Source organism: Pan paniscus, chromosome 9 (genome assembly GCF_029289425.2).
Source record: "Pan paniscus chromosome 9, NHGRI_mPanPan1-v2.0_pri, whole genome shotgun sequence".
In the NCBI taxonomy this organism is placed as follows: domain Eukaryota; kingdom Metazoa; phylum Chordata; class Mammalia; order Primates; family Hominidae; genus Pan; species Pan paniscus.
The window spans coordinates 36,700,391-36,759,096 of record NC_073258.2 but is presented as its reverse complement, the minus strand read 5'-3'; the positions used below and the strand labels follow the sequence as shown (position 1 = coordinate 36,759,096).

Here is a 58,706-nt window from a genome sequence, read left to right as displayed (position 1 = left end):
GAAAAATACAATCTGTCCCAGTACTTTGGGAGACGGAGGTGGGCAGATCATGAGCTCAAGAGATGGAGACCATCCTGGCCAACATGGTGAAACCCCATCTCTACTAAAAATACAAAAATTAGCTGGCGTGGTGGTGTGTCTCTATAGTCCCAGCCACTCAGGAGGCTGAGGCAGGAGAATTGCTTGAACCCGGGAGGCAGAGGTTGCAGTAAGCCAAGATCACGCCACTGCACTCCAGCCTGGCGACAAGAGTGAGACTCCATCTCAAAAAAAAAAAAAAGAAAAAGAAAAGAAAGGAAAAACACAATCTGCCAGTGACTAGTGTGCACATTCCACTTTGTGAAGCCCTGCACTACAACAATGTTGGGCTCACTGTTTATTTGACACTCCGCTTTCCAAATTTTGTAATATGTACAACCAAAGAAACATAGTGAATGTTATTTATATTGTAAATTCTCCCTCTGTATACAATAGCAAGTAGGAAAACAGGATATTTTTTAAAGTAATCTCCATTTTTCACTTATCTGTTCACTCAGTAAATATTTGTAGAGTGTCACTGACATGGACAAGGCACAGTCCCAGGTGCTAGGATAGAGTGATAAACAGGATGACATGGTCCCTGGTCTTGTGAAGCTCCAGTCCAGCAGGAAAGACAGTTTTTGTAGGGTAATTGCAGCTATAATGATTGTAATGACAAAGGAAATAAATATGCCATGGAATCTAAAACAGGGAGCATTCACCTTGTCTTGGGGTTCAGGGAGGACCTGAAAGATGAGTGGGAGTTACTGGTCAGCTGTCACCTTCTTTTTTTTTTTGAGACAGAGTCTCGCTGTCTCCCAGGTTGGAGTGCAGTGGTGCGATCTTGGCTCACTGCAAGCTCCACCTCCCTAGTTCACGCCATTCTCCTGCCTCAGCCTCCTGAGTAGCTGGGACTACAGGCACCCACCACTATGCCCGGCTAATTTTTTTGTATTTTTAATAGAGACGGGGTTTCACCATGTTAGCCAGGTTAGTCTCGATCTCCTGACCTCGTGATCCGCCTGCCTCGGCCTCCCAAAGTGCTGGGATTACAGGCGTGAGCCACTGCGCCCAGCCAGCTGTCATCTTCTTATTAAAATTCCCACCACTGGCCCCCACCTACCCACACACCCCATCCCCCTTTCTGGCTTTAGCTTTCTCTATATCTCTTTCCTTCATCTAACATACATATAGTTCATGCATTTATTTTTCTTTATTGTCTTTCTACCCCTACCAGGATATAAGCTCCATGAGGGTGGAAATTTGTGTCTCTCACTGTGGTATCCCCAGTACCTATGCAAGTGCCTGGCACATAAAAAGCACTCAATTAATATTTTTTAAGTGGATGCAGAGGGTTCCTGGAAGGGGGACTGTCATGCACACAGGACTTGAGAGAAAGAGTGTGGAACTAAAAGGAGAAGTCCAGCAAATCCAGAATGTTGAAGGAGACAGAAAGTAGAGTCCACTACAAATAATCCAATCATGTATTCACCAACTACTTATTGGATGTCTACTATGTGGCGGGCACTGTTCTGGGCATACATTTTGAGTGTTCAATAAAAGGGCAGAATTCATCACTAGGCTTCAATCAATAACTAGGTTTTATATGAACGTGTAGTCAAAACCAGTTTGTAAAGGCACTGCCACAGTGAATTCTGTAAGCTTAATACATCCCTGCTATAGACTGAATTGTGTTCCCCAAAATTCATATATTGAAGCCCTGACTTCCAGCATGATGGTATTTGGACATGGGACTTGAGGTAACTAGATATAGATAAGGTCATGAGGGTGGGGCCCTCACGATGGGATTAGTGCCCTTATAAGTAGAGACCAGAAAACTATCTCTCTGTCTTTCTCTCTCTCTCTCTCTCAATCTCTGTCTCTCTCTCCATCCATCCATCTCCACATCTCCATCACTCTCCTTCTCTCAGATTTACTGCTCTTTGCACATTAGCCTCCTTCCCTCATCTGATGATGGCTTCCTCCAGGTAGTCAGGGAAAATGTCCCCGAGAATCACCAAGTTTATTGTCCTCACTATTTCTTCTCCCAGAGGAAGAGAAACCCTCCCTTTCTCAGGACCTCTATCTGTCCCTAGTGAGAACTCTGATTGACCCTTTTGGAGCATATGCTCCCTTCTAGGCCCATTATGAGACCCAGGAAATTGGAAAACTCTCATTGGCCATCCTGGAGAAGGGCCAAGAAGTGATTGGAGCAGGGAGAAGTGACTTTGATAAAGGGAAAATGAGTGTTGCCAGAAGAAGAGAAAAGGAATACTGGCCAGGTAACAATTACTGAGATCCCCTGCATCACCCAGTGGCTACTTGCCTCTGGGCCTGTGTCCTCTCTGGGACCAAAATGGCATTGCAAATGACAGTGTAATGAAGGCTTCCTCTGCATCTGCCCAATCCTGACACCCTACCCGCCTTCATGCCTCAATCCAAATGCTACCACCTCTGTGAGGCCTTCCCGATTCCCTAAGATCAAAAGTTGTCATCCTGCCCCCATTGTCAAGGATATACAGTGGCCAATGATGGTGCTAGGCTCTTACATCATCTCCCAGATCCTCACATCTCCGGGAAATAAGTACGGTTATTGCCCCCTGTATTTGATGGCTAAGGCTGCCGTAACAAAGACCCATAAAAACTAGGTAGCTTAAACAACAGTCATGAATTCTCTTGCTGTTCTAGAGGCAAGATGTCCAAAGTCAAGGTGTCAGTCTGGCTGGTTCCTCCTGAAGGCTGTGAGGGAAAGTCTGTTCCAGGCCACTCCCCAAGCCCTAGGCATTCCTTGGCTTGGAGCTGACCATCTTCTCCCTGTGTCTTCACTTCATCTTCTCTCTGTACATGTCTGTCTCTGTTTCCAAATTTCCCTTCTTATAAGGACAACTCAACTTAGATATTGGATAGATATTGGATTAGAACTCACCTTAAGAACTTCATCTTAACTTGATCATCTGCAAAGACCCTGTTTCACATTCACAGGTACTGATGGTTAGAACTTCAACATCTTTTGGGAGGCATGTGATTCCATCTATTAAGCCCCCCTTTTTTTCTCCACATGAGGAAACTGAGTCAGAGAATTTAGGTAATATTCCAGGGCCACAAAGCCAGTAGGCATCCTAGAGGTTAAGGCCTGGGCGTCTTAACAACTTCACTATGTCTCTATTCTCGTTTTTCTCCAGAAATTTCATCTCTCTTCAGAACACTCAACAGACTCAACAGGACACTATTTAAGGGATTCGTGTATAATTTTGTGTCACCCGTCTAGACTGTAAGCTCCTTTAAAACAGGAATTGAACCTATTGTTTATTTTATTTTATTTTATTTTATTTTTTTGAGACGGAGTCTCACTGACTCTGTCATCCAGGCTAGAGTGCAGTGGTGGGATCTCAACTCACTGCAATCTCCACCTCCCGGGTTCAAGCAATTCTCCTGCCTCTGCCACCCATGTAGCTGGGGTTACAGGCATGCACCACCATGCCTGGCTAATTTTATGTTTTTAGTAAGAGACAGGGTTTCACCATGTTGGCCAGGCTGGTCTCAAACTCCTGACCTCGAACGACCCACCTGCCTCAGCCTCCCAAAGTGCTGGGATTACAGGTGTGAGCCACTGCTCCTGGCCTGAACCTATTGTTTCTGTTTCCCCAGCCCACCCAGCAAGGGCCCAGTCAACAGCTCTCAGATGAATAGAGGTGAACACCGAAATCAAAGAAAAGGTGGCTGGTGTTCTTCCTGGAACATTTCATTTTTGAACCAGAGAAGGCTCATCTTGAAGCGTTAATAAAGAAGCTTTTATTTGTCCCTTTGGCTTATTCATTCTCTCAACAACTATTTAATGATCCCCTCCTATGAGTCGAGCATACTGCTAGGCACTGAGATAAATCAGGCAGAACCTACACCCTCTTAGAGCTTACAACCTGGTAAACAAGACAGATGAGTCAATAGATCCTTGTAATGCAATATCTCAGGGAGCACTTATTTCTCAAGTAAAGATTGTTTTGGAGTCAGGAGTCCTCAGAAAAACAATGAAGGCAGGACTTGCCTTCTAAGGCAAGGACTTGAACCACTTCTAAGAAGTTGGAGAAGAGGCCCTATAAGTCAGAGACCATCTTAAAACATCAAACTATAGGTCAGGCATGATGGTTCACAACTGTAATCTCAGCACTTTGGGTGTCCAAGTCGAGGACATCACTTGAGCCCAAGAGTTTGAGACCAGCCTGGACATCATGGCAAGACTCTGTCTCTACAAAAAATAAAACTAAATTAGCTAGTCATGGTGGTGCCTGCCTGTGGTCCCAGCTACTTGGGAGGCTGGGGTGGGAGGATTGCTTGAGATCTGGAGGTTGAGGCTGTAGTGAGCGGTAATCACGCAACTGCATTCCAGCCTGGGCAATAGAGTGAGACTCCACCTCCCAAAAAACCATTAAACTATAATACAAGAGAATTCCAGCAAATAATCTCCCTGCTCCTGGTATGGCAGAGAGCCAGACTGAAAAGAGTATGCTTGAGACACTACCTTGGAGCTTGGTCTAAGCCAGCAAACCATAGAAAAACCTCACATAGGTTTCAAATCCAGGCAAGCCTGGGTTCAGATGCAGACTCTACTACTCATTAGCTACATGCAGTTAGGGAAATCTCCTAATCTTTGTCTTAGTTTCTTCATCTATAAAATGGGATGATAATAACAAATTGACCCAGTTCTTATGTGGATTAGGTGAAACAAATACACAAAGCACATCCTGTAGTAGAAAAGGCTCTATAAATGTCATCAAAGCAGATTTTGGACACATCAGACCTGGGTTTGAATTCCAGCTCTGCTCAATGCCACCTTGGGAAGCTACTAGACCTCACTAAATCTCAGTTCCCCCCTTATAAAATAGGGAAAATAATGATCTGCCTCATGGAGTTGTTATGAGATTCATGGAGTAAATATATAAAACACTTAGCACATAAAGGTGAGTCATTGCTCTGTTTTTCCTGTCTATGTGGCCCTGTAGCTCTTGCTATTATCTCCTGCTTTTTTCCCATCTCTTGTCGGGGATTCCTAGATGAGCTCTTACCATTTCCTTTTCTTTCCTTTTTTAATCATGATAAAATATACATAACACACAATTTTCCATTTTAACCCTTCTTAGATATGCACTTCAGCAATGTGGCGTATATTCACAACTCTGTGCAACCATCATCCCCATCCCTCTCTAGAACATTTTAATCATCCCAAACTGAAACTCTGTACCTATTAAACAACACCAACATCCCCTGCCCCCGCATTCCTCCTCCACTGTCCCACACCAGCAACTACCATTCTATTCTCTATTTCAATGGATTGACTCTTCTCAGCATCTCATATAAGTGCAATCATACAGTATTTGTCTTTTTGTGGCTGCCTTTTTCACTTAGTGTAATGTCTTCAAGGTTCATCCATGTTGTGTCCAAATTTTATTCCCTGACCATTTCTTTTCAAGTTCAAGTCCATTTGTTTTTCCCTCCTCCAACTCAGGCCACCCCTCTCTCAATTGGAAATATGGAGGCATAATAACACACAAGACAGCATCTGTGTACAAACAAAACACAAACTGTCTTTTTCCTGACTACAAAAGTAATGTATATTCTTTCCTATGGAGCATTTGATGACAGTTCCAAATTCCTCTGAAGGCCACATCAATATCACCCATGCCCCTTGGATGAGGAATGTGTTTCTTGCAGGGAATGGCTTTGTTAGTTTTTCATCCTATAGGGTGGGGCAGGGCTGAAGCAACAGGCAGCTTCTAACCAATGTTTATTCCAAGCAACACCATCACATATCCACAAATCTACATTCACTGCGTCACCTATCTTTCTCTGGATCCAAAGCTGAAAACACCCTATTGCTCTTCTCCTTGGGGACATAAATATTTCCTTGATCCTATTAATTTTTTAAAATAGATATTGTTGTGGGGTTTGAAACCACTCTGTCATGCTAATGAGCTTGGCCTTGCCTGCCCACCACCTCTGTCCCAACCCCAGAGACTCATCCATCACTGGTTCACTGGCTGGGCTTTGGGAGGCTTACCCTGTACTCCTACCCCACCCTGCCCCCAGGAGCTATCATGGAAAAGATTGTGCAGTGTTGCCTGTAGCAGTGGAAAGTGGAAGCAACCTAAACATCTGACACTAAGAAATTAGTTAAATAAATGGAAGCACACTCATAAAACAGAATAGCATGGAAGCTGTTACAATTACGGTGAAGAGCAAAAAAGCATGGAAAGGTATTCAGAATAATCCCATTGTGTGTGTGTGAATGTGAGTGTGCGTGTGTGTGAACCTTCACTATGTGAAGCAGAATTACTGTGACTTTTCTTGTCTTCTTTGGCTTTGTCTCCATTTTTTGTGTTAGATTCCCAGGGCTGCCATAACAAATTATCACAAATTTAGTGGCTTACAAAAACAGAAATTTATTTTCTCACAGTTCTGGAGGCCAAAAGTCCCAAAACAAGGTATCAGCATGGCCATGATCCCTCCAAAGGCTCTAGGGGGGAGCCCCTTCCTTGCCTCTTCCGTTTCTGGTGGCTGCCAGCATTCCTTGGCTTGTGTCCACATACTCCTTTCTCTGCCTCCACATCACATGGCTTCTCCTCACCTTCTCTTCTTCCAAGTGTCTGTCTGTAAAATCCCTCTGCCTCACTCTTATAAGGATACATGTGACTGCATTTAGGACCCACCCAGATCATCCAGGATAAACTCTTTTTCTCAAGATCCTGAATTTAAACACATCTTACTTACTTCTGACCACATAATGTAATATTCACAGGTTCCAGGGGATTAGGACATGGACAGATATTTTGGGGATCCACCTTTCAGCCCATTTCACCTTATAATCAACAAAAAGAAACTTCATGTTTTCCTTTTAAGGACTCACTAGTTCGCACATGATTTTAGCTGGAATCCCCACTGCCTGGCTCATGAGGGACACAAAGTAAATATTTGTTGAAAGAATGAATAAACTGCCCAGAGTAGGCACTGTGTTCAGTGTGAGAAATTATAAGTGGCTTCTTTCCTCTTTAATTTTTCTTTGTTATTTTTTATTACTACTGTTTTCAGCTGCCAAAAAAGATATTTTCTTCTCCCTTTAAAGCTACGAAGCTAACACTTTCCTGGAGTCCAATATTATAGCACAGGAGGGGGTTTCAGTTTTCTTGGTCTGCCTCCATCCAAAGAGGGTAAATACGTGAAGAATTCTCACTCTCGGTGCACTCCCACCCGGTTTCATTTCTGCAGCCACTTCACGGCAACGTGAAGCCAGACACTGACGTTTTAAGACAGGATCTCTTGTCATTTTGCTCTTCTCCCTTCTGGCACTGGGAACATTGCTGAGCACCAGAGCCAGAGGCTGAGCATCTGAGTGAGATTTATTACCCAGTCTCCCACCTGAGAACCCCTTCCACACAACATACCCCTTAATCCCATTTAAGCAAATAGCACTGAATCTCTACAGGGTCTAGTTTAAGAATGATGGATTGATGAGACTATGCTCTGCCTGCCACACACACACGTGCACACATACACACGCACATTGCAAATTGATTGTGACAATCTTTACACAGAGCAGCAAGAGCCTTCTAAACACAGCTCCTTGGGCATCCATGGCCATTGGTCCAATTTGACATGTAAGAGAAAAGCCATTTGCCATTCCTCATCTAGCCTTGGTGAAGAATATCTCTTCATTATCAACAAACAGAAATAAATTGAGCTCCTAATGCATGTAGGGTTTTACAACCCAGATGTGGATCCAGGGAATGGGATTCAGGGAATGTACAAAAAAAGAGACACAAGGCAAGCCAGATGGCCTGAGCTAAGGGCCAAAAATGTGATGTACTCAATGTTTTGGAGTAATTGAGATGTCGGTGGAGGCCGTGAGGGCTCCAGGAAAGCTGCTGGGAAAGTTAGACTAAAGAAGACCATGAGGCTGTGTGGGAATAAGATTTAGGTGAGTGGAGGGGGGTGACAGGTTGACCAAAGTCTCAGAAATCACCACTAAAGTACTTATCCATGTAACCAAACACCACGTGTTCCCCAAAACCCTATTGAAATACAAAAACTAAAATAAAATAAAATGGGCTGGGCATTGTGGCTCACACCTGTAATCCCAGCACTTTGGGAAGCTGAGGCGGGTGGATCGCCTGAGGTCAGGAGTTCAAGACCAGCCTGGCCAACATAGTGAAACCCTATGTCTACTAAAAATACCAAAAATTTGCTGAGCGTGGTGGCAGGCACCTGCAATCCCAGCTACTCGGGAGGCTGAGGCAGGAGAATCGCTTGAACCCAGGAAGCAGAGGTTGCAGTGAGCCAAGATCGCACCATTGCACTCCAGCCTGGGCAACAAGAGTGAAACTCCACCTCAAAATAAATAAATAATAAAATGAAATAAGATGAGTGGAGGAAAATTGAGAGAAGAATTCAGACCTCAAGGAGAATGTGACCTAAAGCTCAGAGACAGACAGGAATGCATGGGGTGTCTTCCAGGAATAGACAGCAAATCAATTTAGCTGACACCAAGGTCATTCAGGCTCCTGCCCAAAAGTCACCTCTTCAGAGAGGCCTTCCCTGACCAGTCCAGCTAAAACAGAGACTTTGATTTTCTTCCTTATCATCTAGACTATGAGCTCCACCAAGACAGAGACCTTGTCTATTGCATTCCCCACAGTGCTCCCAGCACCTGGGACATCTTCTGCTCAGAAGATATTCATTGAATGAGTGAAGGGACCAAGGGCTCCTGCAGGGGCACTTGCAGGAGCTCAGTATGGAGAAATATGTGGGTTCAACTGCTATTGCCTTTGAATATCAAACTAAGGACTTTGGCCTACTGAAGAGTATTCCCATCCAACTCCATGGGATGTACTAGGTCAAAAACAGGAATGTCATGTTAAGGACACTTTTGGAATACTGGGCTAAACAAAGTTTAACTTTTTTTTCCTGTAGTTCTTTCATACACATTTACCATATCGCTGTGGATATCCAAGTGTGCCCAAGTATTAATACATAGCACCCTTTTTTTTTTTGGACACCAAGTCTCACTCTGTCATCCACTTTGAAGGGCAGTGGCATGATCTCAGCTCACTGCAACCTCTGCCTCCTGAGTTTTCAAAGGATCTTAGTGCCTCAACCTCCTAAGTAGCTGAGAATACAGGCACACACCACCACGCCAAGCTAATTTTTGTGTTTTAAGTAGAGACAGGGTTTCGTCACGTAGCCAAGGCTGGTCTCGAACTCCTGGGTTCAAGCAATCCAGTCCCCTCAACCTCCCAAAGTACTGGGATTATAGGCATGAACCACCACACCCAGCCCCTTTTCCCTTTTTTTTTTTTTAATACATCACTCTGATGACACTTTGGGAAATAGAGCTGCAGAAAATGGGAAGTTTTAAAAATGCTGGAGTGGGAAGTTTATGCATACACAATGATATGTTAGGATTAACCTGATAGTATAGATTGGCAAAGGGGAGGGACTTGAAACAGGGAGCCCAGTTTGGGGAATATAGCAGGAGTCATTCCCTCAATTAGTAAGCCACAGATATGATGTGCCAGGTACTGTTCTAGAAAATGAGGATAGTGTAAAAACCAAAACAAAGTCCACTCCACACGGACAGGGCAAAAACATGTTCTGGTTTGCCTAGGACAGTCCCAATTTCTGTTTGTTGGCCCTATATCACTATTAAATAGTGCCATATTTATTCTCAAAAGTGTTTTGGTAAAGTTAATAAACAGTCACCCAACTCATGGAGCTTACCTTCTATAGAAGAGATCATGAAGTTAGCCCACCTGGTGCCTCTGTGTAAATTAGACAGAGGGTCTTCCTCTGGGCAGACAGAGCTCACAGGTGTGCAGTTGGACAAGTAGATAATGCCCCTTGTGCAAAGTGAATAAAGACCTTTTTATGGAACGCTCGGCCTGGGAGGCAGAGCTCGGTGTGCATTTCTGCCTCTGTTCCCTTATCAGGTGCAGGGATTTGCCCTCCAGGTGTGGATTCAGGAATGAAACAAAAAGACACAAGGCAATGACTGACCTATCCCTATATGTAGTGAACAGCCTGCATAACAACTAGTTGATGTCCGGAAGATGATCAATAAGCAAATAAATATATAAGCAAATACAATGTCAAATAGTGGAATGCACCCTGAAGAAAACGAAAGTGAAATAGGGACACTGAGAATGATGAGGGCAGCCATCCAATGTGCACAATTCCAAAAAGCACCCATTGCATTGTGGTCTATGGAAATGGCACCCTTGGGGTTGAGCAACATGGCCACCCTGACAGGAGGTGCTATTTTAGAGAGGGTGGTGAGGAAAGGCCTCTCTGTGGAGGTGATAGATAATCTGACACTGACTGTAAGAAAAGAGGGATAAATATGAAAGAAACATCACAGTCAATGTGACATGGTGGCTGGTTTCATGCAAGGGCTTGGGGAATGAGTGTTCAAGAGGACCTCAAGCTTCATGCCTGAGAAACTAGGGAAATGAAGGCGCTGCTCAGATCTGCCCAACATACCGAGCCTGCCACAAGTGGGTGGTGCAGGGAACACACCGGCTAGTGAAACAGGCACAGTCCCTTCTCTTGGGGAGTGGACTATCTCAATGAGGATTTCCCAAGGTGCAGGGAACACACCGGCTAGTGAAACAGGCACAGTCCCTTCTCTTGGGGAGTGGACTATCTCAATGAGGATTTCCCAAGGTGCGTCTGGTGGAACACTAGCTGGGTGGTATGCTAATGGGTGTTACGAGAAAGAGTTGCCTAAATAAGTTTGGAAAATGCTGGGCTAAGCAAAATTAAACAGGTTTCTTTACTGAAAGGCTTCTTGGAGCTTTTAATAAGCTGATACGCTTTGTGAACCCCAAGCAGGGAATATGGAGGTCAGCCCCTCCTAATTTAGCTGCCCAAGGAAATTTTTCTTTGCAAGGTATTTCAGGAGGCTCATGTTCCCAGGGAGGGAAACTGGGCTCTAGACAAATGTCAGGTAGGCCAGAATAAAAAATAGAGTCAGGGGGCTGGGCACGGTGGCTCACGCCTATAATCCCAGCACTGTGGGAGGCTGAGGCAGGTGGATCACGAGGTCAGGAGATCGAGACCATCCTGGCTAACACGGTGAAACCCCATCTCTACTAAAAATACAAAAAATTAGCCGGGCGTGGTGGCAGGCACCTGCAGTCCCAGCTACTTGGGAGGCTGAGGCAGGAGAATGGTGTGAACCCGGGAGGCAGAGCTTGCAGTGAGCGGAGATCGTGCCACTGCATTCCAGCCTGGGTAACAGAGCGAGACTCCGTCTCAAAAAACAAAAATAAAAAAAAATAGGTCAGGGAAGGGATATGGGAGAGACACAGCCAGCAGAGATAAGGGAGCCACCTCGGTGCCTTCTGCACAGCCCCAAGGAGGGAAGGGGTTGGATCCCACAGCCTCATAGGGCAGAGGTGCCTGTGGCTGTCCCCGCAGGCATCGCTTTACCCAAGCTCCAGTGGTAACTTCTGAGTCAGCCCCACTCAGGACCAAGTTTAGCCTCTGACTGACTAGCTAAAGTGGTTGTCTGACCTCCCTAGGCCTCCACTTGCCCTTCTATAAAATGGGGATACAAATATTGCCCTCCCTCTCCTGAGTGGCACGAGGCTCTGATAATTACTATTTGGCAGGGTGCTGAGGTGCTGACAAGCCCTGTCTGACACATTTCTTTCTGGCTCCTCCAGACGCTGCACACCTCACCTCCACTGGAGACCACAGACCCATCAGCAGCACGCAGAGACTTCAGCCACTCACCACAGAGCAAAAGTCTCTCTCTGTCTGTCTCTCTCCGTGGTAGCTCATGTCAAAACGAAAGACTTGCCTAACCCTCTGCTGACCCCTGGGCATTGTGGAGGTGGAAGAGCCGTCTGTCAGCTGCCACTCCAGGACCCTGCTGCACCTGGGAGGCTGCTCGGGGCCGGGACACCCAGGGGTGGTGTCCCCTGCCTGGAGGCAGCCATGCAGTGTCCTTCTCACTGAGGAGGAGGGGTCGATCCAGCCGGGGCCCTCACAGGGCTGGGTGATGACAACATTGGAGGACCCGAGTCCAGCCCAGCCTGGTGGGACGAATGAGCTGAGGTGGGTGCTGCGCGGGTCTGAGTGTGCAGGGAGAGGAAAGGGCACCTGGGGGGAGAGGAAATGCTGGGGTCCAGCGGGCAAAGCTGCCCTTGCCTCAAGCCATCTGCCAGGGAGGAAGAAGAGATGGCTCTCCTAGCAAGTGGCAAGGAAACTAAGGCCCTTTTCCTTACACCTTAGCCTGCAAGCCAGCCCCCACTGCCCTCCTAAGGGGTGGGACAACCCTCTTTAGGAAGCAGGACCATCTTTCATAGCTACTTTTTCCTATTTAGTCTGCCTGCGTGATGCATTTTTACTTTTACCCAATTTCATCCAGATAGGGAATGCCGGGAGTCACAAAGCTATGCACAGCACACTGGAGCTTGGGCTGGAGTCTCTTGGAGACAGCTCTGCATGTGGCTAACGTATGGCCTGGCCCCAGGTAGAAGAATGGAAACAGATGTCGGGTCTCCTTGCATGATTTTGAGATGCCACTGTGCCCACCTGCAGAATGGGACCAGAATGTGAGCTCATTCAGTTGGCTGGAATCAGAACTCATTCCCGTGTCTTGGGCATTTTACTGTGATCCAGTCATTCATATTGATGCATACCTTGCTTGTTTGTACAGACGTGCCTTCTGCTCAGCCCAAAAACATCCGCTTAGATAGTGGACTTTTGTTTGCATCCTTGGCTAAATTCAGCGCTGTAAAAAGCATAAGATAGGGCTGAGACTCATGAGGATGCCGATCCAAATCTCCAGGCCCTTAGTATTGAACGCCAGTTTAAAATCAAGATTTCTTAATTCCCGAAAAATGGGAAGTGGGGTCGGGGCCGGGGGGATGGCGGACAGGAGAGGGGCTAGATTAGGGGCCTGTCTAGCTGTTTCCAGACCCATGCCTTCTTTAAAAGTAGTCGCTGTCTTTAGCCCTAGCATGTTACCAACTGACTTGTCAATGTCAGGGTAGCCACGCAAAGAATCTCCGGCATGTCATTAACCTCGTTCCAACATGTAATTAGCCTGAAAAGCCTCCTTGCTGCCTCCATTCAGCATTACATCATAAAGAATAAGATATTTTACTATTTGCAGCACACGGTGAAGACTTTAAAGAGTTAATTATGGCTCACTGGAGTCCGTCCCCAAGATCCCAAGACCCAGAAATTAAACTGATTATTTTCAAGTGTCAGTCTTCAAGAGAGCATTCCAGGCAACCTCCTCTGTGGAATCTGAGGTTGACGCTGGTTTGCAAGGTGACCCACCAGGATACGCAAGGGTGGGTTGGAGGAGGTTATTTGATTTCGGCCTTCCTCTTGTATTTGGCCATGTATTTTCAGAGATCGCATCATCTGTACAGGCTTGGAGAGAAAAGAAAAGCAAGGAGAGCTGGAATTCTACTTACCTTCTTGGTTCCGTGGGGTGAATCCACCTAAAGCCATCTGTAATCTCTGAGCTGGAGAGACCAGCAATGTGGCCAGGGTTCAAAGGGAGTTCAGCTGTAATCTGGATGTTACAATCTGAGCCAATCTAACCATGCAGGCTCTGAGGACATTATTATCAGTCAAGTGTAATTATAGATAAAATAGTTTTATTAATCGGCTTCCTAAGGGGACTGTGTTTATCTGATGGCTGTGTGTATAAGGTGTGCATGGGAGAAGAGGGAGGGGTCTGTGCTGTGTGTGGTTGGTCTGTACAGTGGGGAGGACAGGGGAGATGTCTGTGGGGAGAGTGTGGTGGATGTAGGGGGTGTGTCTAGGTGCTAGGTGAACTCTCTGCATGAGGGATGGAAGTGTATGTGGTAGCACCGACAGCATGCACACATGCATGTGTGTGTCTGCTTGCCCAGGTTTATTCAGCTGGACTTGAAATTGTGCCTGTTTTATCCACTATACCTTGGATTTGTCATCACCCTTTTCCCAAAAAAAGAGGCTTTTCTATATCTGTACAATAATTAGCTAGAGTCTATAGAGTTCCTAGTTGCAAACTCCACCTGCAGATGCCCTCCTTGGCTGCTAACTGTCAGCCAAATTTTCAAATCTTATCTCCAGACCTATCATGGTTTGTCTTAAATGTCCATCACCTTAAAAATGTTTGTCAGTTGCAAAGTATCTTGAATGGGTAGGGCTCCTCCTGAATATTGTTTGGTCTGGCCTAAAGTCAACTTCACTCAGCACTGGATAGGAAAAATGAACTTTCAGGGCCCAGAACTGCAGGTTTGATTTAAATTTGATCAGGCATCAGTGGGGAGGTGGGTATCCAGTAACACTCCGAGGCTAGGTTCCCCCATAGTGAAGCTGAAGGCCGAGAAACTGCCCAGAGACTGTGGAACAGGCACAGCCAGCCTGGTTGCCTCTGCCCTTCCTGGCAATCTACCTGAAGCATTAGTGCCTGGACCAGGCCTCTCCACACACAGCATTTTTCTGCTGGCTGACTGTGCAACTTGCTGCTCACCCTAGCTGGAACACTTGACCCAAATTATTCCCCACTTCAGAGGGCCTTGTGCAAAATCTGCCCTCTGCCTTTAACTTGGCCCAAAATGACAGCTGAAACCTGGGGTGGATACAGCCTGAAAGCCAGAAACACCAAGTGGCTGCTTCCTTCCTGTAGAGGTAAATAGCATCCGTTCTCCCATGGGCACCTCAAAAAGGCAAACTCACCAAAGCCCCACTATTAGGACTTCTGATGTCACACCTGTTGGCCACTCTGCAGAGTGATTTGCTGGGATTCCTGGAGTTTCTTTGCTCCCAGAAAGGCACATAAGGGCCCGGGGGAAAAAGAACAGTTTAGATAAGGAAATAAACATTTTATAAAACTACTGCTCCATTTAAGATGAAAGAGGACTGTTGGCCAAATAAAGTGGCCTTCTCCTAACTCCCAGGGTTTATAAACTTTTGATGGATTCCAAATAAACTAAAGATGAAAAAATGGATGAATGAATATCTACCATGTGCCAGACACATACACCTTTATTATTTCAATTGATCTAGTGAGTAGTTAATATTATTTTCATTTTGCTAATTTAGAAACAGAGACATCACAGTAATAATCATTTATTGAGTATTTAATATATGCCAGGCACTGGGCTAAGTGCTTCATATATTACATATATCATGTTATCTCATTTAATTGTCACCAAAACTGTATGAAGTGACAATTTATTTTCAGATGAAGAAACCAAGTCTCAAGGAGATAAGTAACTTGGCTACCAAGGGATAGAACTGAGATTTGAACCTACATCAATTAGACTCAAATCCCAGTGCTCTTTCTGTTACTGGTTTTTCTTTAACTGCCTTCTTATGTGGCTTATGTTCCTTGCAAAACCATGGATATCTTTTTAAATTATTGCATCACTCAAAAATATTCAGCCAAGTTCCACATCTCACTGGTTCTTTGGAACCAGAGAGATATCACTGTCCATACAACATGAAACAGAATCCTACCCATCTCCCTTCACACATTGAGAAAGAATTAAAACATAGTTTCATGAACAGGGGTGTGGGTAAGAGTGATGTCCAGGACATTGAAGACACCTGTCCAATTGCTTCACAATAATTTCCAAAAATTCCAATCCCAGACACTTACCTTAGGGGTGGACAAGTTCTAAGGGGAGCCCACTTAGGCCTACGGCTTGGGGTACAAGTGAGTCCATGTTGACATGAACCTGTGGGTGAGTCTTGGCAGCTTCTCAATTTTGAGGCCTCTCCCCTTGGATGTGTCAGTACCAGAATCATTGGATTTCTGTTGAGATACGATGTTAAACTCTGTAATAAAGTGACACATCAGAAAACTTCATAATAGTTTTGTAAAAGCATAATACCTAAATTCTTATACCATTCTGTGTTTGCAACAGAGACTTTCTCTAAACAAGTTCCCAAACAGAACCAAACTCAGGAAATTTCAGTGTATGATTTGGACACGTAAACTTTTTAATGGCCAATGAAACTGTGGAAGATGGTAAAAGATTGCAAAGACATGGATAAAAACAACAACAACAACAGTACGGGCCGGGTGTGGTGGCTCACACCTGTAATCCCAGCACTTTGGGAGGCTGAGAAGGGCAAATCACATGAGGCCAGGAATTAGACACCAGCCTGGGCAACATGGTGAAACCCTGTCTCTACTAAAAATACAAAAATTAGCTGGGTGTGGTGGTGTGAGCCTATAATCCCAGCTACACAGGAGGCTGAGGCATGAGAATTGCTTGAACCCAGGAGGCAGAGGCTGCGGTGAGCCGAAATCACAACATTGCACCCCAGGCTGGGTGACTGAGTGAGATTCTGTCAAAAGGAAAGGAAAGGAGAGGAGAGGAGAGGAGAGGAAGAAGAAATGAAAAGAAAGAAAGAAAGAAAGAAAGAAAGAAAGAAAGAAAGAAAGAAAGAAAGAAAGAAAGAAAGAAAGACAACAGTGTGACTCCCAGAAAAATGTAGGAGTCATATTTTATTTTTTGGGGGCAAGAGTAAGAGCAGAATCAAAGCTGGTGACAAAGTCTCGTTTTGCTGCCCCACACAAGTTTGCTCCTAAATAGCAGACAAAATCAGAGGCCTTTTCAATATTGAGGTCCCCATTAACAGTCAGAGGTCCCCTTGTTCATAGGTGCTGATATTCCAGACACATGATTCACAACTTACCCAGGACTGTCACATAGTGACACATGTAAGACTTCCTACTCCCATGAGTAGGAAGTAGCAGTCATGAGCTATCCATGCCTACTCTCTCCTTCCATGCACGGCCAGGTTTCCTCTTGATTGAAAGCGCCCCCCAGACACTGCAGAACACAGTGGCCAATGGGCCTGAGCTTTGAGTTAGGTTATCCTAGGATTGAATCCCAGCTCTGCTACTTAGGTGTGTGACCTGGGGCAAATTACTAAAGCTCTTTGAGCCTCAGTTTTCTCTTCTGTAAAATGGGTATAATAACAGCCCCACTCCTACAGCTATTGTGCTTGGCACATAATAAGCATCCATTTCTAGCAGGTCACCCCAATCCTTCATCACCCAACTCAAATGCCAAATCCCACAGAAAGTTTTTTTCTGGCTGCTCCAGCACTATTAGCTCCTCTTCTCTGAAGTCCTACAGCCCCTAACTCAAAATTTGGCTTGAAATTAATTAATGCCTCTAAATATTTCTTCTTGAATTCTCTGTTAGGTTATCTATTGCTTGAAGGCTACAACTAGGTCTTACTCTTTTTCACATCCCTCTTATTGATATTAAATACTGCCCTATTGGGTTTTTTATTGTTGTATTTATCAAATTCATATTTTAACATTTCTGAAATCAAGACAAGCTTTATTATCTATCTGCATATTTAACATAGCGCTTCCTCTAAGACAATTGTTTAAATCGATGACGTATCTTATAACCAACAACATCTTAGCATTAAGTCTTGTTTGACTGATGAGGCTAGATCTGCATGGATCCAGCATCACTTCTCACCTCCCATGCTCCATCTTCACATCCTTCCACTCCCATCTTTTGACCAAGGACATGCCTACGGGTGACAGTCAGCAGGAGTGAGGTGTTTAGTCTAGAGCTATGGAAGCCAATGTGTGTGGTCACACACGTTATCAAGCTGCATGTGCGATCATTCACACTGGACAGGTGAGGAAACAGGTTCAGAAAGTTACCTTCTCTCAGCAAGTCCAGTGTTCGCTTGCCTGCAAAAAGAGTAAGTGTTTAATAATTGTATGATTGATAATCTATTGATAACCTTCATTAGCATGAATCCCAGATTCGTCAAGCTAATTAGCCTGATCGGGAGGGACCACCCCATTCACTACCCAAGATTCCAATGGCAACACTGTTAGCCCAGTCCGTCCTCTAACAACAGTATGGGCTGGCCACAGGAGTCGTCCATTCCTCAGACTACCATCCCAAACAACTCTCTCAGAAAGCACACCTCATGCCTGCCACTTCCTATGTGTGGTAGGAAAACATCTAAAGAAAATCCTGTCTTCAGGAATCCTTCCTATGAGAAGGGTCCTCTTGGCTGTGCCTCTCAGATCTGTGCTTTTATAGAGGCATTATGGCTTCAGATTCACGGGGCTTACCCAAAATGTAGAAACCTCTAATAGATTGACTTCCAGTGTCTTTACTGGAAGAAGAAAGACCAGCAATATGGTCATGCAGTTGCATCAACTATTTCACAAACATTATCATAATTAAACCTATAACTATAAAATCATATTTTTGTTACAGATTTTAATGAAATCAAATTCTGTCATTTTGTATTACAATATTCCCCATTGACTTTGCCATTGTTTAACCTCCAGGGTGCCTTCAGTACTGGAAATAACAGAGACCTTTACTGTCCTGAGGCTCATAGCCAAGGAAGGGTTATTAAGAGGGCCACCTAACTGTTGCTTCGATTGAATCGGGGCTTCTGGTCAGGAAGATGGTAGCATGAACAGCTAAAGAGTGAGTTGGATGTAGGAGGATGAGGGAAAATACCCAAAGAGGAAACAAAGCAAAGAAAGAAATCTGACCAATCAATCAACCAATTGACAATCAACAAATGAGAATTGCTTAAGCACCTACTTTTGCACAAGTCTGTGCAAGGCATTTTGGGGGACAAAAGATTCATGACTCTTGTCCTTGCTTTCAAGGATCCTACCAGCAATTTGGGATGTCTAAGAAAATTGGTATCTCTTCAACTTAGATTCTGCCTCACCGAGAGGTACCAAATGGTAGCATAATGGTAAAGCTTGTGGACTCTGGTGCATAGGCTCCATATATGGTGCATTGGTGTATCCTGCAGAGGCTCCAGTACTGCTTTAAGCTTCACGTGCTATGTGATATTGGGCAAGTTACTTCAACTCTCTATCCCTGTTTCCTCATCAGTAAATTTTAGGTGATAATAATGGTACCTACCTCGGAGGAATGATATAAGGATTAAATGACTTAATAACTGTAGCATGCCTAGACAGTTCTTTGCACCCGGTAAATGCTCAGCAAATGGTAGCTATTATGATTATTCATTGTGGAAGAGGAAGGGCAACATTATCCTACTTGTTACGGTAATGCCCAAAGGTTGGGGCTCTCAACCAATATCTGTGTCTCTCTCTATAGCCCATTACAATAACTGCCATTTATTGAAATTTACCATGCACCAAGAATCATAGTAGTAGATACTTCACTGGTGAGGAAATTGTGACCCTGAAAATCTGATAGCTCATCTAATGTCTCCCAGGTGGCAGGTGCTAGGAGTTTGTTGTTATATACATCCACTGACAGAAATCTTTTTGTTCCCAAATATTTGAGCCAATAGAGCATAGAAAATTGCATTTTCTCCAACAGGCTCTTTTCTAAAAATAATATGAGAATAATAGTGACAGGGGTCTAATCCAAAGCCAGTGCATTTCACCATCACACTGTAGATCTCTCCTTCCAATGCTATTATCTGTGAATTTACCTAAACTTGTTTTTCTAACTCGCTTTTGTTTTCAGCCTGCGCTGCCTCTTGGGATGGTGGTAAAGGTGGCAGGTTGAGGGAAAAAATAAATGACAAAGAAATGTTCACCTTGGTTAAAGAAAGCAAGTTCTAGGAAAAGCATCTGAGATGTGAAGCCTGTTATATGTAGTGAAAAGAATAGGATGGAAGCCTCCAGCCTCTGTCAGATGGTATGCCCTTTAAGTCACATGATTTTATGATCCATGTAGGTATTGAGTGCATTCTTGATCCCAAGAATGATACTAGGCACCAGATTCAGTGAGGTACCAGAATTTCCACTCTATACTAACAGACAGATTGTGCCAGCAATAACCATGAATCCTAGAAATCTTGAGCCAACAGAGAGGGATGGGCCACCTTTTAGGCCAGTGTTGAGGCCAGAGCAAAAGAAGAGAGGCCAACTTAAGCTCCTGTTTCCACAGCTTGCCTTTAACATTGGTCAGGCCTGAGTTCAATGCAGGTTTGGCCACTGACCAACTGGGTGAGCCTCAGCAATCGTGGCACCTCTGTTTCTTTGTCTTAAAAAAGAAAATAGTGATAGCTACCTCCCACGATAATTGTGAAAAATAACCAAGGAAATACAGGTGAGTCATCCCAGCACAATACTTGGTACATCATAGATGCTCTTTAGGTGTGATTCTCTCCTCCCTATCCGCAAAGAACTGCCCCAGGAGCACCCAGAAACTGATTAGCACAACAGTTAAGAGGATGGGCTCCAGAGGCAGGCAGCCTAGACTAAAATACTTGCTCTACCACTTAGCAGTGTGACCGTGAACAAGTTACTTAACCTCTCTGTGCCTCAGTTTCCTCATCTGTAAATTAGAGATGATCAGTAACTTCCTTGTCGAATATGTATGAAAATTTAATGTAAGGAATATAACAGGTCAAAATGTAAATAAGCCACACTTAGTTAGGGCTCCTTCTACTCCCCAAGTTTTCACTCATTTAATTCACACAACAACCCTACAGGAAATGTATTCCTTTTTTCCCATTTTACAGATGAGGCAACTGGGATGCAGAGATGTTCAATAGGCTTCCCAGACTCACCCAGACAGCAAATGGCAGATCAGAGATTCAAACTTGGGAAGTCTCCTTCCAGAATCTGTTTTCTTAGCCACTATGTTACAATTATAAGCCCAATTGGTGTTACTTAATATTGCTGTATAGCCAGGACACCAGAAGCAGGATAGGCTGGGAGTTCTAAAATGTCTCATTCCTTCTTCTGCCCCCCTCCCTCCACCCTAGTCCTTTTACCTTCCTCTTCCATCCCCAGTCCCCATTCTTGTTGTCATTCAACACTCATAATGCAGTTCTTAGATGCTTCATGTTCAATATCATCCAAGATCTCCATTCCAATCAAATTTAAGTTTAAAGTGATAGTTACACTTAATTAGAGTCAAATTCTTCTTTTATTTTGGGTTTATCTTAATCATCCCTTTTATCCACTGATCCAGAAGCCTGTAATTTCACACACGGGCACCCAGAAATGCTATATTATTCATTTGGGACCGTGAGACAAACAGAGTTCATGGTCTTGTACATCCATTGTCAGAAGACTTTTATACTCAAATAATTGAGTCAGTTGGGCAGCCACAGCCCCTGGGGAAAAAATTGAGCCAAAAGAGTATAGAAAAAATATAATTTCTCCAAAAGACTCTTTTTTTTTTTTTTTTTTTTTTTTTTGAGATGGAGTCTCACTCTGTTGCCTCGGCTGGAGCGCAATGGCATTATCTCGGCTCACTGCAACCTCCGCCTCCTGGGTTCAAGCGATTCTCCTGCCTCAGCCTCCTGAGTAGCTGGGATTACAGATGTGCACCACCACGCCCAGCTAATTTTTGTATTTTTAATAGAGATGGGGTTTCACCAGGTTGGCCAGGCTGGTCTTGAACTCCTGACCTCATGATCTGCTTGCCTCGGCCTCCCAAAGTGCTGGGATTACAGGCATGAGCCACTGCGCCCAGCCCAAAAGACTCTTTCTAAAAACAGTATCAGAATAACATGTTTTCCCTAAAAACCTCTCCACTGAGAAGAATGTATATGTTCAGAAAGAAACACTGGTAACATTTCAGAAATCAATGACAAGATAGGCCAGTGCCCAACAATGGAAAACACAGTGTGTGGGACTATCACAGTGCACAGTCCCCCAGAAACCAAAGAGGAAGAGAAGTACAGAATTTTAAAGCTTGAAAGAGGCCCAAAGACCATGTAATCCAGTTACTTGCAAACCCTTTCTAAGGGCAGATTCTTTTGTTCAAATGAAATCTTACCCGGAAGATTTATATAAAAGCTGAGATGCTCTTATTGAGTCAGGAAGGAACGGGGTGGTCTAGAGCCTAACCCACTCTACTCCACTCCCATCCTCTCACCCGCAAAAGTCCTTGTAAGGGCTCCAGGGAGCCCCTGGGATTCCTCAAGTCGCAGTTTGAAAAAATCACTATTTCAATCCCACTTCCTCCTTTTGCCACTGGGGAAAAATGAAGCCCAGAGAAGTCTAGGTTACCCAGCCAAGATAGGGGTCTAGGCAGTCACCTATCTTCCTTCAACAGTTTTTCCATGATGACACCCCGAATCCTCTCATGAACTGCCTTTTGTTTCTGCAGGCTATATGCGTATTTGTATTTGTGTGTTTGTACCCATGCCCGGTGATCCCAAGAAAACATAACAAACCAGTCCTTGCTTTCGCTTTAAAGCTTGGAGTCTGCCATTTGAATACAACATCTCGGCTGCACAAGATGGCTAGAAGCAGAATGCAAAAAGGCACAGGGTTATAAATACCTGTCTCATAGATGACCTGGGACACTGTGCTTCGCAGCCTAAATTAGGCAGAGTTTCTATTGTCACGAAGAAGTACTAAAAAGCGGGCAGTTCTCGGCGAGACACCTGAGAGCTGGCATCCACATGAGGAGAGGCCCTATCACTTACATTACACTCATGAAGCCCAGAGATGTTAGCTACATTTTTCTAGGTAGCACAGCTAGGAAATGATGGACACTGAATTTGAATCTAAAGGCAACTAGCTGCAAAACCTGAGGTCTTAACACTGGGCCTATAATGCTCTTCCTTCTTACCACATGGGAAAAACGGAGAAAGACATGATCTTACAAAAGCACTGGGCTCAGCCAGCCTGGGAGAGAGGCAGCGCAGACCGGCACCAGGGTGGAATCTCTGTGTTTCCCCTCCAGCTTGCACAGAGGAAAATTCCTCAGCAAACGCACGATCCCCGCACAGCTCCCAGGGACAAGAATTTTCTGCTTGTTTACTGAGTCCCCTGGGCTGGGAGTGGGGGGTTGCAGGGCAGGGGTGAGCTGGGCACAAAAGCAGGATAAAGGTAAACTTTCTGCATATGAGAACCATTTCACCCCCTCCAAAGAGCCGTGTCACACTGTATGTCACCGTCATCAAAGGGGCTGTGCGTAAACCTGAAAAACCAAACGGACCTGTCTGTAGGTGTCACTTATATCACAAGGCTACAGGTGTCTTTATTTCCACTGCACGCTGGTGCTGGGAGCGCCTGCCTTCTCTTGCCTTGAAAGCCTCATCTTTGGACCTAGCCACCGCTGCCCTCACGTAAGCGCCTTTTCTTTGCTTTTTTGGATGAATCGTAAGGGGTGTCAGGGCTCAGAGGCTCGGCCTGGGGCCTGGGTCTGCTCGTCCATCTCCAGCTCCAGGGCCGGCACCTGCGCTGGGTGCAGTCCCAGGGCCACCGGGAGCTGTTTGACACGGATGTGACGGCTTGCCTCAGAGAGACCTGCTTGCCTCCGCAGGCCGTGCGGCCACCCGCCCTCCTCACAGCCACCACTCCCTCTGGATCCCTTAGCTGAACCAAGGGGAATTAAGAGAACGCGCCCAGGCGCTCAGTTCTCTATCCTCCCTAAAGCTTCTTTAGGAAGGGAAGCTGGATTTTACTCAGAAAAATATTCAGCTTCAAGGAAAGCCCCCCACCTACCCTTCTCCCCTGACTGAATTCCTTTCCCCACCGGCCTGCCCACTGTCCCCCACCCCCTCGATACAGAGAACTGCCTTATTATAGTTTGGGGTATTTTCAGGAATTTGTACAAAACAGTTTTAAAAGAAACCCATTTGCCCTCTGACATCTCCCCAGAAGAGAATGCTTCCAGAAAAGCAATGGTTAGGGTTTTTCCACTGTGTTCTCAGGCCTTGTCAGACTCTGCAGTGTGTGGGGTTTCTGTGGGGTTGCCCCCTGCTGACAGCGACAGGTAGCACAAGCTCCCTCCTCAGGCTGAAGCCGGGCCTGCGTGTGGATGCCTTTTGTACGCCCGAAAGTGTGTCAGACATCACTAGGTGCAATCGCTTCATGTTACAGATGAGGAAACTGAGGCCAGAAAGGCTAGATGACTTAGGGAGGCAGCTCTGTGGTTCAGTCTAGTCCAGAGACCCAGGGAAAGGGGTGGTTTGCCCATCCGAGTGAACGCTTGATTCTTTTGTCTTCGTGTTCTCTGCGATACTGTTTTTCATAATCTAAGGTATTCTTGGGCCGGAGTTTTCAGTTTGGTCATCTCCCTTTTTCAGAAGTCACCAGAGTGGCAAATTTTTAGATACATTGTTGATGGCTGATTTTTCCCTCTAAAACAGGATTCAACATATGTATTATGCCCCGTCCTTTGCATATATTGGATTGAATGATTAAAAAAAAAAAATCCCCATTTTAGAGATGAGGAAACCGTAGTTCAAAGAGGGTCATGAATATTATATACCACATCTATATGAAAAAAAGCTTAAGAATTTCAGCAGGCTGGGTAGTAAGAAATGTGCCCCACGTTCGCAGCAGCAGAGGTAGGATTTAACCCCTGATGTATGTAATCCAAAACTGGTAAGCTTTGCATCGAAGCCTACAGCAAACTACATGGCATACCTTTTTGGATCTTCGCTGCACCTTCAGAAAAACAGCTATAAACAAACAAACACGCAAACTCCCTAAGCGAGCTAAAGAAAAATGAGGAATCACTTGACAAGAGGTCAGCAAATTGGTTCTCACAGTTGCTAGGGTTCCTCCCAGAAGAACAAACCCTCAAGCACCCAACCCTCAATCTTTCTTTAGCAGTAAGTGTTGAAATACTCCACTGGGTTCTCCTCAATGGGCCCCTTCTTAGGGAGGTCCAAGGGCTAGGAAATTGACCCTCCCTTGCTCACAAGGCTTTGGACAGAGTGGACATTTGGGTATCACTGAGGCTTTAGGGAAGGAAAAGTGATTTTCTTCGCGATGATACCACTCAGAGGGTGGGGTTGAGGAAGCCCAATCTTGGCCACTTTTTTCTATATTTTGCACCCTATGGCCTAGTTCTGCCCAGTGATTATTTGGCCCGTAAACAGCCAATGTGTAGATGCTTAATTGGGCCAATTTTTGGTCACATGCCCAGAGTGAAGTTGATGATCACCACCAGAGTCAGGAAGGAATTTTCCTCCTCTGGCAAACTGGCCAAGGCTGAGTGGTTTGCTCCTTCCTCTCTCTCTGGGAGGCTGAGCAGGGGTGCCAGGTTGCTCAGGCCATGGGCGCCACACCTGTTATTGCTGCCTCTGATTTGTGTGACGCTGAGAAGCCCACAGGCCTGTGCCTTCAACTCGGTGGACCCTCTCTGTGTGCATTTGGTATGTGAGCCAGCTCTGAGAAGGGTTCAGAAGCCACTGGAGGCATCTGGGGACCTCAGCTTCCATGCCATCTCTGCCTCACTCCCACAGGTACCTGCAGCCAACTTTCTCACGTGTGAAGTGAGCCCACCTGATTCCTCCACCTTGTGTTAATCATTCTTGAGCTTTTCCTACTTACTAGGCAGCTAGAATGATGACTACATTTGGGGGAAACTGATTCCAGCTTCCACGGATCTATCGGTGGGCAGTGAGTGAGGGTCCAGAGTGTTTAAGTTACCCGGCTAGGCTGGGCAAAGAATATTCAGTTGTCCTGAGGTATCTACCTCCAACTGGGGTAGAAGGCAGTGGGCACAGGAGAAAAGGGAGAAGAGGAAATCAGGGAGCTTTTTCAGCACTAAAAGTTCAGTCTGTGTGTGTAGTGGTTGGATTTTCCTCCAATTTGGTGGACTTGCTTGACCAAAAAATGCAAACATAATCAATGTGTATGCATATGTGTGTGAGTGCCCAGGTTTGGATGTGTTGGCTCAATCAGGTGGCTGTCTGCAGAAAGTCCCAGAGTTAGGGCAGACCTTGGGGGCTGTTTTATCTGTGTTCTTGTTTAGTAGTTGAAGAACTGAGATTTGGAGAGGGGCAAGAGGCAGAATCATAACTCCAGGCCCAGGGCTCCTTCCATGATGAGCCAGCTAGTCCCTCACAAAATGAAAAGTATGTCCAGAACAGCAGGCCAAGAGACCTCCCAGCAGATCCCTGTCTGTACTGACGCTGACACTAGGTGGATCTATCACAGCGCTTCTCCACCTTTTTTTTATCACTTCTCCTAAGGACCCTTTTTAGGTCATTTTTCTTAATCATCTCCCCACCAGAAATGTGAGTACCAGAGATAAACTATACATCTACTTAGACCTTTGGAGCGTGATAAAACACTGTAATTAATAACTCAGTTTTTTGATCCCCAAGAACTCATCTTTGTTCCCTAAAGAGGGGGGCAATATCACCCCCCTTGAGCAGGCCTGGCCTAACCTCAGGCCTGTGTTCACATATCCCTGGGCCTCAATGTTACTTCTGAGAAAGGGGGCTCCGGACATCTGCCTTTTCCCACCTATCCTGCTCTACCTCCACTAAAGAAGTCCTTAAGAGCTAAAATCTTCAATTATTGCAAGGACCTTAGAGGGCCTAGAGAAGAGAGGCTACTGAATACAAAGCAGCCATTATTCTTGAACTCTCACACCTACTGCATGCTGGCTAAGTAGCCAAGGTCTTTTGTGGAGAGCCCAGAGTTAATAACACCCACTCCTGCTGTAACAGGAAAAAAAAAAAAAAAAAAAAAAACAAAACAAAACAAAAAAAACACCTTTTTCTGCTTTTATAAAAGATATTTTTTCCAAAAGCAAGAAATAATTACAGAAGAAAAATAGCATGCTGTACACCTGAGAAGGCTCTTTACAAAAACTTAATGGATATATTTTGCCTTAGAAGGAATTACCAAAGGGAACCAGATACAGCATTGTGTATAGTACTAGAGAGATTACAGATCAAGTGAGTAGGCCGGTATAAAGAGGAGAAAGAATAACAATATTAAAGGAGGTAAAAATACTATTGATCAAAAAATATTTCTAGTTTTTATATAATGCCATTCAATTTACCAAATGACCTTTTTTTTTTAATACCCAATGACTTTTGAGAGCAATTAGTGAGGCATAGATGAGGAAGATCTCATTCCCACTGTCGAGTTTTGAATTTAATGGATTCCTTATTTGACACTGAAGACCTGGGGACTGTTTTCTGTTTTCTTCCATGTGGAATTCACCTCTCCTTTCTCCCAACCCAATGAAGGTCATATCACAGGTCTGCCATCCTCTTCTTTAGTTTTCTGAGCCTTCTGGCCCAGAGGAAAAGGGATATATTTGTCTTCAGCCCTCACTTAAAGGAACTTTTCTGAAGTCCAGTCCAGAAAGCAGAAGTGGCTTTCAGCTCCTGAGGCCCTTCCCTTCCTCATAACCTCTCACCCCATCCCTCAGCATCCTACCCCCTCCCTGTCCCCCACACTCAGGATATAAAACCAGCCAATCCGTGGGAAAATCACAGCCCAAACCCAGGCAGCCTTGACATCTGTTTGATTGGGCTCCCAGGAGGAGATCCATGCCCACGATAATCTGCAGAGCACATTAACCCTCTCCAGGCATCAGCGAAGAGACTTCCCAGCAGAGTCTGGAAACTCTTGGGTGATGGCCCAGAAAAGGTGCCTAAGTGTCAGAATTCAAACTCGGTTATATATTTACATCTGGAGAGGAGTTCTCATGCACGGTTTTGTTGTTGTTGTTGTTGTTTTTGAGACAGAGTCTCACTCTGTCACCCAGGCTGGAGTGCAGTGGCACGATCTCAGCTCACTGCAACCTCTGCCTCCCGGGTTCAAGTGATTCTCATGCCTCAGCCTCCTGAGTAGCTGGGATTACAGGTGTGCACCACCATGCCCAGCTAATTGTTGTGTTTTTAGTGGAGACGGGGTTTCGCCATTTTGTCCAGGCTGGTCTCGAACTCCTGACCTCAAGCGATCTGCCCACCTTGGCCTTCCAAAGTGCTGGGATTTCAGGCATGAACCACCGCACCCGGCCTCTCATACACATTTGATGGTGATGATGATGGTGGTTGGAGATTTTCAAGCATCTGCAAAGAATTGACCTTTGGTTTCAGAATCAAACAATCCTGCCCCTCTTAGTACTGAGGTTTGATTTGCTATATAAGTGTGCCTTGGGGCTCAATTGTGTTTTCAGAAAGAGAAGCAGATGGGCTGAGAGTCAGAAAACTAAGGACCTCCCTGCCACTTAACTCTGGCATCCACTGGCTATGTGACCTTGAGCTAGTTACACAAATTCCCTGAGTCTCAACTTCCTCAACTGTAAAATGGTGGCGGCGAGGAGGGAAATTGGACTAACTCAGTATCTTCCAACACGTGGTACTCACATCAACTGGCAATATGCCAGATGAATCTGGTTAGGGGTTGCAAACTTTTTCTTAAAGGGCCAGGTATTTTAGGATTAGCAGGCCAAAAGGCAAAATCAAGGATATGATGTAAATATTTATATAACCACTTAAAATGTAACCACTTAAAAATGTAAAGTTTTTTTTATTTTTTATTTTTTTGTGAGACATAGTCTTGCTCTGTCGCCCAGGCTGGAGTGCAGTGGCACAATCTCGGCTCACTGCAACCTCTGCCTCCCGGGTTCAAGCGATTCTCCTGTCTCACTCTCCCGAGTAGCTGGGATTGCAGGCATGCACCAACACACCCAGCTAATGTTTGTATTTTTAGTAGAGACGAGGTTTCACCATGTTGGCCAGGCTGGTCTTGAACTCCTGACCTCAGGTGACCCACCCGCCTGGGCCTCCCAAAGTGCTGGGATTACAGGTGTAAACCACTGCGCCCAGCAGTAAAATTATTTTTAACTGCAGGCTTTACAAAAATAGGTGAGGGACTGCATTTTGCCTGTAGGATGTAGTTTGCTAACCCCTGATTTAGGTGGCGCATGAACCATTTTTATTCAAATGCTTAAATATTTATTTTTATGTATGTTTTAAAAATCCTGACTTTCCATTTATATTGCTAATATAAAGTTTTCCTTTTAATTAGCATATTTATGTTAAAATAAAAAGGGAGTTGATGATTTTTTTAAGTATTTTAAATAAATAATAGTGCTCATAGTATATGGATTGAGTGAAATTATCACAGTCGTAGGCAAATGACTGAAGTTTAGGAAACACTGGACTAGATAAAGAATTCACTCCTGCCAATCCTAAAATTCCATGTGTTTAATATCCCAAGACACTTACCAGTGGTGTGATCTTGAGCAGCTATGTTCCCTTTGCAAAACGAGGAAAGAACTACTCTATGTCAACATTATTTCAAGAATCAGAAAAAAGAATTCAGGTGAACAGATTGTTTTAATCCACCAAACATGGATTATTATTTTTTCTGAATTGCGGGGAGATGGGATTCAGTAGAGAGTGGCATGTGGGAATATGGGAAGCAGCAAAGTTGAGACCGGCACAGGCAAGAATGTGTGCAAGCGGGGGCCCTAGGCCTGTTCTTTTCTGCCTTCCTTCCAGCCTCAACCACACACCCTGCCCCAGAGCTCCTTGCCGCCACCAAAGTGTGTGGGGACTGGAGCACAGCAATTAGAATGGGCTTTTTAAACAGACACACCTGAGCCACCACCCAGCTTCGCTGGCTTTGCATGTATTACCCGGAATCTCAGAGCCTCCATCCCTCACCTATGAAATGGAACTGCTGCCAGTACCTATCTCAGAGTGGTTGTTCTGAGCAGACCAGGAAGAATATAGCTAAAGTGCTAAAGTACTTAGCATGAAGCCCAAAGTGAAGTGCTTGTTGCAATTACCACAGGTCCACACTCGTCTCCAAAACCTTGGGCCACACATGCTGCAGAATTCTGAATTCTTCACAGATTTAGGAAGGCGAGATAGTATATATACAGTGGAGTACAGATTACCCCTCAGGGTTTAGGGTTGCTCAAAACATTAATATTTCTGCACTGCATCATAAGAATATTCACTCAGTGCAATAAATAAAACTGCAACCACAGTTATAAAACTGTATAACATATATATGTTGTATGTATGTGTATGTATGTATAAAACAGTATATAAAACTATATAACATCAATTCAGGACTGTTTTGTGCTAGAAAATAAGATTGCAGCAAACACACACACACATACACACACACTTCCTTTCAGTTTTCAGAGCTTTCAGATTTCAGAATTATGGATTAATCATACACAGTAATTCTTACCTCATTTTTATTTATTTATTTTTTTCGGCCAGTTTCTGTGGCTCACACCTGTAATCCCAGGACTTTGGGATGCCAAGAAGGGGAGATCACTTGAGGTCAGGAGTTCGAGACCAGCCTGGCCAACATGGTGAAACTCCATCTTTACTAAAAATACAAAAATTAGCCAGGTTTGATGGTACACACTTGTAGTCCCAGCTACTCGGGAGGTGGAGGTGGGAGGATCGCTTGAACCCAGGAGGCAGAGGTTGCAGTGAGCTGAGATCACACCACTACACTCCAGCCTGGCGACAGAGCAGGATTACATCTTTTAAAAAAAACAATTTTATTTTATTTTTATTGTTTCAACTTTTAGTTTAGATTCAGGGGTATGTGTGCAGGTTTGTTACCTGTGTGTATTGCACCATGCTGAGGTTTCAGGTGCTATTGATCTCATCACACAGGTACTGAGTGTAGTATCCAGTAGTTAGTTTTTCAACCTTGGCCCCCTTCCCTGCCTCCTCCCTCTGGCAGTCCCCAGTGTCTATTGTTCCCACCTTTATGTCCAGGAGTACTCAACATTTAGTGCCCCCCTTCTAAGCGAGAAGATGAGGTATACGGTTTTCTGTTCCTGACTTAATTTGCTTGGGATAATAGCCTCCAGCCGCATCCGTGTTGCTGCACAGGGCATGATCTTGTTCTTTCTTATGGCTGCATCTCACGCTGTTTCTAGAAGCATATTATTGAACATCATAAGTCAGAGTTCAGGGGTCAGATGTGAGCAAACAGGAAACATAAATAAAGAGGCAATATTGCATAATCAGAGCCTCCATGCTCCAGTCCCCTCTTTGCCACTTTCTAGTTATATCACTTTGGCAATTGTCTCAACCCTTTTGCCTCAGTTTTCTCTTCTAAAATGGGGATAGACAGGATATGGCAAGGATGGAATAATGTCACTCGTAGGAGACATTAGGGGGTGCCTGCTCCTAGTGAGTGACATATTTGTTATCATTTTTAAAAAACAAGTATCGCCCTGCTAGGGGCTCCTGCACAGTGTGGCTTCAGGAGTACCTCACCCCAGCCTCCTCACAACCTCTCCTGCTGTTACAGGGTAATGTTGGACTCGGTGACACACAGCACCTTCCTGCCTAATGCATCCTTCTGCGATCCCCTGATGTCATGGACTGATCTGTTCAGCAGTGAAGAGTACTACCCTGCCTTTGAGCATCAGACAGGTGCGTACATTTGAAGAAGCCCATCTGAGCGCAGCCAGGATGGGCTAGGGCAGGAGGTGGTGCTGGCCGCAGGCGGAAGACAAAGCTGTGCTGGGGCTTAGGAACACCAGAGTTCAGGGCAGAGGGCTGGAGGGCTCCTGGATGGAAGGAAGGGCAACCTCTTGCAGATAAAAGGTGCTGGAACCCTCACCCCCAAACTCCCTAGTTCTGTGGCCTCGAGGCCGTGCGCGGCTCAGCTAACCTCTCTGAGCCTCGTTTTGCTGCCAAGTAAAATGTACGTCTCTTGGAGTTATTATGATATTTAAACAATGTAGTAGAAAGAAAGCCCTTAGCCCAGGACCTGGTATGCTGTGTTTGCTTGGTCATGGTGGTTTTAGCCAACATTTACTGAACACGAGCTGTGTACCAAACCTTGTGCCAAGCACCATCTCATCCTTGCCAAAGCCCTATGAGATGAACAATTATTATCCCCATTTTATACATGAAGAAACTGAGATACAGAGAGGCTAAGTGACTTGCCCTGGGCCTCACAGTTAAGCTCCATGCAAGTTGACCCATCTTATAATTGATATCACACTGTGGTTATTGATATTAATATATCATTATTCTCTGAGCTTCTATTTCTTTTTCCCTAAACCAGGGGTGATGAGAGCTACTATAAGGACTAAGGGAGCCAAAGGGTGTAAATATGTAGCCTGGCACAAAACAAGTGTTCAGTAAATATGAGCCCCTCACTGTTCCCCACCCTTCCTCCTCTTTCTCAGCCTGGATTTCTCCACCTGAGAAGGCAGCATGGGACCTTGAGAAAATCCCACGCCGGAGGGAGGCCAGCTGAGCTTTGCCCCCAGAAACCCTCTGAGGGCCTCTGTCACTGAGGTGCTTGGGTGACCACATATCACAGCACACCTGGCTGACTGCTGGCACAACAGGAGCACACGCTGCTCAGCGGTCATGCAAGTGCCAATCAAGCTGTCAGTCCTCACTGAGTGTTAACCCCATGTAGGAGTCCAGACTCAGTGTCCGGAGGCAGGCAGTGTGCAAGAGAGGCCATGCCTCCAGGGACTGCAAAAAGTCCACTACCAGAAGCCCCTGCCTCTGGGGCCAGGGACCAGGCCACACTCACAGACTTGAGGCACTTACCTACATAACACAATCCCACACCTGCCCCCACCCCACATGGACACACATACACACACGCGTGCACACACACACGCACATGTGAAATCTCTCACCCTCATCTGTAAGGTCTAGATCATTGCATTTGGACTTGAATCAAACAGATACATCGTACAATTCTCCTTTAGGCCTAAGAAGCACCTTGTTTCCCAGAAAGACATGAGAAATGTACTGTGTCTCCTTCCCTTGAAATTTGGTTAACAGGTTAAATCTGAAGGAGGAAAATGAAAACTTTCAAGTCGCCGTGCCCTCCCTATGTTTCCCACAGTGGTGGGGCCCAGCTCCAGGCTCTCTCTCTACCTATGCATAAGGTCAGGCCTCACTTAACCCAGACCTGCCATCATGAGAGCCCCCTCTTTCTGCCTATTCTGCTGGGAAGTAGTTGGGGTGGCAGTGGGAGGGGCGGGCTACAACCAGCTGCCCCAGGCAATGGCCTGGGCAGTGAAGCAGCAGCTCTGTGTCATGAAGACTTGGTGTGTCCCAAATGGGAAGTCTGGCTCTGACACTAGCTGTGTCATCTTAACCTCTCATGTCCCAGTTAGTTTCTCATCTGTAAAATGGGAATGACCACAATGCTACCTTGTAGAGTTGTTATGCTAATGAAATGAGTTATCATATGGGAAGTGTTTAGGACACAGTCTGGTACCTGGTAAGCACACATAACTGTTTTAAAAATTGAAGGATTAGCTGGACGTGGTGGCTTACACCTGTAATCCTAGCACTTTGGAAGGCCGAGGCAGGATTATCACTTGAGCCTAGGAATTGGAGACCAGCCTGGGCAACATAGTGAGACCTTGTATCTACAAAAAATTGTTTAAAAATTGGCCTGGTATGGTGGCACATGCCTGTAGTCCTAGCTACTTGGGAGGCTGAGGCAGGAGGATCCCTTGAGCCCGGAAGGCCAAGGCTGCAGTGAGCTGCAGTCACGCCACTGCACTCCAGCCTGAGCGACAGTGAGATTAAAAAAAAAAGGTTGGGGAGCAGGTATGGTGGCTCCTGCCTGTAATCCCAGCACTTTGGGAGGCCAAGGCAGGCAGATCACCTGAGGTCAGGAGTTTAAGACCAGCCTGGGCAACATGGAGAAACCCCGTCTCTACGAAAAAATACAAAAATTAGCTGGGCATGGTGGCACGCACCTGTAGTCCCAGCTACTTGGGAGGCTGAGACAGGAGGATCCCTTGAGCTCAGAAGGTTGAAGCTGCAGTGAGCTGTGAGTATGCCACTGCACTCCAACCTGAGCAACAGGGGGAGACTCTGGGTCAAAAAAAAAAAAAAGGATTAGTTTCAGTTTGGGATAATGAACAAATTCTGGAAGTGAATAGCACTGATGACTGTGCAACAATGTGAATGTACTTAATGCCACTGAACTGTACCCTTAAGAAAAGTTAAAATGGTTAAGTGTTATATTATGTATGTTTTACCACAATTTTAAAGAATGAGGTTAACAGAAGTGATCACCAGTGGCATTGCCAGAGTTCCTTAAATCCAACCAAGTCTTAGACATTCAGACACAGCTCTCTGGCCAGAGGCTTCCACATTTCCATCAGCGTCATGAAAGGTTAGACCAGGCCATTGCTAGGATCCCTTCCAGAAGCTTCTGTGATTCCTGCATCAGGCAATATCGAAGACACAGCCTTCTCCTCCCACCACCCACTGAGAAAACAGAAATTCCCATCAAGTCATGCGGCCAGTGAAAATAAAATATCCTTCAAGACTGGCCCAGGTTCCTAAGGCTCCCTGAGGGATGGAGCCAGGCTTTCAAGTAGCCACTGGCCCTCAGGATTTCAGGGGAAGCTCAGTATCACTGACCTCCAAAAGGTCGAAGTTGGGTGTGAAATGTTCACCTGGAGTAAACACCTCTCTTGGAGCTGCCTGGGCACCGGGTGAGCCTTGTAGCCCCTGCTCTCCTCCACAGGTGGGAGGATTAGCAGGAGGGGCCTTCTGTCTTTTATCAACAAGAACGTTGCCACCCAGAGAGGTGCATCCATTTGCAGTTTCTACAAAAGCCCCCTCTGGCAGGGCTGGGTCAGGAGACAGCCAGCTTTGCCTCTGGGCACTGCTCAGCCAACTTTCCCTGCTCCATGGCCAGCAGGCTCTGAGACACCTCTCCTGAGGTCCTTACCCACCTCCCAGGAAATACTATCTGGAATTCTGGGCCCCCCTAAAGATTGTCGCAGTGGCAGCTTCCTGTTCACCCAGGTTCATGGGCAGGCACTGCCACTTACCAGCCATGTGACCTGCAGCCAGTTTTTTGAGATATGCTTTCCTCTGCCTCCTGGAGTTGGGGAGATTGAATGAGATTTTGTGTACAAAGTGTTTAGTCACATGCCTGGCACTTGGCAAGTGCTCACCCTAGCCAAGAACTCCTCACCACTCCCTGTTGGGTAGAAAAACAGCCTTCCCTCTCCTCTCTTCATTGTCCATATTGAACAAAAATAACAACAAAACTCCGTCTCAAACTTCTCAGTTCAGAATTTTTAACAGCTTAGATATTTGAGACCTGAGGGAAGGGAAGGAAAAGGAGAAAAAAAAATGATGTGCCTTCTAGACAAATGATGTCTAGGAGAGGGAAGGGTGGAATACTCAGCCTATTTAGGAAAACCAGCTGTTCTCAAAAACCCTTCAAATGGCTTGAGCAGAGTGCCGCTGAATCTGTGCCCTGGTGTGGTAACCACAAAGGATTCTGACCTGCTCTTTGAAGCAGGACTTCTGCTTGGCTGCACTGCAGGCAGGAGGTTGGACAGTCACAGATTGCAAAATACTCTAGAATTTCATGAACTCACCCTGCCTTGCCTGTGGCTTTTTCAAAGTAAAGAATGATGACTACTGGAAAATGTATCCAAGTGGGCGGGAGGGTTGGTAGGGGGGAGGCTGCATGTAGTTCACATGCATATGATATTTTTAAAAGATGATTTCTCCAGTTGAGTTCCAGTAGCCAACCCTCCAGTAGTCATTGAGTACCCTGGCCTTGCCACTACTTTCTTTCTGGAATTCTTTCCTTAACCTCCACAGACCAACACCCCTCCCCTGACAGCCAATGTGCCACGCACACATGCAGCGCCTCCTTTGCTTTGGAATCTTGCTTATACTTTGTCAGCTGCAGAGGTTTCTAAACTGAGGTTCCCGAGAGGCTTTAGGGGTTTCCCAGAGGCTCCTCAGGGACCACCAGAGAAGGGAGTGGAAGTGACAGTTGAGAAGATGGGGCTTCAGTCCTTCTCTGTCCACCTCCATCCCTAAGCATGCTTCTCCACTTTAATTCTGAAGACGGTAGAGCACAGTGAGGCTGGGCTGCAGGAGCCAGAATACACCCAGATAACCCACTCCTAGCTCTGCCACTTACAGGTTACGTGAGCTTGAAAAGGGTCACACCCGTGAGCCTTACTTTCTCCCTTTGTAAAATGGGTAACATGACAGAGGACTTCATAGCATTGTGTTGGGGACAACATGAGAAAGCACAAATAATTTAGCATGATAACAGGCACATACTAAGTGCTCAATAAATATGTTAGCTATAATATTATTGCACAATGTGAGATTTTATTTGAAGAAAGCACTTTTTGTAAGAAAAAAAAAAGTGCAAAACCCACTGGTCGGAGAAAGAGGCATCTGGATCCCCACATGGGCTTTCCTAAGCAAGATTCATGTTTTATGTACAGAAGCTTGAGAGCAGATACAAAGGAAAGAATCTAAGAACTTCTAAGTCAAAACCAGATCAACAAATACAAAATCATCTGAAAGTCTGAGGTGAGCCCTGTGGCAGCGCCCACACCTCAGGAGGACTCACTGTTGGCCACCTCTAGCCCAGTGGACATGCACCTGAGCCTTCTGGGTGGCCATGGCCCCAGGACTGCTCAGGGCTTGGCTCTCTTGGCCCCTTCCTAACTCCACGCTCCCAAGGCCATGGCTGCTTTGCAGCCAGCCCTTCTGTTTTCTCTATACAGTTTCCTATGCTGCACTGGACTTTACTTTTCCATCTCATGGTCTCTTTCCATAGGCTATGCTGGAAAGCCAGGAAGGGGTATGGGATGGAGCTGGACTGGCTCTGGGAGGAAACTTGAAAGCCATTTATCATTTCAGGTTTTCCCTCATAAAGTCCTTCCTTTCAGTGACAAAGCTGCAATTGATGGTGCCCCTGCTATCCAGTTCATTCACCACCTCTCTTCAGTGCTGCCCCGGGCAAAACACTTTCCCAACTCCCTATGCTAGTAAATCATGCTAATTATGGTCCAAGTTTGTCTAACTCGGGCCTCCTCTGACCCAGACTGTCTGTCTTGTCCCAGCCAAGCCCTGAGCTTGCTTTACTGTAGTTTTTCCTCAGCTAGATTGAGGAAGGCCCCGTTTCGCTAAGAACAAATGTATTCCCAAAATAATAACCAATAACAGGTGACTTATACTGAAAACTTACTGTCATTCAGATACTAGGCTAAGTTCTTTACCTGCATCATTTCCTCTTCACAACAAACCTCCTAAGATATAGGTACTATTGTTATTTTTATTTTACCAGTGAAGGAAGCTGAGGTCCAGAGAGGTTAGGACAGTTTGTTAGAGTTGCACAGCTAATCCATTGAAGAGCCAAGATTTCAAATCAGGAAGGTCCATCTCCACAGCCCAGGCTCAGTTGCCACACCCAACCCTGTGACTTCCATTGGAAGGTCCCTTCCACTCCAACAGGCTCATTGGCTGGGAACAAGAATTGGATTCTTGTACAGAATTCCTGTAGCTGGCAGGTTCATCTAGCTTCACAAACTTTCTTACCACTGCTCCCCAATCAGCAGAGGAAAAAGATCAAGTTCCGCTCCAGAGGGACATAACTGAAAGCTCTAAGCTCAAACTTCTTTTAGAACCTGCAAATTTTGCATTCTGCTGCATATCTATTTTGTTGTAATATAAAAATCAGGCCAGGCACAGTGGCTCATGCCTGAAATCCCAACAATTTGGGAGGCTGAAGCAGGAGGATTGCCTGAGCCCAGGAGTTCAAGACCAACCAGCCTGAGCAAAATGGTGAGACCCTGTTTCTACAAAATTAAAAAATTAGCCATGCATGGTGTTGCACAACTGCGGTCCGAGCTACTCAAGAGGCTGAGGCGGGAGGATTGCTTGAGCCCAGGAGGGTGAGCCTGCGGTGAGCCATGTTCGAGCAACTGCACTCCAGCCCGGATGACAGAGTGAGACCCTGTCTCAAAAAAACCAAAAATCAAAATTTTCCCTCAAAATTTTTGCTTTGAGTGAGGCTCCAAGAAAATGAACAGTGTGGGTTCCAGGATCTTTATATAGGAAGGGTTTAGGGACAACAATCCATTTGGAAGAGGTGGCCAAAGGACATGTCTGGAAATGATTTTTTTTTTTTTTTTTTTTTTTTTTTTTTTTTGTAAACGGAGTTTCCGTCCTATCACCCAGGCTGGAGTGCAATGGCGCCATCTCGGCTCACTGCAACCTCCACCTCCCGGGTTCAAGCAATTCTCCTGCCTCAGCCTCTCAAGTAGCTGGGATTACAGGCGTGCACCACCACACCCAGCTAATTTTTGTATTATTAGTAGAGACAGGGTTTCACCTTGTTGGCCAGGCTGGTCTTGAACTCCTGACCTCAGGTGATACACCTGCCTCAGCCTCCCAAAGTTCTGGGATTACAGGTGTGAGCCACTGCACCCGACCTGGAAATGATTTTTTAAGGACACTGCATAAGATTGAGAAGACATCAGTTATCTATAACAAAGAAGGAAGTGGGGGATTAATGGACTCACCCTCTGATCTTTCTCTTGAAGATGCATAATGAATATTACGTGACTTTCAATTACCTGCTCTGTGCACCCTGGGGATACAGCACCACCACCATCACCCTCTCCTCTGCTCAGTTTCAGAAGCTTGAGTCTTGTGTGTGTCCTGATGATTAAGAATTTTACAAAGTCACACAGACTCGCCTGTGTCCCCAGCTTTTAAACCAAAGATGGCAGCATTAAGGGACCTAACTCAGGCTGGCAATGCAAAGACAAATTAGCTAGGTTTGGTTTCTAAGCTTGGTTTCTAATATAACTCCTATTTTTTTATGAAGAAAATAAACCGAAGGTCTAGAAAGGGACAAAGCAGCTGGCTTACACATTAAAAAAAAAAATTAGAAGTGTTTGAAGGAATGTAATTAAAGTGGTGACATGGGAAGCCCAGGAGGTAACCCTAATATTGACAAGTATAAGTGGATGATATTTAATGAGCACTTGCCATATGCCTGGCCCTGTTCTAAGTACTTTCCATGTATTAATTTACATAATCCTTTTAATAGCCCAGATAAGTAGGTCCTATTATTTTTATTTTGCAGACGAGTCCAAGGAGGCAGGACCACTAAGTGTGAGAGACCATGTGCCCTTTCAACTTTGAAGGGGAATTCAAAATATAGGAATCCTGGTTTCCAGTTTGAGAACAGTGATTTTAAAGGAGCCTCCTGGAGCTAATACCTTCACCTCCACTCCCAGTAAAACAGGGTTGCTTTTTTCCAGATAAGTTTTAACTTGAAGAAAATATTATTCAACCATAAAAGAATCCTTCAAAGTCTTAGCATGCCCACTCCAAACAATAATCTTGAAGGAGACAAGTGGCCAAAAGCCTGTGAGATTCTTCATCACAAAGTGATGGCCAGGAGTGATCCAGCCCATGAAGACATTTTGACTGGGCTTCCCGTGGTGTTTTGTAAAAACCAAGCCAGTTGCCACACTTGAAAATAGAAATCAGGAGATTTCAGTTAGCAATCTGGTCCTGGCAACACAAGGCCCACCTTTCCACAAGGCAAGGGGTCGGGTAGCCATTGTGCACTTTGGCATGAACTTTCCAATCCCCACTGTCTCCACATGGGGGCCACTTCAGGCATAGACATTATCTGCTGACCCTGCGGGCATCTGGTGCACCCACCCAGCTCTGAAAGCTAAAATCCTCCTTTTGAATTTAAATGCATCTCAGGTTATCGCATCACTTGTGAAAATTCCCCTAGAATTTCTGAAAACTCTCTCTAGTTCAATTCTTCCTTCCAATGCAGCTGGCCCTGAAACAAGTGTCCTGACCCACTTCAGACTTCAAAGGAGCTGGCAGAGCCTGCTGCTTAATAATAGTGACCTATGGGCATTCAGATCAAGCCTACCAGGCCCATGATGGGCCTCTACTGGTCGACATAGGCAGAAGGGCCTCATGGCTCAACTTTCCCAAAATGTTGAAATTATTTTATAAATGATAGAAGCGTTGAGAAAAACACTTTACATTTCCAGACAACACAACCCATTAAAAATAATATATTCTGCGGGTATATAACCCCTTATTTGATTGCCCTGAGTTCATGTCTTCCAAGTAGCAAAAGGGTCTTCTTCATGTCTTCATTAAAGTTCTAAACACTATCATCTTCAGTCTCTCCATCCTCTTTCTGATTCTTCAAATCTAGATGGTATTTTTTATTTTTTCTAGTCAGGCTCTGCTTATCCATTATTTATAATTACAATTACACATATCTACCTTCATCCAAATCTTGCTTTAGTCAGTCTTGAGATGTGTGCCCAACTTGGTCCTCCTCAACCAAGAAGAGTGGGGCGTGGTAAGAGGGAAAATGCCACTTTTCCCTCTTCAGTAGCTCCTTTACTGACAGGCCGCGTGACCTTACAGGGGTCCCGTCAGTCCCCGGAACGGCAATCTCCTCACGTGTAAAGTGGAGAGAGTGACTGTCAGTCACCTGGTCAGTCAGTCACACTCACTGAGGTAGGCCTGTGGTGGGCTAGGCCAGGCTCCAAGCACTCCTGGTTCAGGGCGAGCAAAAGCTCTAGGTCTGGAGGGGAGGGATGAGGAGGACGCCTGATGGGCACTCAGTGAGGAGGAAGAGACCTCTGCGAGGGGGAGTGAGGATGAGCAGAGATTCCTCAGGAGAAGGCAGATGGGGACCACGTTCCATCCAAAGAGAAGTCGCTGTGGGAAGACTCTGGGGCGTGGAGCCTCCTGAAAGAGGAGAGCAGGAGAGGGGCGGGTGAGGAGGGGCTGACAGCGGCCTCCCTCGTCTGGGCAGCCTCCGCTCTGCCGCTCTCCTCCCGTCCTGGGGATGGGACCCCCGGAAAAGCGGCCTCTGGAGGCCTGCCATGGCACCCAGAGCAGCCATTTTCCTCCCAGTTCTGGGGCTTTGGAAGGAGCTTGCGGATGAGGAGAGGGAGCCTCCGCAGGGCTCTGGCTCCCCTCCAGGGGCCGAGGCCGCACACAAAGCCGCTCTGTGGGTGAGCTTCAAAGCGGAGCGCCGAGGAGCAGGGAGCCAGCGCCAGCAACACCTCCCCAGTGTGGGGCCGACTCCCCGCCTGGGCGTTTCTCCGAATCCTTGAGGCCCCCTTGGCTTCCGCAAACAATATGGCCCTCTTCAAGTGCCAAAGAAAATAACAAGGGGGTGGAAGCAGAGAGGGGAGGGGAGGGAAACAGGGGAACAGAGCCTTGGCGAAACCTTTCCATGAAAAGAAATCAACTGTGCCCTCCGACGGCCGCACACCGATGGCCATCTAGGGCAGGGCCCGCAGCTGAAAAATGTCAAGGCTCATAAACATCTCTCACGGGACGCCAGTAAAGTCCAAAGGCCCCTCAGGTTTACTAAAGCCAGAAATCAGTAGATGAAAGCTCAGGCCGAACTCAGGAATGGCCCCTTGTTCTGCCAGGAATCCCTGCCTGCCCTGAAGAGCCCCCACGGGCCTGGTAAGCCAGCTCCAGCCAGTGGCCAGTGAGCAAGACCTGAGTCATCGGTCTCACCGGCTCCCTGGCTCTTCCTATCTGCCAGGTAGAGGCTACGACATCAGCCTCAAGCACCCTGGCACAATATTGACGCTTTGATCTTAATGCATATAAAATTCTGAAAATTTTTAAATAAAATAAATCAACTGCCCCTCCACCCACCCTTCGGTGGGAAAAGAGATCTCTGGAAGACCTTTGAGTTTTAAGGGGAGCCTCTATTTCCTCTTTTGTGGAATAGCCCAATTACACCTACTGGATAGGATTGTTGAGGGGACCTGAGAAACTTGAGACGACAAAAACGCGTAGCGCCTCGGCTGGCTGAGGGTGCTGAGTGAGTAGTAGCACCTGACCGGCAGAGGACCCACCTCCTGCCTGGAATCATCAGCAACTGACAATGGTGCGAGTTCTACTCACCTTTAAATGCTGCAAATCGCACCACTGCCATTTGCTATGGGGTATAACATGTGAGGGACCCTTTCTGTCATCGTCACCTTAGCCACTCTCTGCTCTCTGCCTTTCTTTTCAGGCCCTCGTGTTGTGTTCTCTCCAGCTTTCCCCGTGCCTCAGCCACTCTTCACGTTCCATCTCTGCTCTGTGTTGACCCGGTATGGTGGTGTGGGGAGAGCAATGGCTTTCGAGTTCAGGCTAGGGTTCAAATCCAGCTCTGCCACACGCTGGCGTGGGTTCTTGGGAAAGTCCTTCATGACTTTCAAGTTCCTCTTCTGTGATCTCCTGGGGGACGGGGGACCAAACCTGTCCACCATGAATCCTTAACATACAACGTGTGGCTGCACACATAGTAGATATTCAATAATAATGTTTGTAATAACATTTAAATCCTCCAGGCTCTGTTCCAGGTACTTTTATGTATATTAAGTCATTTAATCTGCAGAACAACACTATGATACAGGTGCTGTAATTATTCCAATTTTACCAGTAAGGAAACTAAAGCTTTTATTTATTGAATGAAATGAATAAATGAATGAATGTTTTCCATGGCAGATACAATAATTGTTTATGTCAAAGAGCCTGACCAAGTATCTAATACCGCACCTCTTCCATACCTTATGTCCACCCCACTTTCCATTTCTCCTAAAAACAGAAGGACAGAACTGTTGAACACCAAATCTCTGCCCCTGGGCCAGGCAGAGCCACATGCCAGCCTCCCAGACAGACGGCACTCACAACTGTCTAGGCAGGTACACGACTCCTCTAAAGGAGTGAGAGGCTCTGATCTCAGGATAGAAATTACTCCGAACACCACCAAAAACACAAGAACAACAATACAACCAACTCTCCCATGACCACCTTCCTCTGGAGGTGCCTACTATGGTGACGCAAGGACTGTCAGACTCTGGGCAATGTCTAATAACCCAAGGTTCTTGGCACAAGATGGCCAGTAACTGTGCAGAAACAAATAGCCAGCATTGGGCAGCTGCCCTTTAAAGCATAGGGAATCAAACCAGCTTCAAGTGGTTTCGGACACACGGTAGGCATTTAGTAACTACTGAATTGGTTGGTAAGTTTCTGTGTGCCATTCTACATACATTAACCCCAAACTCCATAATAGTCCTGGGCATTGAGCATATTATCCCCATTTTACAGATGAGGAAACTGAGACTTCAATGTCCACAGACCTTGCCAAGCAGAAAGTGGTAGAATCAGAATTTCAACCCAGCTTGTCAAACAGCTGAGTTTGTGCTTTTGATATCATGTTATCTGGAATCAAATAACTGAAGGGCTGTTTTCTTTGTTTCTCCACTAAATGCCTTTTTTTGAGCATCAGCACCAAGTCTGGTTCTTTCTTGCCCCTGTCATTCCTTCTATGATGCCAAAGTTCATCTGTAGGATCCAGTCCCTCTGGTTTTCTCTGCAGAATAGAAGGTGACCTGGGCTCTGCAGAACACCCAGGGCTGGAGGCCCTTTCAACTTATTGGCTGAGGAATGAGGATGTTACTTAACTGATGCCTCCTTCAGGGGCCCTCTCGAAGGCTGTCTTGGGACTGTTGTCCCTCACTTCTTTCTCCTTTGGTGCAGCCTGTGACTCATACTGGACATCAGTCCACCCTGAATACTGGACTAAGCGCCATGTGTGGGAGTGGCTCCAGTTCTGCTGCGACCAGTACAAGTTGGACACCAATTGCATCTCCTTCTGCCACTTCAACATCAGTGGCCTGCAGCTGTGCAGCATGACACAGGAGGAGTTCGTCGAGGCAGCTGGCCTCTGCGGCGAGTACCTGTACTTCATCCTCCAGAACATCCGCACACAAGGTCAGTGTTCAGAGGGCCAGACCTCCAGGGGAGGGACCAGGATTAGGACCAAACAACTTTGAGAAGTCCTTTCCCATCGTGTGACTTGCACAGCAAAATTTTACTAACTGGAGTTCTCGTTAACCCAAACCTTCAATAACTGGAAGCTAGTATGCCAGAATTGGGGATTTTAGGGAAAAGGAAGCAAGTTACAAAAATGCAAATTGAGTGCATTTAAAAAAGAGAGAAAGAAAAACGGACACCACGTTCAGGGACTGCCCAGGCACCAGGCTGATAATAATACAGTATATTCATAATGATTTGAAACCACACAGGATGGACAAAAAAGAGGTTTGTGCTTCATCTCTCATTAAGCAGAAGAGGAATAAAATTAAATAGACTACCTTCCCTTTTCTACAGGAGTCCAACTAATTATCATTTCATCACATTCCTAATGGTCAAGGATCAAGTGGCCAGAAGGTGGCGCCAATAGCATTATTTAACTCTTCAACAGGCCTTTTGCATGCAGAATGTCGATGAACATTTTTTCAATCCAGAAAGGTTCTTTGAGAACATCGAGCTCTAATGTCTCAAAGTCACACATAGATAAAGGAACTGATATCCTGAGACATTAAGTGACTTCCTCAAGGTCACACAGCAAACAGGGCTGATTCACAGAAAGTCAGTACAAAGCAAGGGCTTGGAGATCCGAAAGATCTGTGTTCCAACCCTGGCTCCAATACTCCGAGCTATGGAACCTCTGGCGAGTGGCTTAACCTGTCTGAATCCCCACTGCCTCATCTGTCCAATGGGATAATGACACCTCCATGGGCTTTTTGAGAGGATTCAGGGAAATATTACCTAGAACAGCATATGAAGATGGAAATGCAGTAAATGGCAGCTGTGTTTCCATCATCATTAATATAATCTAGAGGCGTATTATAGGATGTTAAAGGAAGCCTATCTCAGCTCAATTTTAAGAAGGATCTTTTTAAAGGTTAGTACCTTCTTTTGAAAAGGTAATTCAGAAGATACAGGAGATAGGACGATCCCCACCACTGGAGATAATCAAGTAGTCTAATAGCCCCCTGCTTGAAGAGGAGGATATGACAGCGACTCTTGTTTGCACAGAAAAACCACAGAGGACCCTCCTGCTCTGTGATTCTTTGGCCTCCTCTTGATCCTCATCCATCATGAGCGCTTGAGGGCAGAAAAGCTAAGAATGGTGGCCCTTGGGCACTACATGGCTTGGGCCCTGGGAGCCAAAACTCCAGTGACAATGACCTGCCAAGAGCTGGGATCTGTGTCCTGTGCTCAGAGTGGGCACTCCCTGAAAGAGGACAAGTTTGACCAAGTCACAGTGGCTCCAGAAGAAGGAGCTTGGGACTCCATTTAGGATCCTCCCAAGGGAACAGGCTTGCACAAAAATCCTAGGGCCACAGAGAGGGTTGTATTTTATTCTGGAAAAAGATGCAGCTTGGCAATGCCAGCTTGGCCAAATGTCAAGTCAACCTCATTTGTCTCCATGCTCTTGTGCAGCCCCTGTGCTGGCATCTCCCACCACAAGCACCTCTCTTGCCTGGCAATGGTTGCATCAAACAACAACAACAACAAAAAACCTGTTGGCCAGGCACAGTTGCTCAGGCCTGTAATCCCAATACTTTGGGAGGCTGAGGCAGGCAGATCATCTAAGGTCAGGAATTCGAGACAAGCCTGGCCAACATGGTGAAACCCCATCTCTACTAAAAATACAAAATTAGACAGGCATGGTGGTGCATGCCTATAATCCCAGTTACTCAGGAGGCTGAGGCATGAGAATCACTTGAACCCACGAGGTGGAGGTTGCAAGTGAGCCGAGATTGCACCATTGCACTACAGCCTGGGCAAAAAGAGCAAAATCCTGAAAAAAAAAAAACAAAAAAAAACCTGTCCCTGGTTTTATTACCCCAGGGCCCTGTGCAAAACTAATAGGCTAAACCTAAAAAAGCCAACTGCTTTTTAATAGGTCATACATTACCTCTTCTTATTGTAAGGAATTCCTGCAATCACAATGCCACCTTTAATGGTGGGATTTCAAGCACTCTCTAGGCCAGGAGTGTTCCATATTGAGCAGTAAAACTATCTACTCCACCAATCTACTCCATTCTGAAATTCCTCTTTTAATGTTTCTCAGTCAGATATGTGGATTGTAGATTGTGGAGATATATATATTGTGATCAAAGTTCACACTGTCTCCCATTTGCCCAGGAAACATCGTTTCTGCCTGTGATCCTGGAGTAATTATTATTACCATAGCACTACCTTTCATCCTCAAAAGTGTCTCCATTTAGATCATAAATTCTACAGTTAACTGGGGGTTATTACCTCATGTATGCCTTATACTACCCCATAGGTTTTGACTCTGGCAGAACAGGACACAGAATAAGGCAGTTTTATGGAGGAGAGGAGCTGGAAGGGGGTTGTAAGGCCTCGGCACCATCCAGCTCCGTAGGTATTGCAGTAGGATTTAAGGGCCCAGCAACCTGGGGACACTGGTTGCTGGGAAGCAAGGTCAGAGGTTGGCTTCCACAGCCTAGGAGGGGAATGAGCCCCTCTTCAATCTCCCATCCTGTTCTCAGTCGGCCCTTTGGACAGAGTCAACTGAGGCGCCTGGCTGACCAAAACCAATGAGAACATGACACCAAGAATAAAAAATCACAACTGTGCCCTGCTCCAGTCTGCTTAGCAAGTAGAAATTAGTCCTCGTGTTGGACCAAGCTAGGACATGAGTATCCTTCAGCCTAAACTGCTGTGTGAAAACACAATCTCAGACTCCTCATTCAACCCCAGCCCACCCCATTCTACAGAGGAGAGAAACAAGGTCCTGACATCATCTTCCACATCCTCATTAAACTCGGCATTCACATAGAGCTTTGCACTTCTTGCAACCTCTTATGCCCGTTCTCCCCACTGACCAGCACATAACAGGCATTCCAATCCCCGAGGGATTAGAGGCCATGTCAGAGACTATAGACTCTTAGCCACAGGGGAGCTTAGTGGGTATTTTATCTCGTGATGTCAATGAGAAAAACCAACAAGCCCAGAGACTGAGTGAGCAAGGCTGCACAGGGATCAGTAGCCCAGCCCAGCTCAGAGCCCAGCCCTGGACCCTAGACTAGAGCTTACTCCCCAGTGCCTGCTCAGAAAATCTGCAGAGGCTGCTGGGAAGCCTGGTTCTGGGTGCTCCCTCCAAATGACCTTTAAAAATGAGGAAATTATCACCTCTCGGGGATGGCTTCAGGGTGACACTCTAAGACCAGATGGTCTCCAAGGTTCCCTCTAAATTGTAACCAACGTCAAGAGGGACAGTCATTCCACTTCCCTCCAACACCCCCTCTCCTGGCCTGGCCAGTGGAAACCAGGATTGCATGGTATGGTTTCTGGATTTCTTTTTCTTTCCCAGGTTACTCCTTTTTTAATGACGCTGAAGAAAGCAAGGCCACCATCAAAGACTGTAAGTAACCAAGCGCAAGCCACCCAAGGCTCTGTCAAGGTTGTCATTGGCACATGGGCTTGACCATTCTTTTAGGATCATACTGAAAAGCTGATGAACCAAAACAATCCCAGACCTGGAGAACGCAGTGAGGAAAAGCGTGGTGGCAAGAGTGTGACAGAAAGAGCGTGGGTGTGGGTCTGTAGGACCATAGCTTGGGTCTATGGATTGCTTATCGTCTGAGACTCCATTCCCCTATCTGTAAAATAGTGTGACCCTTGTGGGTCATGGTAAGTTTGAGAAACGATGCACACAAAGAGCCCAGCATGCGCCACCAGTGTAGATGCTCCCAAACCAGTATCCATTTGTCATACACTAATAATACTATTAGAAGCCTTATGGTTCATAATGCTTAAGAAGACTCTGAGCTCACTAAGCAGGTAGAGTTTATAATTAGAAGACGATGGAGGATCTCAAATAACCTTGTCGATGCTGATGATTAACCTTCCCTGTTTCACTTGGGCAGATGAAGAAGGCTCGGGAAAGGGATCTTTGGTGCTTTCATTTTTCAAAGATGACAATGATGATTACTATTAGTTACTGAGTCCCTGGCCCAGAGGCCAGGAGGAAATGTGGTCCTGGGCAAACCCCATTCCCCCATGGGCTTCAGCTCAGTCATCGGCAGAGAGGGAGCAGAGCACGTGGTGATTTCCAAGGCCTCTGAGGGCTGCAAGCTGGAGGGGCAGACACAGAGGGACTGTTCTTATGGGTTATGATTTTTTCCTCCTTACAGTCCCAAACAATCAACTGAGGACTCACGTTACTTGGATCCTAGTTAACAAAAGTTTTTGGAATTTCGTTTTTCGTTTTGTTTTTGGTGCTTTAGCACAGGAATAGCCAGTTCGTGGACCACACGCTACAGGCTTAAGCAGGTGCACCCTGCTCCGCAGACCGCAGCTGCCCTCACACGAGCAGCTCTGCATTCTGCCAGGTTTCATCACTCGGGGCCCCTGGGTGTAGCATCTCACCCACCTGTGAACAAAGCTCACACACCGTTTCCTGGTGCTGGTAGAATCCCTTGTGATCCATCTGCAGCAGCCTGGGGGATGTAAATCCCAGCTTTTACCACCACACCTAACCCAGGCAAAGCCCCTGGAAGAAATGAGCCTATGAAGCCCGGGAGACATTACTGTGGCCAAAGGCTTGAGCCACAGGCAGGCATTTGCTTTACTCTCTAAGTAGTAGTGACCTAGACCTGACCAACCCTGTCTCCAGGGGTCAGTGTCTTCACCTACAAATAGGAATCACTTACCAGCCTGCCTTCCACACGACAAAAGGAAGCTAATACAATAGAAAGAGAAGGTGTGTCCAGTAAGTTCTTTTGAAGTAGGTGTAACCTGAATATATAACTAGCCACAGTTAGATTCAATGTGCTGATGATTATGATGATGAGGATAAGGATGAAGATGACAGCTAGCATTTATTGAGTGCTTCCTGTGAACCAGGCCCTGTGCTAATATCTTTATAGGCATTGTGTCAGGTAATCTTCCCAATATGAGACAAGTCCTAGTGCTATAGCCTTTTCATAGGGGTAGAAACTGAAGCTTAGAGGTTAAAGGTGACATGCTTAGAAGGCAACAGATGACCCAGGTGTGTCTAAATCTAAAGCCCTTCATGCCTTTGCTCCCCTTACCCATTTATTTCTCTCCTGTTTCCTTCATTCTTTGAACAAACATTTATTGGACACTTACTATATGCCAGGCCCAGAGCTAGGCACTGTAGCTGTGGTGATGAGCACTATTTGAGTCTTGCTCTCATTGAGGCAAGGTCGGGGTAGAGATATTAAATAACCCAAATGATAAATACATAACTGCTCATCACGATGATATTATAAAGGGAAAGATCAGCATGCTTTGTGTGTAATGGGGAAAGATTGCATTTAAACTGGGTCCAGGGACAGCTATTTGGAGGAAGAGATAGTTGAATTAAAGCATGAGAAGAAGTTACCCAGGAAAAGAGAGAGAAGAAAAGGTTCCAAGCAGCGAATGGCCAGTGCGGAGGTCACGAGGCAGGAACAATCTTGGTGTCTTAGAGAAAGAACCAAAGAAGGCCAGTGAGTCTAGCATTAGCTTGGCCAGTACAGTAGCCACTAGCCACACGGGGCCAGTTTAATTACTTAAGTTATATTAAAATTCAGCTCCTCAGTTGCATAGCCAAATTTCAAGTGCTCAATAGCCACAGGTGGCTGCCATCTTGAACCACTCAGATTCTACTGAGCAGTTCAATTCTGTGATAGTGGAGGCATAATAACTTGTATAACACTCACGGCATCAGTAGTCTCAGCAGCATCAGCAGAAGGAGGGGTGTGAGCTGAGGCCGAGAGCAGGATAGGGCCAGATCACTCACCATTTTGTGGGCAGCAGAGTTAGGATTTCATTCTGAGCAAGCTGGGAAGCCACTGAAAGGTCATAAGCATGAAAGTGATCAGATCACACTTACATTTTAACATCTCTTGTGCTGCTATTGTCTGGGTCAGAAAGCAGTCTAGCCAGGATGCTCCTGCCCAGAGGAGTGATGATGATGGTGGCCCGGACCCAGCGATGGGGAAGAGGTGGGGAGAAGTTTCTAGAAATAGAAGTGGTGGGGCAAGGGCTCTGGGCTAGCATCTCTGGAGCATGATCTCATGGAGACAAGCCCTCTGCTGATGGTTGGTGCCATGGGCTCTTCCCTGTCTGCTCCATTTGGGAGCCTAGAACTAGACTGAACTCGGGGTTAAGAAGTTTAAGTCCACCTGAGAGCCAGCCCCAGAGGCTTTGCCTTATTCCAGCCTCAATGCCTTGGCCAGGACTTCATGGCCTTCCCCCGAGACCCCTGAGGACCATCTCTGGTTCTCCCCCAACCCTGATGATCATGCTTTCCCCAAACAGAAACCTAATGGATAGTTTGATGGGCACAAGGGGAGGTATGAAGACAACACGTTGGTAGTTTATACAATGAGCCCATTCCAGAAAGTCCAGGACACGTGATCATGGTGCCTATGGCTCAGGTGATGTTTCCTGATCTCAGATATTCCCTGACCCAAAAATGAGAGGCTGCCTTTCAGTGCTGATTTCCCATCCAAAGACCAAGACCTGGCCAATAAGGAAAGTGGCATCCTGGGGCTTTCAGCAATGTTCCCACTGGGTCTTCAACGAAAATGAATATAGCTGTCTTTACCATTTATTAAGCACTTACTATGTGCTAAGCATAACACTGTGCCAAGTGTTCTGCTTCATTATCACATTTAATCCTTGTTCTAGCTCCATTAGGGAGTGTTATTATGTCCATTTGCATCTGAGAAAACTGGAGGTGTAATAACTTGCCAGTAAGTGCAGGGCTGAGATTCCAACACATTTCCTCAAAGCCTGTGCTTTTTACATTGTGTGCTATGCACACTCACACATGCACGCACACACACACATATGCACATAGGCACACATGTTCCCAGGCCCTTCTATTCACTCTGCTGCCCACTAAGTTGAGATCCAAGGCCCGGAAACTCCTCAAGTTCTGGGCCCAGCTTGACAATAATTCAAACAACAGGATGATTTTCAACTTAGTGCCCACTGAAGGTGCCCAGACACACAAGCTACAAAACTGTCAGAGCTGGCCAAAGTGAAGCAACCCATTCCCTTTCTGCTTGGTCTCTTCTCTCCACCTGTCCCACTCCTCACCCACCTCCACTGCAGAAATGCCAGTAGAGGGTGTTCTGGGCCCAGGAACCAAGCCTACAGTCCTGGGTTCACTGCCAGGCACCTCCCTGCTCCTGAGCCTCAGAGCTTCTCTGCACCAGCCTGGCATGGGGTGTGGGCTCCATGGCTGGACTGCTAGTGTCATGGGGATACGATAAACTTGTTTTGGAAACCCTGCAACTCAGGCCCCCACCCCAGCTTCTGGAGTGCTTGCAATAAACAATTGAGGATACATCCTTTGGCCACATTTTAAAAGTGTCCAGGCTCAAGGCCAACCAAGCCTCTCCAAATCCCACAGACTGCAGAGAGCCTGGGCCATGTCTCCTCGCATCCCCCACCAGCTGCAGGGACATAGTCAAGATGACAAAAGTTGTGAGCCAGGGTGAGCTGCACCCTGAAACACAACTGGCATTTACAGAGAAATATAGTGGGTTCACGGTGGTGCTACAGATCCACCACCCAGCGCTGGTGGAGGTTGATTTGGGAACCTGCCTCAGTATTAACATTGCAGTAATGACTTTGGCCCCCTGCCCTGCCACCACCAGCCAAGTGAGGCCTTGACTAGTCGACCAATGAGTACCTTCAAAGCCATCACTGCAGAACTAGGAACAGACAGAACAGGGTTATCTCAAAAAGACCCACCGAAGAAATTCCCATCAGCCTCATAAACCCCTCTCATGCTGATCTGTACTGTGTTCCTCCTACCAAGCCAGATCCCCTTCATCCAAAACATGGGAGAAATCATTAAAATCAAAAGGACAATGTTTTTCCTCCCACTTCTTGCCATTTTGGCATTTCAGTGAAAGCTTGTTGTCTATTCACGCTTAATAATTCACCTTTGTTTATGACTCCATTTGTTTTCTCTTCTCCTAAAAGATTAAATCAAAACAACAGATCGATCTGGGGGTAGTAATAGACATATCTCATAAGAGTGGGGAAGGTTGAGTGAGCATCTGACAATAGCAAATGCTCAACAAATCTTAGCTAATAATGGTTCATTAAATGTCTATTGAACACCTGCTGTGAAAGACATGATAAAGTAGTAGTTATGAACATTAGCTTTGCAATGAGAACTCTCTGGTTCCACCATCTGGAAAAAATTCTTAAGCTCTCTGGACTTCCAATTCCTCCTCAATAAAATGAAAATCATAATAGTATCACCCAGGGTTGTTATAAGGATGAAATGAGATACTCTATGTGAAGCCCTTAACAAGCACTTGGCATTTAGTAAGTGCTCCATAAATATCAGCTGATAGTGGAGGAGAAAAAGAGATGGATCTTTCCAGTAAGGTAGGCCCAGTGTTGTGATACCAAGGAACTCACAGGTGCTCTCTATGGGGCTCATAAGGGGTCTAACCCAGAGGGTCAGTTCAGAGAAGGCTTCCTGAAGAGGTCTTGTGAGAGGTCCGCTGGGTAGAAGTGGAGAGTGGGGAGTCTGTGCAAAGGTCCTGAGGCAGAAGAAAGCCTTGCCTCAATGGAACCATTTGACCTAAGGGAAGGGAAAACGTTGGGAAGCAGAAAGAGATAAGACTGGAGATCTGGGTGGGGGTCAGTCTGTGAAAGGCCTATCTAATGTGCAGCCTTCATCCTGGAAGAAATGGGGAACCACTGCAGGATGTTCAGCTGGCGAGGTGACATGACCCAGCGGCACTGAGAGAGGTCACCCTAAGCAGCAGTGTGGGGCACAGGATGTCATTCCTGCCCTTCCTTCATTCAGCAATGACAGTGTACATACTAGACGATGCAGCAGGGATAGTTGTACAGTATAGTATAGTATAGTATAGTATAGTATAGTATAGTATAGTATAGTTAGTATAGTGTAGCACAGTACAGTATAGTTAGTATACTACAGTACAGTGCAGTATAGTTAGTATAGTATAGTGCAGTATAGTTAGTATAGTATAGTACAGTAGAGTATAGTATAGTTAGTACAGTCTAGTTCATATAGTACAGTATGTACACTAGAATATAATATGGTACAGTATGGTTAGTATAGTATAGTACAGTTATTACAGTACAGTGTGGTATGATTAGTATAGTATGCTACAGTATAATACAATATAGTGTAGTTGGTACAGTGCAGTATAGTTAGTATAATACAGTACAGTATAGTATAGCACAGTACAGTATAGTTAGTATAGTATACTACAGTATAATACTATATAGTATAGTTAGTACAGTACAATACAGTTAATATAGTATAGTACAGTATAGTGTGGTACAGTAAATATAGTATACTATAGTGTAATGTAATATAGTACAGTTGGTACAGTACAGTACAGTTAGTATAGTATAGTATAGTACACTGTAGTATGGTGTTAGTACAGTACAGTACAGTAATAGAATAGTTAGTATAGTGCAGTACAGAACAGTGCAGTATGATATAGTATAGTATAGTTGTCATGGTATACTACAGTACAGTCAGTATTGTTAGTATGGTATAGTGCAGTATAATGTAGTTGGTGTAGTATAGTATAGTACAGTATAGCATAGTTAATATAGCATGGTACAGTACAGTATAGTTGGTATAGTATGCTACAGTAGAGTATAGTTAGTACAGCATAGTATGTACCACACAGGATAGTTAGTATAGTATAGTACAGTATGGTGTGGTATAGTACAATATAGTTAGCATAGTACAGTATGGTATGGTATATAGTACAATATAGTTAATATAGTACAGTATGGTGTGGTATAGTACAGTATAGTTAGTATAGTACAGTATGGTGTGGTATAGTACAGTATAGTTAGCATAGTACAGTATGGAGTGGTATAGAACAGTATAGTTAGTATAGTGTGGTGCAGTACAGTTACTATAGCATAGCACAGTGGCTGCGCGATGATACTGAGCACCTACTATATGCCCAGCAGTGTGCTAGGTGCTGCAGGGTTATGTTGGGAAACACAAATCCCTGCCCCCTCGTGTGCACAGACAGACAGTGAACTTCATGAATAAATACACCATAGAATATGCTCAAATATTCTATGTAAAATGCGGAGCAGTGGGGAGGATGTGCAGACCCAACTTGAGTGGTCAGAGGAGACCTCACTGGAAGGTGATTTTGAAACAGGATTGAGATGAGGGTGTGCACCACAAGTATCCAAGGGAACAACGTGCTGGACAAGTGGAAGAGCAACTGCGAAGCCCCTGATGTGGAATGTGCCTGCACGTTTCCGGAGAGCCTGAAGCCAGGGTGGCTGGGGCCAAGCAAGCAGGGGGCTAAGAGAAGCGGTGGAGACTGAGTGTGAGCTGGAGGGGCAGATCTGGTGCCACCATTTTAAAAACTCATATACTACTCTGGGACAATGCTTGTCCAGGTGTCTCAGGTTGTGACTCAGCCTGAGTTATTATTTAAATCAGCACGGAGTTAACGTCTTGCTTTCTACCCTTCATAAGCTCTAGTCTCTTTGCTTCTACTTGTGTCTCTTCCAGTCTGTTCTCCACACAGGAGCAAGAGAGATCTTCTTAAATTGAGGATCTTTGCTCTACACTTTGATATAAAGTCCCAAGTCCTTACCATGGCCTCCTAGGAAGGCCCTGCATGGGCCTCGATCAAAACCAGATTTATTTATTCTCATCAGGGTGGGGTGAGATTGAATACAAGTGCTCCTCAAAGGCACATCTTAAAGCATCTTGACACCTGCCACCTAGTAATCACCCCCAAAGTGCCTAATGTGGTGTCTTCTACTACAGAGGCATTCAATTAGTATTTGCTCGTTTGGGTATGACTTGAGGTCTGAATGTGGCCTCTATATCCCTTTCCACTGCTATAAATTATTCTATTTCAGATGCTGATTCCAACTGCTTGAAAACAAGTGGCATCAAAAGTCAAGACTGTCACAGTCATAGTAGAACAAGTAAGTGCAGGATGCCAGTTTTCATTTCTAATTTCTTAAAACCATTCCTAAGACAAAGTCATCTACTTTAATAAGCTTTGAAACTAAACGTTTGAGTTGGACCAGTTACTCCCCAAGGAAGGTAGTAAAGAAATCAGTGATTGCTTTTATACGTATTATCAAAGTCAGATTGATTTCTTCTCATACGAGTGGGTGAGATTAAGCATCTGACAATAGCAAACGCTAAACAAATCATAGCTAATAATTATCCATTAAATGTCTATTGAACACCTACTATGAAAGACATGATCATAGTTGTGAACATTAGCTTTGGAATGAAAACTCCCTGGGTTCAAGTTCTGGCTCCACCATCTGGCGCCAGATCCAATCCTGGGTCCACTGTGGCTTCATCTCAGAGGAGGATAACAAAGAAAACACTGGAAATTGGCAATCCTATTAGCTTCCCCAGCACTAAGAGATCGGCCCAGAGCAGTGTCAAGCTTGTAATTTCACAAATGTGTGTGTAGAAAACAATTGCTATGTGCTGGGCATAATTCTAACCACTGGGTATGTATTAAATCATTAAATCCTCTAACCTGTCCTAGGAGACAGGTACTCTTTATTATCCCATTTTATAGATGAAGCAACCCTAAAAGTTTATGGTTATAAAGGTAGGAAGAGGTGAATTCAGGACCCAGACTCAGATAATGGGACTCCAGAGCTGGTCTTAACCACCATATCATAGAATAAGAGAAATACCAGCCTTTCATGAAAAACGAATTTGCAGGATCAGTCCACCCAGACAGTTATGGCTGTGGAATCAGTACAACCATGCTGCCTGTCAGAAAGAAGAATGAAAAGATCATTTGACTGTCATTTCATTCATTCCATAAAAGTTAAACCGTAGTTCCATAGAACATCTGTGAGTCACAGTGTTGCCAGTCATGTAAATTGGGTGTCTCTGAATGTGTGTTTCACAATTGCTTCGATGGGAGACACAGACATGTCACAGCTCAGTAAGTTTCCAGGTAGAGCAATCAGTCATAACAATGGGAAATATTCCACAAAGCAGCAATTCTCATGACCTAGCGAGAAATTGTACATCTCTTCTCTTAAAATTAAAAAAACAAGTTGGGCACGGTGGCTCACGCCTGTAATCCCAGCACTTTGGGAAGCTGAGGCGGGTACAACACCTGAGGTCCGGAATTCAAGGCCAGCCTGGTCAACATGGCGAAACCCCATCTCTACTAAAAATACAAAAAATTAGCCAGGCATGATGGTAGGCACCTATAATCCCAGCTACTTGGGAGGCTGAGGCAGAAGAATCGCTTGAACCCGGGAGGCAGAGGTTGCAGTGAGCCGAGATCGCACCATTGCTCTCCAGCCTGGGTGACAGAGCAAGACTCTGTCTCAAAAAAATTAATTAATGAATTAATTAATTTAAAAAACAATGGTAAATAGTTGTTTTCCCCTTTTCAAAAGGCCTCCAAAGTTCTCATCTATGGGAATTTGTACGAGACCTGCTTCTATCTCCTGAAGAAAACTGTGGCATTCTGGAATGGGAAGATAGGGAACAAGGAATTTTTCGGGTGGTTAAATCGGAAGCCCTGGCAAAGATGTGGGGACAAAGGAAGAAAAATGACAGAATGACGTATGAAAAGTTGAGCAGAGCCCTGAGGTAAGTTAATGGCATAAAATACCATGAGCCTTCAAGAAGAGTTATATAAAATGGCTGGCTGTAGAAAATTACACTGTTTTTGCAGGTTTTTTACTTGATAATGGAAAGGTCATGAGACAAAACTTTGGTTCTTAGTTACAGGTAGGATTATGGTTTGTAAATTGACACGCTGTCCTTAGCATTCTTGGCAGTATTCCCCAGGGATCACTCTGAATCCAGGCCATCTCACACGCCCACACATACAAAGAAAAACACGTTTTGAACTGAGAATGGTGAGGTTCAGTCTTCAAGATGTCTGGGAAAGGTTTAAGTGTAAGTTGATAACAGAGCATGAAAATACCAGGGTAACCAAAGACCAGCCTTGTCACCTGAAAGGAATGAGGAGACAGTGTTTGTGTTCTGTTGTTTTCCTAGGGTGCAAGCTCTCCCAGAATTTCTCTTCTGCTTGCTTTTTCAGATACTACTATAAAACAGGAATTTTGGAGCGGGTTGACCGAAGGTTAGTGTACAAATTTGGAAAAAATGCACACGGGTGGCAGGAAGACAAGCTATGATCTGCTCCAGGCATCAAGCTCATTTTATGGATTTCTGTCTTTTAAAACAATCAGATTGCAATAGACATTCGAAAGGCTTCATTTTCTTCTCTTTTTTTTTAACCTGCAAACATGCTGATAAAATTTCTCCACATCTCAGCTTACATTTGGATTCAGAGTTGTTGTCTACGGGGGGTGAGAGCAGAAACTCTTAAGAAATCCTTTCTTCTCCCTAAGGGGATGAGGGATGATCTTTTGTGGTGTCTTGATCAAACTTTATTTTCCTAGAGTTGTGGAATGACAACAGCCCATGCCATTGATGCTGATCAGAGAAAAACTATTCAATTCTGCCATTAGAGACACATCCAGTGCTCCCATCCCAAAGGTTCAAAAGTTTTCAAATAACTGTGGCAGCTCACCAAAGGTGGGGGAAAGCATGATTAGTTTGCAGGTTATGGTAGGAGAGGGTGAGATATAAGACATACATACTTTAAATTTTAAATTATTAAAGTCAAAAATCCATAGAAAAGTATCCCTTTTTGTTTTGAGACGGGTTCTCACTATGTTGCCCAGGGCTGGTCTTGAACTCCTAGGCTCAAGTGATCCTCCCACCTCGGCCTCCCAAAGTACTGTGATTACAAGCGTGAGCCACGGCACCTGGGCAGAAAAGTACCTTAATTAATGAAAGAGCTAAGCCATCAAGCTGGGACATAATTGGATTTAACATAGGTTCACAGAAAGTTTCTTAACCAGAGCATCTTTTTGACCACTCAGCAAAACTTCCACAGACATCCTTCTGGACTTAAACACTTAACATTAACCACATTATTAATTGTTGCTGAGTTTATTCCCCCTTCTAACTGAAGGGTGGCATCTGATATGCAGAGTTAGTCAACAGACACTGGCATCAATTACAAAATCACTGCTGTTTCTATGATTCAAACTGTCAACACAATAAAATCGAAATTCATTGATTCCATCTCTGGTCCAGATGTTAAACATTTATGAAACCGGAAATGTCCTAACAACTCTGTAATGGCAAATTAAATTGTGTGTCTTTTTTGTTTTGTCTTTCTACCTGATGTGTATTCAAGCGCTAAAACACGTATTTCCTTGACAAAAATAGTGACAGTGAATTTACACCAATAAATGTTCATAGGTTAAAGTCTGCACTGACATTTTCTCATCAATCACTGGTATGTAAGTTATCAGTGACTGACAGCTAGGTGGACTGCCCCTAGGACTTCTGTTTCACCAGAGCAGGAATCAAGTGGTGAGGCACTGAATCGCTGTACAGGCTGAAGACCTCCTTACTTAGAGTTGAACTTCAAAGTAACTTGTTTTAAAAAATGTGAATTACTGTAAAATAATCTATTTTTAGATTCATGTGTTTTCCAGGTGGATATAGTTTGTAAACAATGTGAATAAAGTATTTAACACGTTCAACTGTCTGTGTATCATTCAATTCAGCATGGTAGCCTCAGCAAAACACTGACAACCTGTAAAACCTTTGGTGATTCTTCCATTTCCTAGCAGTTGTGGTTGGAGATTTATCTTTTATTTTTGGAGATGGGTTCTTGCTTATTGCCCAAGCCGTCCTCTAACTCCTGGGCTCAAGTGATCCTCCCTTCTCAACCTCCCAAGTACCTGGATTACTATGAACTTTTGCTAAATCCACACCACACCTGGCAGGCTGGAGATTTTTAAAGAGCCCAAAAAGGTGCAAGAAATATATGGAGTAATCTTACCCTCCACCTTTAATATCATAAGACAGAGATTCCCATCACAAAATGGAGTTCATTGACGCACATAGCCTACAGATGCATTTTTGTTTGGTGCACATAGTATTGTCTGTTTTCTTGAGGTTTTCTTCTATTTCTTACTGTTATTTCATTGCCTAATTTAGAAATCGAAAGATTCACCTAAAAATCCAGATTTCTAGCTTCTCTTTTAAAATCATATCTGGCAACACTAGTTTCTCAGTCTCTTGTGGTGTTAATTTCCTGGAGCTAAATTGAAGTTGTACCTTTGGACAGAGGATTTGGTCACTTCCTACTGCCTTCTGGACACGCAGGTTGTCAGCTGCCATTCAACTTTGTTCTTGCACTATTGATGGTGGTTGTTAAAACATCCAGAAT

At 45.2% G+C, this 58,706-nt stretch overlaps 1 protein-coding gene across 3 annotated transcripts; it reads left to right on the top strand.

Annotated features, from left to right (window-relative positions):
- The first annotated feature begins 24,987 nt into the window (after window positions 1-24,987).
- On the top strand, window positions 24,988-58,014 carry ELF5 (E74 like ETS transcription factor 5). Of its 3 annotated transcripts, none has more exons than XM_055093844.2 (6): window positions 24,988-25,236; window positions 31,037-31,161; window positions 46,760-46,810; window positions 54,310-54,378; window positions 55,840-56,035; window positions 56,493-58,014. In XM_055093844.2, exons 1-6 carry the CDS (start codon window positions 25,211-25,213, stop codon window positions 56,587-56,589), a joined length of 564 nt encoding a protein of 187 aa, XP_054949819.1. In that variant the 5' UTR covers window positions 24,988-25,210; the 3' UTR covers window positions 56,590-58,014. The 3 variants fall into 3 exon arrangements, with proteins under 3 accessions (XP_054949819.1, XP_057155011.1, XP_054949820.1); XM_057299028.1 differs by lacking the exon at window positions 24,988-25,236 and adding an exon at window positions 43,105-43,338 and having other exon boundaries at window positions 31,041-31,161; window positions 56,493-57,181; XM_055093845.2 differs by lacking the exons at window positions 24,988-25,236; window positions 46,760-46,810 and having other exon boundaries at window positions 31,041-31,161; window positions 56,493-57,181.
- The last annotated feature ends 692 nt before the right edge of the window (window positions 58,015-58,706 follow it).

Excerpts from the sequence above, each read along its gene's own strand:
- ELF5 (XM_057299028.1), top strand. The coding sequence starts at position 31,041 with ATGTTGGACTCGGTGACACACAGCACCTTCCTGCCTAATGCATCCTTC. Across the intron at positions 31,162-43,104 it reads TGCCTTTGAGCATCAGACAG|CCTGTGACTCATACTGGACA; the intron begins GTGCGTACATTT and ends CCTTTGGTGCAG. Across the intron at positions 46,811-54,309 it reads CAAGGCCACCATCAAAGACT|ATGCTGATTCCAACTGCTTG; the intron begins GTAAGTAACCAA and ends ATTCTATTTCAG.